The sequence below is a fragment of the Coregonus clupeaformis genome, chromosome 26 (assembly GCF_020615455.1).
Source record: "Coregonus clupeaformis isolate EN_2021a chromosome 26, ASM2061545v1, whole genome shotgun sequence".
NCBI lineage: Eukaryota > Metazoa > Chordata > Actinopteri > Salmoniformes > Salmonidae > Coregonus > Coregonus clupeaformis.
Window position 1 is genome coordinate 101,445 of NC_059217.1, and position 72,089 is coordinate 173,533.

The 72,089-nt window shown below is 45.0% G+C and overlaps 2 protein-coding genes across 2 annotated transcripts in view; both read right to left on the reverse strand.

Annotated features, from left to right (window-relative positions):
* Positions 1 to 19,832: 19,832 nt before the first annotated feature.
* Positions 19,833 to 33,552, reverse strand: LOC121540491 (GDP-L-fucose synthase). The gene is made up of 10 exons (XM_041849407.2): positions 33,438 to 33,552; positions 25,632 to 25,792; positions 25,165 to 25,279; positions 24,652 to 24,780; positions 24,498 to 24,571; positions 22,519 to 22,652; positions 20,959 to 21,090; positions 20,772 to 20,851; positions 20,542 to 20,641; positions 19,833 to 20,297 (listed from the first exon to the last, which is right to left on the reverse strand). The coding sequence occupies exons 2-10, from the start codon at positions 25,790 to 25,792 to the stop codon at positions 20,242 to 20,244; spliced, it is 981 nt and encodes a 326-aa protein (XP_041705341.1). The 5' UTR covers positions 33,438 to 33,552; the 3' UTR covers positions 19,833 to 20,241.
* Positions 33,553 to 39,852: 6,300 nt separating this feature from the next.
* The window catches only part of LOC121540039 (rho GTPase-activating protein 39), a 183,711-nt gene continuing 151,474 nt past the window's right edge, over positions 39,853 to 72,089 (reverse strand). Inside the window, exons 6-14 of the mRNA XM_045207614.1 lie at positions 70,371 to 70,535; positions 69,219 to 69,404; positions 66,730 to 66,802; positions 66,383 to 66,523; positions 62,877 to 62,950; positions 54,803 to 55,002; positions 53,235 to 53,326; positions 48,379 to 48,548; positions 39,853 to 41,523 (exon numbers count right to left, since the gene is read on the reverse strand). Coding sequence (XP_045063549.1) covers positions 41,329 to 41,523; positions 48,379 to 48,548; positions 53,235 to 53,326; positions 54,803 to 55,002; positions 62,877 to 62,950; positions 66,383 to 66,523; positions 66,730 to 66,802; positions 69,219 to 69,404; positions 70,371 to 70,535 — 1,296 coding nt within the window. The 3' untranslated portion in view covers positions 39,853 to 41,328. The remainder of the gene's footprint in view (positions 41,524 to 48,378; positions 48,549 to 53,234; positions 53,327 to 54,802; positions 55,003 to 62,876; positions 62,951 to 66,382; positions 66,524 to 66,729; positions 66,803 to 69,218; positions 69,405 to 70,370; positions 70,536 to 72,089) is intronic.

The following is a 72,089-nucleotide window of genomic DNA, read 5'->3' on the forward strand; positions in this document are numbered from 1 at the left end:
TTTCCACTTCACAATAACAGCACTTACAGTTGACCATGGCAGCTGTAGCAGGGCAGAAATTTGACGAACTGACTTGTTGTAAAGATGGCATCCTATGACGGTGCCACGTTGAAAGTCACTGAGCTCTTCAGAAAGGCCATTCTACTGCCAATGTTTGTCTATGGAGATTGCATGGCTATTTGCTTGATATTTATACACCTGTCAGCAACGGGTGTGGCTGAAATTGCCAAATCTACTCATTTGAAGGGGTGTCCACATGCTTTTGTATCTATAGTGTAGCTTAGTAGAACCCCCCTTATTCTAAAATTGATTTTTTTTTAAATCTAAATGTCATCAATCTACACACAATACCCCATAATGACAAATTAAAAACAGTTTTTTCCCCTTCGATCCTGACTAGTCTTCCAATCCCTGCCACTGAAAAACATCCCCACAGCATGATGCTGCCACCATGCTTCACCGTAGGGATGGTGCCAGGTTTCCTCCAGACGTGACGCTTGGCATTCAGGCCAAAGAGTTCAATCTTGGTTTCATCAGACCAGAGAATCTTGTTTCCCATGGTCTGAGAGGCCTTTAGGTGCCTTTTGGCAAACTCCAAACGGGCTGTCATGTGCCTTTTACTGAGGAGTGGCTTCCGTCTGGCCACTCTACCATAAAGGCCTGATTGGTGGAGTGCTGCAGAGATGGTTGTCCTTCTGGAAGGTTCTCCCATCTCCACAGAGGAACTCTGGAGCTCTGTCAGAGTGACCATTGGGTTCTCGTTCACCTCCCTAACCAAGGCCCTTCTCGCCCGATTGCTCATTTTGGCCGGGCAGCCAGCTCTAGGAAGAGTCTTGGTGGTTCCAAACTTCTTCCATTTAAGAATGATGGAGGCCACTGTGTTCTTGTGGACCTACAATGCTGCAGAAATGTTTTGGTACCCTTCCCCAGATCTGTGCCTCGACACAATCCTGTCTCAGAGATCTACAGACAATTCCTTCTACCTAATGGCTTGGTTTTTGCTCTGACATGCACTGTCAACTGTGGGACCTTATATAGACAGGTGTGTGCCTTTCCAAATCATGTCCAATCAATTGAATTTACCACAGGTGGACTCTAATCAAGTAGTAAAAACATCTCAATGATGATCAATGGAAACAGGATGCACTTGAGCTCAATTTCGAGTCTCGTAGCAAAGGGTCTGAAAAATTATGTAAATAGTTATTTCAGTTTTTTGTTTGTAATACATTTGCAAAAAATTCTAAACCTGTTTTTGCTTTGTCATTATGGGGTATTGTGTGTAGATTGATAAGAAAAATAATAATTTAATCAATTTAAGAATAAGGCTGTAACGTCACAAAATGTGGAAAAAGGTCAAAGGGTCTGAATACTTTCCGAATGCACTGTATACAGTGGGGGGAAAAAGTATTTAGTCAGCCACCAATTGTGCAAGTTCTCCCACTTAAAAAGATGGGAGAGGCCTGTAATTTTCATCATAGGTACACGTCAACTATGACAGACAAAATGAGAAAAAAAATCCAGAAAATCACATTGTAGAATTTTTAATGAATTTATTTGCAAATTATGGTGGAAAATAAGTATTTGGTCAATAACAAAAGTTTCTCAATACTTTGTTATATACACTTTGTTGGCAATGACACAGGTCAAACGTTTTCTGTAAGTCTTCACAAGGTTTTCACACACTGTTGCTGGGTATTTTGGCCCATTCCTCCATGCAGATCTCCTCTAGAGCAGTGATGTTTTGGGGCTGTCGCTGGGCAACACGGACTTTCAACTCCCTCCAAAGATTTTCTATGGGGTTGAGATCTGGAGACTGGCTAGGCCACTCCAGGACCTTGAAATGCTTCTACGAAGCCACTCCTTCGTTGCCCGGGCGGTGTGTTTGGGATCATTGTCATGCTGAAAGACCCAGCCACGTTTCATCTTCAATGCCCTTGCTGATGGAAGGAGGTTTTCACTCAAAATCTCACAATACATGGCCCCATTCATTCTTTCCTTTACACGGATCAGTCGTCCTGGTCCCTTTGCAGAAAAACAGCCCCAAAGCATGATGTTTCCACCCCCATGCTTCACAGTAGGTATGGTGTTCTTTGGATGCAACTCAGCATTCTTTGTCCTCCAAACACGACGAGTTGAGTTTTTACCAAAATGTTATATTTTGGTTTCATCTGACCATATGACATTCTCCCAATCCTCTTCTGGATCATCCAAATGCACTCTAGCTAACTTCAGACGGGCCTGGACATGTACTGGCTTAAGCAGGGGGACACGTCTTGCACTGCAGGATTTGAGTCCCTGGCGGCGTAGTGTGTTACTGATGGTAGGCTTTGTTACTTTGGTCCCAGCTCTCTGCAGGTCATTCACTAGGTCCCCCCGTGTGGTTCTGGGATTTTGCTCACCGTTCATGTGATCATTTTGACCCCACGGGGTGAGATCTTGCGTGGAGCCCCAGATCGAGGGAGATTATCAGTGGTCTTGTATGTCTTCCATTTCCTAATAATTGCTCCCACAGTTGATTTCTTCAAACCAAGCTGCTTACCTATTGCAGATTCAGTCTTCCCAGCCTGGTGCAGGTCTACAATTTTGTTTCTGGTGTCCTTTGACAGCTCTTTGGTCTTGGCCATAGTGGAGTTTGGAGTGTGACTGTTTGAGGTTGTGGACAGGTGTCTTTTATACTGATAACATGTTCAAACAGGTGCCATTAATACAGGTAACGAGTGGAGGACAGAGGAGCCTCTTAAAGAAGAAGTTACAGGTCTGTGAGAGCCATAAATCTTGCTTGTTTGTAGGTGACCAAATACTTATTTTCCACCATAATTTGCAAATAAATTCATAAAAAATCCTACAATGTGATTTTCTGGAATGTTTTTTCTCAATTTGTCTGTCATAGTTGACGTGTACCTATGATGAAAATTACAAGCCTCTCTCATCTTTTTAAGTGGGAGAACTTGCACAATTGGTGGCTGACTAAATACTTTTTTTCCCCACTGTATATTACCGTAAGTATTTATATATTCTACTACCAGTCACTTTTTATGTATAAACCCACCTCAACCACTCACTCCAGAACCCCTTCACATTGAATAAGGTACTGACAGTGACCTGTAGATACATGCATTTTCGTGTTTCTTTAACTCTCATCGTAGTTCTTGTGTGTTTTTTATTCTTACTTAAAATTGTTATTCTTTTATCTATATTATCACTGCATTGTTGGAAAGAATTCTCAAGGTAAGAATTTCACTGTACTGTTTTATACCTGTTGTATCCTGGGCACGTGGCAAATAAACTTTGAAGTTGTTAGCCCACTTTCTCCAGCACTCTCTGATGGCTCGGCAGGGATAACCAGTCAGCTTGGCTTTACGCTGCTGGTCTGTGTGCTGGCCTCCCAGTGTGGTGCAGTGCGCTGTTTATTTGACTGGATGACGCCGAAGCAGCCAGATGCTCCAGCCCCCAACCGGTCCCTGGACTACCTGGGAGACAGTATTATTATATTCCTAGACATGATTATTTTATTTTTGATAAGCTTTAATATTGCAGATAAATTGTAACTTCCATCAATGTAGTTGTCTGCATCACTTCCAATCCCCCATATGTTTTTTTCCCTCGCAAATATATATATATATATACACACATACATACACAAACATTTACATACACATGTCCTTTTTTAAAATATATTAACCTTTAGTCATGTCTTCTTACTTGGATAACAGAATTTGTTCCAACCATATGAATATGGTCTATGAAGCCTTGGCTGAACAGTCATGCATGATGATACATCCTACTGTTATTCTTACCCAAAGAAAGCTTGGGCTATATGTCCAACTCACAACTATTTATTTCACCAGGCAGTGACACTGAAGCATAAAGGCTCATCATAATGGCTTCATAGGCATGTTCATAATCATAGGCATCAGAGAGAACCTCAGAGAAGATGTAGTGCAGATCAACTTATCAGTTTACTGCATTTCTTTAAAACAAGCTCTGATTCATATTTATCATGCCCCATCATCAGCCAATAGAAAGGCCTGTCTCTCTCCCTACAGGTGGTTTCCCAGCCTAAATCAACCTGCACCAGCCAATCAGAGGAGCAGCTGGCCAAACTGGGCGTGGTCCTGTTCAACTGCCAGACGGAGGTGGAGGGACGCAGGACTTACCCCCTGCACTGAGAATATTGTATGCTCTCATGTCATTTTAAAAAACACCACCAAAAAAATCGAATTACAAAATTGTATGAATTGTTTTGAGTTAGTTGTTTGTGTATTTCGAATGTTAATACAGTTGTCTGTGCTCTGATCACTGATGTGAGAGGACTTGGTGGGTTGAATTGGTGGCAGTATTGTTAGAAGAACTGTGGGTGGGCACCAGTATTTTCAGATTGGCAGTTATGAAGAAACGGGAGACTGGTCTCCTCCCAGTCTGTGAATCTGGTTTATGTTCATTAGGGCATATTGCAGAAAACATTCTTAAAACGATTTGCAACTGAAAACAAGTGTTTCTTATTGGACAATTTCAGATAGTGCCTCCCTATGGAGAGCTGTGGCCCAATCCAAAGTCCCTACAGTATGCCTTTTTCTTGTTTGGGCAAAAGTCTGTCCTCTCTCCTCCGTGACCCGGTAACCGATAAGTGGTCGAGGAGTGTGTCAATTCGTTAGTAGGCAAACGGAAGACTGTCCTCCCCTCCTCAATAGCATCCTTTTGGTGAGGAAGCACAAGTTTATCCTACCGCAGAAGAGTTTTGATATCTGCCACACCCCTTTGAATCAGCCATTGCATTGTCGGAGGAAAAAAGCATTTATCTATAAAATGTATTTCACAACTAACTTAATTCGTTTTTATCACTTTTCACATTATATTTAGGGATCCACCCCTGTAAACGTAATTTGCCTGAAGGAGCTTCTCATTTCATACAAGCGCAATTTCATCTATATTCACTTTCCTCAAATAACTTTGACCTTTTACAAAACGAGGCGAGAGAGGACAGAGGAGAGAGGACGCAGGAGTTGAGCAAATCTAATTGAGAAAAGGCCTATGTTCTCTCTCTCCTCTTATCCAGCCAGTCCATAAAGCACTGCACGGCGGACATGGACTCAGACACGTGGAATGCTTACCACATAGTGAGCAACCGGGCACGTTTGGTGTGCTACGCCACCCGTCAGCAGCACTTCCGCCGCCGGGCCGAGCTCACCGTCAACGCCCTCCTCTCCATGGCAACCAGCCAACTGGACGCCATGAAGGACCTGAAGGTCTGTTGTCTGTCTGTCTCCTCTTTCTTAGTCGTCTTGCAACGGAAAAGGAAAACTGTCCAGGTAGGTCCCTCCATGTTTGTCAGTTATCACTCTGTTCTACCACAGGAGGGGCAGCTGGAGATGAAGGAGCTGACCTCGGCCTCCCTAGAGAGGCTGCTGGAGGGTCACAGTGCCCTGGCAGTCCAGCAGGGGGCACTGTAGGAGGGCCAGGAGCAGCTGGAAACCTCCCTCTCCTCCAACCTGGAATGTCTGGGCCAAGAGAAGAGGGGAAGGAGGGTCACAAGGCCATTCTGGATGACCTCACTGAGATCAGAGAGCGCGCACACGACATCTACAGTAAAATAGGTAAGATTTACCAGTACACACACACTTCAAGCAGAAGCAACAGAGGGGTATTCTACAAAGCAGAGTCAACGAGTTAGCCAGCTAACTTGCCTAAATATTCTGAAAACATTGTTTTTTAAAAAAGATGAGCATGGTCTAATTGACTCAACAACCAAAAACAATTTCAGATTTCTTAATTAATCAGAAAATCAATAGTTCTGTTTTTATCAAACTTAGCTGGCTAACATTGATCCTGCTTTGTAGTATTCCCCTCTGGTGTATGTTCATCAAGATCTAGCTTGGATAAATTGTCTGTTGATTCTGAATAAATGCAGTGATCACCTCCAAAGCTAGTCAGTGTTGTAGTTAACGACAAAATTGAGTTATGGATTTAATGCGATGTTTAAGACATTTCCCTTTTGCCATCTTGAGAGGCTTTTTCATTGTCAAGAGATGTTTGTGTTTACCTTTTTGAGGACAATGTATTCATTTGTTAAATGTTTTGCGTTTGATGAAACAATCTAATTTCATATTACTATTCCAGAGTTTTCTACTTAGTGACACATTTATGAAAAGCAATAACCTGTCCAAAAGTGCCCTCAATCATTTTTGAATTAAATAAAACGGGTATGTTGAATTGCATTGCTCTAAACTGGAGTAGGTAGGCCTAAATGATGCATTAAATTCAACGTGCCCAATAAACGCACCATATCTTTAAACATTTGCCGCTAATCTGTTGATTTTTGATTGAATGGCGCTTCTTCCACCTTTCAAACCACCCGCTTGAAGCAGTAAAATCGGTGTGTTCAAGCTCCTTGGCCAGTTGATTGGCCACCCCTCTAAGCAGTTGATGGCTAACCATGATCCCAGCAGTAGCAGTGCGTCGGTAAAATCCCCCCTCTCCCAAAATACCATATTACAACCTATCTGTTGTGATAATTGCGTTGTTTGCTCTATAACCTGTTAATTCATATGCCTTGCGACCGTGATATCTAGGCCTAAAGGCCGAGACAATAAGAAGACAGTGGCAGAATAAATTCAACCACACCTTTGTTTTATCACAAAACCGGATAGCAACCTCTGTCCAGTGAAGTCCACAAAACATATTGCATGTACAATAACAGACAGTTACATGACCTACAGCTTGGTCAAGCAAGTTCATGTTTACAACATTTTCGGACCACTAAACAACTATTGATTTAGAACCACATAGTTACCGCAAGTCGCAAAGAAAACAGGAGCTGCCTCCACTATTCCAGCACCATTTCAACTTCAACATTTCAACATCATCAAATCACCTCTGCTTAGTCTAATACAGTGACAACTAAAAGATACCAAAAACTATTTAGTCCAATCAAAGTAAGCTAAATATGATGTGACTGTCCATGGTTCTGATTTGTGTGTGCGTGTGTGTTCGTGCAAGTAGAAAAACATGTTGACTCACCCTACTTGTAGGGAAACGCCAATGCCATCCACCTCTCTTTCATGTTGAAGAAACGGTCTATCACTCTGTCATACAGTACACACTTATTTTTTGTTGTCCTAGGCTACCTGGCTAAAATGCTTGCTCGCTAGCCTAATTTCCATTCATGGGCAACGTTAGCTAGTTCACATTAGCCTTCTACATCTAGCTACATATTGAACTTCCATCCTCTCAGGCCAGGGGCACAACAATGTATGAATTGATGGTTGGATCAGAATGTCCATTATAATCATTGGCCAGTATGGAGAATTAAGTAAAACCACAAGTCCAAATCCCTATCTCCATCCATGGCTAATTTAGGACCAATTTTAGCTAGCAGGCTAGCTAGCCACCGGAGGACAACAACATAACGAGATGCAACAATTCAAGTTTTTCTGTCAATGTTGTATGCTCTCAGTGGGATTTGATAGGAGTGATGCCAAATCCAAGCTGGCTTCCTTTGACACTTTCTTTTTTTGGGTGTGCCAGGACCATTCACAGTTGACCTCACTTAGTTTAGCTCAACGTTGATTGGCAATTTTTTTTAAATACTTTTTTTGTCAAGGGAGGCCAGATGCTCACTGGCTTCCCTTGCCTTCAGTGCTACGGGCGGCAACAATGTCATACTCGTTTGGACCAGACAGCATCAGATAGATGGCCTACACATAGAGAGACAGAGGAGTGCTGTTTCACTCGCTTTGAGGCTTTCTGCTGTGAGATAGATTCAGCCTCTTGCGAATTGAAGGAAAATGATGGAACACAGAGAGACGAAAGACAAATTCGTTTTTGTTGTCAGTTTTTTGGGGAAGCCTGGCTTCCCTTGGCATCCATGAATACACACCACATGATCCCAGTACTCCTGGTTTGGTTGTACCACTGTAGCAGAGCCGCTTCCACCTCTCCTGCTTTCCAGACTCTCATTCACTTTCTGTCTGGGTTCGCATTTGTCCCCCATTCTTGCAGTATGATTTATTTTATTATTTTGTATCTGTGAAATCGCGCTGGGGATGATGCCAAAACTGGCTGCGATTGATATCTGACTGTCTTTTCCATCTATCTGTTTCAAAACAGCAATGCGCTCAGAAAGTGACTCGCTCAATACGGAAGTGGTCAGATGATGCGGATGCTACGCTACAGGACTGTTTTGCTAGCACAGACTGGAATATGTTCCGGGATTCATCCAATGGCATTGAGGAGTATACCACCTCAGTAACCGGCTTCATCAATAAGTGCATCGATGACGTCATCCCCACAGTGACCGTACGTACATATCCCAACCAGAAGCCATGGATTACAGGAAACATCCGCACCAAGCTAAAGGCTAGAGATGCTGCTTTCAAGGAGAGGGACACTAATCCGGACGATTATAAGAAATCCCGCTATGGCCTCAGACAAACCATCAAACAGGCAAAGCATCAATACAGGACTAAGATTGAATCCTACTACACCAGCTCTGACGCTCATCGGATGTGGCAGGGCTTGCAAACTATTACAGACTACAAAGCAAAGCCCAGCCGCGAGCTGCCCAGTGACGTGAGCCTACCATTTGAGCTAAATGCCTTTTATGCTCGCTTCGAGGCAAGCAACACTTAAGCATGCATGACAGCACCAGCTGTTCCGGACGACTGTGTGATCACGCTCTCCATAGCCAATGTGAGAAAGACCTTTTAACAGGTCAACATTGACAAGGCCGCAGGGCCAGACGGATTACCAGGACGTGTACACAGAGCATGTGCGGACCAACTGGCAAGTGTCTTCACTGACATTTTCCTTTCCCTCACCGAGTCTGTAATATCTACATGTTTCAAGCAGACCACCATAGTCCCTGTGCCCAAGAAAGTGAAGGTAACCTGCCTGAATGACTACCGCCTCGTAGCACTCACGTCGGTTGCCATGAAGTGCTTTGCAAGGCTGGTCATGGCTCACATCAACTCCATCATCCCGGAAACCCTAGACCCACTCCAATTCGCATACCGCCCCAACAGATCCACAGATGACACAATCTCAAATCAAATCCAAACAAATTGTATTTGTCACATACACGTGTTTAGCAGATGTTATTGCGGGTGTAGAGAAATGCTTGTGCTTCTAGCTCCGACAGTGCAGTAATATCTAACAAGTAATATCTAACAATTTCACAACATATACTCAATACACACAAATCTAGTAAGGAATGGAATTTAAGAATATATACATATATGGACAAGCATTGACAGAGAGGCATGGACTAAGATACAGTAGAATATTATAGAATAGAATACAGTATATACATATGAGATGAGTAGTGCAAGATATGTAAACATTATTAAAGTGACTAGTGTTCCATTTCTTAAAGTGGCCAGTGATTTCAATAGGCAGCAGCAGCCTCTAATGTGCTAGTGATGGCTATTTAACAGTCTGATGGCCTTGAGATAGAAGCTGTTTTTCATTCTCTCGGACCCAGCTTTGATGCACCTGTACTGACCTCGCCTTCTGGATGATAGTGGGGTGAACAGGCAGTGGCTCGGGTGGTTGATGTCCTTGATTATATTTTTGGCCTTCCTGTGACATCGGGTGCTGTTGGTGTCTTGGACGGCGGGGAGTTTGCCCCTGGTAATGTGTTCGGCAGACTGCACCACCCTCTGGAGAGCCCTGCGGTTGCGGGCGGTGCAGTTGCCATACCAGGCGGTGATACAGCCCGACAGCATGCTCTCAATTGTGCATCTGTAAAGGTTTGTGAGGGTGTTAGGTGCCAAGCCAAATTTCTTCAGCCTCCTGAAGTTGAAGAGGCTCTGTTGCGCCTTCTTCACCACACTGTCTGCGTGGGTGGACCATTTCAGTTTGTCAGTGATGTGTATGCCAAGGAACTTGGCACACACACAAAAAAAAAAAGTAAAATGAACTTGAAGCTTTCCACCTTCTCCACTGCGGTCCCGTCGATGTGGATAGGGGGGGTGCACCCTCTGCTGTTTCCTGAAGTCCACGATCATCTCCTTTGTTTTGTTGACGTTGAGTGAGAGGTTATTTTCCTGGCACCACACTCCCAGAGCCCTTACCTCCTCCCTGTAGGCGGTCTCATCATTGTTGGTAATCAAGGTAATCTGCCCCGAAACCTGAAGGATCTGGAGAAGATCTGTATGGAGGAGTGGGCCAAAATCCCTGCTGCAGTGTGTGCAAACCTGGTCAAGACCTACAGGAAACGTATGATCTCTGTAATTGCAAACAAAGGTTTCTGTACAAAATATTAAGTTCTGCTTTTCTGATGTATCAAATACTTATGTCATGCAATAAAATGCAAATTAATTAATTAAAAATCATACAATGTGATTTTCTGGATTTTAGATTCCGTCTCTCACAGTTGAAGTGGACCTATGATAAAAATTACAGACCTCTACATTATTTGTAAGTAGGACAACCTGCAAAATCGGCAGTGTATCAAATACTTGTTCTCCCCACTATATATAAAAAAAATTATATTACGTTTACATAAGTATTCAGACCCTTTACTCAGTACTTTGTTGAAGCACCTTTAGCAGCGAATACAGCCTTGAGTCTTATTGGGTATGATGCTACAAGCTTGGCACACCTGTATTTGGGGAGTTTCTCCCATTCTTCTCTGCAGATCCTCTCAAGCTCTGTCAGGTTGGATGGGGAGCGTCCCTGCACAGCTATTTTCAGGTCTCTCCAGAGATGTTCGATTGGGTTCAAGTCCGGGCTCTGGCTGGGCCACTCAAGGACATTCAGAGACTTGTCCCGAAGCCACTCCTACGTTGTCTTGGCTGTGTGCTTAGGGTTGTTGTCCTGTTGGAAGGTGAATCTTCGCCCCAGTCTGTGGTCCATCGGATTCTTGGTAACCTCCCTGACCAAGGCCCTTCTCCCCCGATTGCTCAGTTTGGCCGGGCGGCCAGCTCTAGGAAGAGTCTTGGTAGTTCCAAACTTATTCCATTTAAGAATGATGGAGGCCACTGTGTTCTTGGGGACCTTCAATACTGCAGACATTTTTTGGTACCCTTCCCCAGATCTGTGCCTCGACACTACTGTCTCGGAGATCTACGGACAATTCCTTTGACCTCATGGCTTGGTTTTTGCTCTGACATGCACTGTCAACTGTAGGACCTTTATATAGACAGGTGTGTGTGCCTTTCCAAATCATGTCCAATCAATTGAATTTACCACAGGTGGACTCCAATCAAGTTGTAGAAACATCTCAAGGATGATCAATGGAAACAGGATGCACCTGAGCTCAATTTCGAGTCTCATAGCAAAGGGTCTGAATACTTATGTAAATAAGGTATTTCTGTTTTTTATTTTTAATACATTTGCAAACATTTCTAAAAACCTGTTTTCACTTTGTCATTATAGGGTATTGTGTGTAGATTGATGGGGGAAAAAAGTAATCCATTTTAGAATAAGGCTGTAACTTAACAAAATGTGGAAAAAATCAAGGGGTCTGAATAATTTCTGAATGCACTGTATATATTTGATGAAACATTTTCCCAATATTGAAATATATTTATATTTCATTGAAATGTATTTGAATATATCATTTTTCTGTGAATGTGTGCGTGCGTGCGTTGCTTCCCCTATCACTGGATACTACAGACGTGTGTGTGTGGTTTGATCAACATACAGTTGAAGTTGGAAGTTTACATACACTTAGGTTGGAGTCATTCAAACTTGTTTTTCAACCACTCCACACATTTCTTGTTAACAAACTATAGTTTTGGCAAGTCGGTTAGGACATCTACTTTGTGCATGACACATGTAATTTTTCCAACAATTGTTTACAGACAGATTATTTCACTTATAATTCACTGTGTCACAATTCCAGTGGGTCAGAAGTTTACATACACTAAGTTGACTGTGCCTTTAAACAGCTTGGAAAATTCCAGAAAATGATGTCATGGCTTTAGAAGCTTCTGATAGGCTAATTGACATCATTTGAGTCAATTGGAGGTGTACCTGTGGATGTATTTCAAGGCCTACCTTCAAACGCAGTGCCTCTTTGCTTGACATCATGGGAAAATCAAAAGAAATCAGCCAAGACCTCAGAAAAAAAATTGTAGACCTCCACAAGTCTGGTTCATCCTTGGGAGCAATTTCCAAATGCCTGAAGGTACCACATTCATCTGTACAAACAATAGTACGCAAGTATAAACACCATGGGACCACGTAGCCATCATACCGCTCAGGAAGGAGACACGTTCTGTCTCCTAGAGATGAACGTACTTTGGTGCGAAAAGTGCAAATCAATCGTCGCAAATGGGTCTTCCAAATGGTCAATGACCCCAAGCATACTTCCAAAGTTGTGGCAAAATGGCTTAAGGACAACAAAGTCAAGGTATTGGAGTGGCCATCACAAAGCCCTGACCTCAATCCTATAGAAAATGTGTGGGCAGAACTGAAAAAGCGTGTGGGAGCAAGGAGGCCTACAAACCTGACTCAGTTAAACCATCTCTGTCAGGAGGAATGGGCCAAAATTCACCCAACTTATTGTGGGAAGCTTGTGGAAGGCTACCCAAAACGTTTGATCAAAGTTACACAATTTTAAAGACAATACTACCAAATACTAATTGAATGTATGTAAACTTCTGACCCACTGGGAATGTGATGAAATAAATATCTTAGTACAACCAATGAACCACAGCTTTGTTTCATCATAAAATCAGAGACCAACCACTGTCCGATGAAGTCCACAAAGCATATTGCATATTCAAACAGTTACATGACCTACAGCATGGTCAAGCAAGTTAATGTTTCTGACTTTTTCAGACTACTAAACAACTGTTGATTTAGAACCACAGAGTTACCGCAAGTCGCAAAGAAAACAGGAGCTGCCTCCACTATTCCAGCACCATTTCAACATCATCAAATCACCTATGCTTAGTCTAATACAGTGACAACTAAAAGATTTAGTCCGATCAATGTAAGCTAAATATGATGTGGCTGTCCATGGTTCTGATTTGTGTGTGCGTGTGTGCAAGTAGAAAAACATGTTGACTCACCCTACTTGTAGAGAAACACCAATGCCATCCTCCTCTCTTTCATGTTGACGAAATGGTCTATTAAATGCTTGCTCGCTAGCCTAACTTCCTTTCATGGGCAAAGTTAGTTAGCCTTCTTCAACATTAGCCTTCTACATCTAGCTACATATTGAACCTCCTTCCTCTTAGACCAGGGGCACAATGTATGAATTTATGGTTGGATCAGAATCACCGTGATAATCATTGGCCAGCACGGAGAAAGGGACAATTTTAGCTAGCTAGCTAGCCACCGGAGGACAACGAGATGCAACAATTCAAGTTGTTTCTGTCAATGACGTATTGCTCTCGATGTGATTGGAGGGAAGCCAAATCCAAACTGGCTTCCCTTGACTTAATTTTTTTTGGGTGAGCTAGGACCATTCACAGTTGAGCGCACTCAGTTAAGCTCAACGCTGATTGGCTAGTATTTTATACCTTTTTTTTAATCAAGGGAGACCAAATGCTCGCTGGCTTCCCTTGCATTCAATGCTACGGGTGGTAACAATGTCATACTCTTTTTGACCAGACAGAATCAGATAGATGGCCTACACATACAGAGACAGAGGGGCGCTGTTTCGCTTGCTCGGATGCTTTCTCCGGTGCGATACATTCAGCCTCTTGCGAATTGAAGGAAAATTATGAAACACAGTGACGAAGGATACATATATTGTAATTTATTTTTTCTTCGTACATTTTTTTGGGCATCCTGGCTTCCCTTGGCATCCATGAATACATGCCACTGTTGATGAGAGAACAGCTGTGCAGCCTGAGGCAAGGAACAGAGCGCAAGCTTTTTTTGCGACTTTCTCAAATCATCAATAGCCTATAGTCACATCATGCAGCCAATATGTTTTGATTTCTAAACTCTTTGTTAATGAACGGTCAGTTATTGTGAGACCGGCAGTCTTTTGCATGACAATAACCGGCTGACAAAATGTCATGACCGCCACAGCCCTACCAATGATGACATATAAGATCACTTTATGCCACACCCTATACAATATGTTTATAGAGGAACAAATTGTTACTTGTACTGTGGTGTTAGCCTAAGGGCTAGTAGACTGATTTGATCAGAGGTATTTCATACGAGTTGTACCAGTTCTGGAGGTGAAGAAATGTATTTCCTTAAATGATCAACAATTGAAAGCACTTGCCTGTGACAGCCTGTATAGGAGGATACTTGCGTCTGTCTGGCTGCAAATGTGAAAGTACTGTGGTAAAGTGATGGTCTCAAGCTTTCTTACAGTACTAAACAAAGTTACTGAATTCTACAAGGGATTATTGAGGCAGGATTGTTTGCTTTTTATCATGACTTTTGGACAGTGTGACTCCGCGATATGCAACTTTTCAGGGAAGTCAGGAACCAATATACACAATCAGTTAGGAAAGCAAAGGCTAGCTTTTTCAAACAGAAATTTGCATCCTGTAGCACTAACTCCAAAAAGTTTTGGGACACTGTAAAGTCCATGGAGAATAAGAGCACCTCCTCCCAGCTACCCACTGCACTGAGGCTAGGAAACACTGTCACCACCGATAAATCTACGATAATCGAGAATTTCAATAAGCATTTTGCTATGGCTGGCCATGCTTTCCACCTGGCTACCCCTACCCTGGCCACCAGCTCTGCACCCTCCGCTGCAACTTGCCCATGCCCCCCCACTTCTCCTTCACCCAAATTCAGATAGCTGATGTCCTGAAAGAGCTGCAAAATCTGGACCCCTACAAATCAGCTGGGCTAGACAATCTGGACCCTTTCTTTCTAAAATTAGCTGCCGAAATTGTCGCAACCCCTATTACTAGCCTGTTCAACCTCTCTTTCGTATCGTCTGAGATCCCCAGAGATTGGAAAGCTGCCGCAGTCATCCCCTTCTTCAAAGGGGGTGACACTCTAGATCCAAACTGTTACAGACCTATATCCATCCTGCCCTGCCTTTCAAAGTATTTGAAAGCCTAGTTAACAAACAGATCACCGACCATTTCGAATCCCACCGTACCTTCTCCGCTATGCAATCTGGTTTCCGAGCTGGTCATGGATGCACCTCAGCCACGCTCAAGGTCCTAAACGATATAATAACCGCAATCGATAAAAGACAGTACTGTGCAGCCGTCTTCATCGACCTGGCCAAGGCTTTTGACTCTGTCAATCACCGCATTCTTATTGGCAGATTAAATAGCCTTGGTTTCTCAAATGACTGCCTCGCCTGGTTCACCAACTACTTCTCAGATAGAGTTCAATGTGTCAAATTGGAGGGCCTGTTGTCTGGACCTCTGGCAGTCTCTATGGGGGTGCCACAGGGTTCAATTCTCGGGCCGACTCTATACTCTGTGTATATCAATGATGTCGCTCTTGCTGCTGGTGACTCTCAGATCCACCTCTACGCAGACGACACCGTTTTGTATACATCTGGCCCTTCATTGGACACGGTGTTAACAAACCTCCAAACGAGCTTCAATGCCATACAGCACTCCTTCTGTGGCCTCCAACTGCTCTTAAACGCTAGTAAAACTAAATGCATGCTCTTCAATCGAACGCTGCTTGCACCCGCCCGCCCAACTAGAATCACTACTCTCGGCGGGTCTGACTTAGAATATGTGGACAACTACAAATACCTAGGTGTCTGGTTAGACCGTAAACTCTCCTTCCAGACTCACATTAAGCATCTCCAATCCAAAGTTAAATCTAGAATCAGCTTCCTATTTCGCAACAAAGCCTCCTTCACTCATGCTGCTAAACATGCCCTCGTAAAACTGACTATCCTACCAATCCTTGACTTCGGCGATGTCATTTACAAAATAGCTTCCAACACTCAACTCAGCAAATTGGATGTAGTCTATCACAGTGCCATCCGTTTTGTCACCAAAACCCCATATACTACCCACCATTGTGACCTATACGCTCTTGTTGGCTGGCCCTCACTACATATTTGTCGCCAAACCCACTGGCTCCAGGCCATCTATAAATCACTGCTAGGCAAATCACCATAGCAACACCCACCCATAGTATGCGTTCCAGCAGGTATAACTCACTGGTCATCCCCAAAGCCAACACCTCCTTTGGCCGCCATTCCTTCCAGTTCTCTGCTGCAAATGACTAGAACGAACTGCAAAAATCTTTGAAGCTGGAGACACTTATCTCCCTCACTAACTTTAAGCATCAGTTGTCAGAGCAGCTTACCGATCACTGCACCTGTACACAGCCCATCTGTAATTAGCCCACCCAACTACCTCATCCCCATATTGTTTTTTACATTATTTATTTTGCTCATTTGCACCCCAGTATCTCTATTTGCACATCATCTTCTGCACATCTATCACTCCAGTGTTAATACTAAATTGTAATTATTTTGCACTATGGCCTATTTATTGCCTTACCTCCATAACTTACTACATTTGCACACACTGTATATAGATTTTCTATTGTGTTATTGACTGTACGTTTTGTTTTTGTTTATTCCATATGTAACTGTGTTGTTTTTAATCGCACTTCTTTGCTTTATCTTGGCCAGGTCGCAGTTGTAAATGAGAACTTGATCTCAACTGGCTTACCTGGTTAAATAAAGGTTAAATGAATGAATAAATAAATAAATAGTTCTTTTTTTATCTAAATAACTATCTATGTACTTTGAGTTTGAATGTCACTTAATTTTTTTAGCTGTCTGTTAAAGGCAAATGTTTTTGCCTGAAGGGTATATTGTATGGATTTTTTAATTCATAATAAATTATTAAAATAATGCAGTTAGTGTAATCATTTCTATGTGCCCTTGTCATCTGGGAAGAGCATATTTGACATTGTCAAATATGGGGACATTGCATACCACATTAAATTAGTAGATGTTATCTTAAAGGAAATTACACGAAAAGGAAATTTCAAGGACATGCTTTGGTATCCGGCAGTAACCGAAAGGTTGCTGGATCGAATTCCCGAGCTAACAAGGTAAAAATCTGTCATTCTGCTCCTGAGCAAGGCATTTAACCCAACCGGCCGCCAACGACGTGGATGTTGATTAAGGCAGCCCTCCACACCTTGGGTTAAATGCGGAAGACACATTTCAGCTGAATGCATTCAGTTGTACAACTGACTAGGTATACCCCTTTCCCTTTGGCTATATTAGAAGACTAGGGGGTGGTTTCCCAGAAACAGATTAAGCCTAGTCCTGGACTATGGAGATTGTAAATTGAGTTTGCCTTTCTAGTCCAATAATTAATCAGTGTCCGGGAAACCAGCCCTAGAATCCATAATTAATCCAACTCGGAATTATGCCACGTTCACGTGCCATCAGAAACTGGGAACCTTTGTGTTGAAATGAAGGTAAATTATTTATGTAGAGCTTCATGTTGGCTCATTCTGATACTTCCCAAGTTGGAAACTCACGATCATCGTTCTACGCGTTAGCAAGTCAGAAATGTCACTAATGAATACACCCCTGGTAGGTCACCCCCTGTTTGGTTCCTAGTATAAATTTATGGGGACAGTGACAATATACAACAAAAATGTAGGTCTCAGAGCATTGAAATTATGCATTGCACCAGATTTAGCTAAGAATTTAAATCTATACACCCCTGATCAACCAGACCGGTGTTCCACATGCCTTACCCTCACCCCACATGGTGTAGAATGAAGTTGCCTTTAGATGCTGATCTGGGGTGAATTTCCCCCACTAATGGTTAAGGTTAGGATTGGGGTAGGGTAAACTGATCCTAGATCTGTTTCTAGAGCACTTCACCCAGGAGCCACAAAACACTGCTTCACTGTTCTGCACCAAGGCAAGACATACAAAGTAGTTGTACAATGACACCCAGACTCAGAGGTTAAAACAAACATTCTTGATTTATTCTCAGCCCACCACCAATATACATAATGACCTGTTTTTTTTTTTAGTAAAGAAAGATCAAATAGCCTCTCAAACCACCTAGTATTCTACACAGGACAAATATAAAACACATGTAAAGTGTTGGTCCCATGTTTCATGAGCTGAAGTAAAATAAAAGATCCCAGACATTTTCCATATGCAAAAAAAGCTTTTCTCATTGTGCACAAATTTGTTTACATCCCTGTTAGTGAGCATTTCTTCTTTGCCAAGATAATCCATCCACCGGACAGGTGTGGCATATTAAGAACATGATTAAACAGCATGATCATTACACAGGTGCACCTTGTGCTGGGGACAAAAGGACACTCAAATGTGCAGTTGTCACACCACAATGCTACCGATGTCTCAGGTTTTGAGAAAGCGTGCACTTGGCATGCTGACTGCAGGAATGTCCACCAGAGCTGTTGCCAGATAATTTAATGTTAATTTCTCTACCATAAGCCACCTCCAACGTCATATTAGAGAATTTGTCAGTATGTCCAACTGGCCTCACAACCGCAGACCACGTGTATGGAGTCGTGTGGGCGAGTGGTTTGCTGATGTCAACAGAGTGCCCGATGGTGGCAGTGGGGTTATGGTATGGGCAGGGAAAAGCTATGGACAATTAAAAAAAATGCATTTTTATCGATGGCAATTTGAAAACACAGAGATACCGTGACAAGTTCCTTTTTAAGATATCTGTATTCCCAGTCATGTGAAATCCATAGATTAGGACCTAATGAATTTATTTCAATTGACATTTCCTTATATGAACTAACTCAGTAGAATCTTTGAAATTGTTGCATTTATATTTTTTGTTCAATATACATCAGATGATACAGTAGACAAAGAGAGTAGTGTGACCAGCCCACTCATGTCAGCACAACAGAATTCAACAGAGCCTTCCTATTTATCTTGGCCAGGTCGCAGTTGTAAATGAGAACCTGTTCTCAACTGGCTTACCTGGTTAAATAAAGGTGAAATAAAAAATAAAATAAAAATAATAATAAAAAATAATAATTTTTTTTTAAAAAATTGTGGTTTATTTTTGGACAATTCTATTTCGGCGCCATATTGGGTAGACATTGAGGAAATCATATGGACCAAAAAAACGACAATATGTCCGTTATACCCATTCTATTCCTATGGTATAGACATGATCATAGCGAGGGGAGACAAGAGACAGTGGAGTCCTGCTGCTCACTAGACATCATTTGATAGGATGCATCCCAAACTGTACCCTATTCCCTACATAGTGCCCTGGTCAAAAGTAGTGTACTATAATAAGATTCAGTTTGGGACTCAGCCAAAGTCATTTAGACAAGCCACACTTCACATTCTTCAAGGAATCTCAGCGACATGATCAGGACCACATTACATCTTCTCAAATATATTGGTACAAATGTAATGTGCATGCCACCACCTACTTTTAACATTATAATTATTCCACAATACCGACCGATCAGCTCGCTAATAGTCTCTGATTTGACTAAAACACTACAAGCTACGCTGCCATGTTCTGCATGGTCAAGCCCCTTACTCCAGCACAAGCCCACATTAATCTGACAATACTTAATTTAATGGCAGATAAAGTTCTTCATGTAAGGTCTGATTAATACGTTCTTCAGTTCTAGAACCTTCAGCTCCTGAAGGTTAGACTCCCCCTCTTCCTGCTCCTGCCTTCCTGGGACTGGTTGCTTGACAGCTAATCAGATCAAGTATTGGTAACTGCATACTTGGGAGTGTGTCTTGAAGTGGGCGTTGAAAAAGAAGTGGGGTGGATCAACAGCGATGGGTGTAACATCAGGGGGGCAATTCTATTAAGCTAACATATGGAATTGTTTTAAGATGTCATATCATGGATCATTTAGCAATTAGATTTAGAATTTTAGGACCCCTGTAGGATGAAAAACAGAGGTGTTTCGGCCCTCCAGGACCAGAATTGAAGAACCCTGTCTTAAGGGGTAACGCCACCTAAAAGTAACTGAAAGTAATCAGATTACTTTACTGAGTTTGGGTAATGCAAAAGTGACGTTACTGATTACATTTTTAGACAGGTACATAGTAACTAATAGATTATTTAGAAAGTAACCTACCCAACCCTGGAGGTTGGTTAGGAGAATGAGGTTAAGGTTAGGAAAAGGGTAAGGCTTAGCTAAAATGCTACAGTTGTTCAAAATCAACACGTCGTGCAGCCCAATCAGCCACGCAAAACAGTCTTGAGTGGCAACAAATCTGCCCAATTAGCTGATTCGCTTTCTATACACCCACTTCTGTTGATCCTCCCCCTTGTTGACTTTCAGACACACTCCATGTATGCAGTTACCCATGACTCAATCAGATTGAAGGAATATTCACTTGCGGGCGTTGTCGTAATTGGCCACGAACCAATCACACGTCTCCTTCAAGGCTGTGAAGGGGGAGGAAGAACAACAAGGAGACTCGGCAACAGGAACCAAACAGCTTTATTTGCAGAACTTGATATGTCAATTGCGAATGTTAATAAAAAGGTGGCCGAATACAGATACAACATTGTTTTAACACAACAAACAGAGTTTTTGAACTACGGCGCACAACATTGTTCAATGTGCAAATAAAATCGGCAATCTACTTTTTGGGTTTTTCAAAATGACTGGCGTTGGAGAAGTAGGTACCTTGTTTGAAGGGGGTAAAGGTGCAGTTGGGGCGATACCGCAGCAGCTTGGCGTTGCTGGCGGTCTTCTTGAACTGACCGTCCGCTTTGGTCGTGTCATACTGGAGGTCTTGGTTATGGAATCAAACACACAGGGCTGCCACTGGCAGGTCGTGCGTGTGAGATAGTGTGTGTGTGTGTGTGGTGTGTGTTAGCGTTATAATCTGGCCATGCAGCCAGGTGAAAGGATACAGTCACTTGACCTTTGAACCCCAGCGCCTCGACGACAGCCTCTGCTGCCTCCTTGATGGACACCTCCTCCTCCTCACCAACTAAAATACAAAGCGAGAGAGGGAGACAACACTGAATCCTGAAAATGTTGTTGTTTAATGTGTGTGTGTGTGTGTGTGTGTGAGTGAGAGAGAGTGCGTGTGCTCACCAGACAGTATAATGGGGTCCACCTCGTGGTACTCTCTCAGCACCCAGAGGAAGAGATGAGCCAGGTCCAACGAGTAGATGAACTGCCTTCTGGGAGATCCTGAGCCCCACACCACCAACGGACTGCCCTCCTCTAACAAACACGGATGAGTAAAGGCTTGTTAGAAGAAATGTAATCTCCCGTGGGCAGATTCTGCGTGTACATCGAGAGAATCTACCAGGGCTGAATGGGATGTGTGAGATCCGAGCAGCATTAGTTCCGTTTTTGGGGGGTTTCGTCACTGGTTAATTGGACGTATTAGGATTGGGCGAAGGCGGTGCTTAAACTGCTTCTGTGGTGAATTATTATTAATGAACTGTAGAGTTTAATGGACTATGAGGTAGAACTGGGTTAATCAAGAGCATAAAGTTAGAAATCTTTGTTACTGGGCCAGGAATTGTATTGGGTCATTTAATTTCACTGTGTGGGTGAGTAGAGAGGGAATCTGCCTTAGGGTGAGATTGCTTGCTCTTACTTAAATCCATGGCTGTCTTATCTGATGAGAGACTGAAACTAGCTTGTGGCCTTTTGTCTCTCTCTTCAGACACAGTGAACGGAGCGGCACCAGGATTGAATAGAGTTTGGGCTAGACCTTTGTCTACTTGGTATCTTCTTGATTGATTACAGCATGAGGGGGTGAGGTTTGTGTATGACTCAAGAATTTAGGGCCTTGTCATGTTTAAACTAAACATGAGTGTGTGTGCAAGACAGGGGAGCGAGTGATTGGTTGGAGTAATAGTTCAGCCGTCCTCAGGGACAAAGGAAGTGGGTGTGGAGTGTACCTCCCGAGTGGCGCAGTGGTCTAAGGCACTGCATCGCAGTGCTAGCTGTGCCGCTAGAGATCTTGGTTCGAATCCAGGCTCTGTCGTAGCCGGCCGCGACCGGGAGACCCATGGGGCGGCGCACAATTGGCCCAGCGTCGTCCAGGGTAGGGGAGGGAATGGCCGGCAGGGATGTAGCTCAGTTGGTAGAGCATGGCGTTTGCAACGCCAGGGTTGTGGGTTCGATTCCCACAGTATGAAAAAAATAAAAATAAAATGTATGCACTCACTAACTGTAAGTCGCTCTGGATAAGAGCGTCTGCTAAATGACTAAAATGTAAAATGAGTGATAAAGAGCGGGAAACTGAAGAGGGAGGGATTTAGAGCTAGAAGAGTTGGGGATGATGGTATATAATGTGACGTGAGGGAGGAAGAACGGGGTGCCACTCTGCAGACTGGTATCGGCTTTGTTGAAATTTTTATAAAATCATTTCTTGATGCAACAAAAACTCTGTAAGACCTTATTTGTAATAAAGTATAGTGGTTATAGTTATAGTGGAATGTGTGTATACAGATTAATGTAGGGAGGTATACTGTATAGGTTTTATACATTGAATAAATGTTATACACTGTTTCGTATACATTCCCAGCTATAAACTGAATTGCAGTATACAGACCAAAAAAGACAGCAGGCTACAGTTGGCTGAAAAATAAAGAAATAGATATACAGCTATTAGTGAGTGTTGTGTAGTTATCTTACTCTGAGCGATGTAGGCTTTGTGTATGAGACCTGGTAGTACATGTCCATCCTCAATGTTGAAGTTATCATGAGGACCAAACACATTGGTTGGTATCACTGCTGTGTAGCACCGCCCATGCTGCTGGTGATACGCCCTGCAAGACAAACACACATCAACATAACCCACGAACACGACCACAGAGCCATATACACTACATGCTCGTCAAACATCTCATTCCAAAATCATGAGCATTAATATGGAGTTGGTCCCCCCTTTAATGCTATAACAGCCTCCACTCTTCTGGGAAGGCTTTCCACTAGATGTTGGAACATTGCTGCGGGGACTTGCTTCCATTCAGCCACAAGAGCATTAGTGAGGTCGGGCACTGATGTTGGACGATTAGTCCTGGCTCGCAGTCGGCGTTCCAATTCATCCCAAAGGTGTTCGATGGGGTCGAGGTAAGGGCTCTGTGCAGGCCAGTCAAGTTCTTCCACACCGATCTTAACAAACCATTTCTGTATGGACCTCGCTTTGTAATTCATCACTCCAGAGAACGCGTTTCCAATGCTCCAGAGTCCAATGGCGGCGAGCTTTACATTAATCTAGCCATCACTTGGCATTGTGCATGGTGATTTTAGGCTTGTGTGCGGCAGCTCGGCCATGGAAACCCATTTCATGAAGCTCCAGACGAACAGTTCTTGTGCTGACGTTGCTTCCAGAGTCAGTTTGGAACTCAGTAGTGAGTGTAGCAAACGAGGACAGACTATGGTCTTGTTCTGTGAGCTTGTGTGGCCTACCACTTCGTGGCTGAGCAGTTGTTGCTCCTAGACGTTTCCACTTCACAATAACATCACTTACAGTTTACTGGGGAAGCTCTAGCAGGGCAGAAATTTAACGAACTGACTTGTTGGAAAGGTGGCATCCTATGACGGTGCCACATTGAAAGTCACTGAGTTCTTCAGTATGGGCCCTTCTACTTCCAATGTTTGTCTTTGGAGATTGCATGGCTGTGTGCTTGATTTCATACACCTGTCAGCAACGGGTGTGGCTGAAATAGCAGATTCCAATCATTTGAAGGGTCCACATACTTTTGGCCATGTGTACTACGTACGTGGTTTGAGGAGTTAGACGTAACTTTGGTCAACTCTGAGTTCAACTCGGGATAACCGGTACCACTAAAGTGGCTCACCGTTTATCCTGGTAAATTTCTATGGCAACGAATCCTTCAGAACTAACATTGATAAGTACACCAAAAACTGCATTAACAATAAGTAAAATAAAGACAGCACTTCAACAAGCCTGATTTCACACCATTGCCTGCTGAATTTGCAAGATAACTCCTTTCATTTTAATTTCAGCACAAGTTAAAATGTGCACTGACTCGCCCATGGATTGATGTTTCAGCATCATCTCAATGAAGGGTTCCGCGTTCGACTAGCCACGTGCGACATGCACGCGCAGTTACAAGCCTGCTAGAGTTAGCGGCAGGCGGACAAGCAATTTCCATGGTCGTAGTACGGATGAAGCCAGAGCTGGAATGTGAAGCTACCTGAAGCTGGCTAGCTTTAGAAAACCCTAGCTTCAAATCATAGTATACCCCTCTGGTCTCTTCTAATAAAGGTTAAAGACATGCTCCAATGTGTAGTTCATACATGCATAATCTATGAGCAGAATTACTCTTACCTCAATTAGCCACAAAATCCCTAGTTTGAAAGCGACTGTTTTCTAGAAGCTGTGCTGCGCCATTTCCCCTAGATTTTCCCCTCGTAGGCCAGCCCCCTTGCAATTCAAGTTCAGCCTATCAGCTTTAGCCCCTCGCCATTTGAGTGACAGCTAGGAAGATGCACACAGCAGAGCGAGAGAAAGCGCAATGACGTGGTGCACATATTGCACATGTGACATAGGACCACTTTTGGCTCGTGAGCGCTACTTTCAGAACTACTGGCTAAAAAGTAAACAAAAGTACCGGAGAATCTCTTTAAATAAAAGAAGAACACACCTATTGTGGACATCGATCATTCTCTTAGCGTACGAGTAGCCATAGTTAGACTCATGAGGAGGGCCGTTGTGGATCTGGAAGAAAATAAATAAGAGAGAGAGTCAACTACCATCATGTCTGCAACACACACGCACAGACACACACAAGTTGTTACCATGGTCTCGTCGATGGGGTAGGTGGTCTTGTCAGGGAAGATGCAGGTGGAGAGACAGGAGACCACCCTGACAGCGTCTACCTCGTGTGCTGCCTGCAGAACGTTGTCATTGATGTAGATGTTGTTTCTCTGGAGAATATGGATGGATGGATGAATACATTGGTAAATAAACATGATCAAAATCACACATGGATGGATGAATAAGGTTGAGTCCCCATTGGCACCCTATTCACTAGTGTACAATTTTGACCAGGGCCTATAGTGAGTGATTAGGGTGCCAATAGGGATGTAGCCCAAGTTGGTAAATAAACATTGTCAAAATCTGCATCCTGTACCTCTAGCCTTTTTCAGAAGTGTGAACTTTTAAAACATAGGATTGGTAAAAAAGCATTGGCTGAAGGGAGTTTCCACCATTGTAAAAGTAATGTGAGAAAATTGTGCAAGTGCACACTTCGGGAACTATGTGGAGAATCGGGATTCAGCCTCTGTCATCAAAACTCCTGAACCACTTACCCAGAAGTCAAGGTTGGCCCTCATGTTCTTGAAGAGCCCTCCCACCATGGCTGCCAGGTGGATGATATGGGTGGGCTGGTGCTTCTGAAACACTGCCCGCGTCTCACCCATGTCCCTGAGGGAGCACACACACACACACACACACACACACACACACACACACACGTCAGCTTGGAATGTATATATTCTTAAATTCCATTCCTTACTTAGATTTGTGTGTATTAGGTATATGTTGTGAAATTGTTAGATATTACTGCACTGTCGGCGCTAGAAGCACTTCGCTACACCCGCAATAACATCTGCTAAACACGTGTAAGTGACATAAAATTTGATTTGATTTTTCAAAAACACAGGAACTCATAGGCTGGGCTACAAAGCCACCCAGAGCTAGGACTGAGGCAGGAGAGGGAGTGTTGGGTCAGGTGTGTGTGTGTGTGTGTCTATGTATGAGTGTGTGTAGCTCTCACATGAGGTTTGCGTCCTTAGACGAGAGGAAGATCCACTCCTCTCCCTCCCTGGCCCCTCCCTCTTCTTTGACCACATGTTCTATGGCCCTGCCCACCAGACCAGTCCCCCCAGTCACCAACACCCGCATAGGGCCATTTTGATCCACTGTGTGATCTCCCATCTGCGCGCGCACACACACACACACACACAGAGAGAGAAATGGGGGGGAGAACGGGAGAGAGAAACAGTGAATTGCTTAGATCAGTGAAGTTCAAGGTAATCTACTTTGGAAGAAGGCTGCCAAGTTGTTATTTCATACAAATGGCAGGGGAATTACTTCTCCAGAATTGATTGATGAATTCAGTGATATACGAATCAAGAATCAATTAAACAAGAGTTACTAACAGACATACAGACTAATCTCGTCCCCCAGCCGGCTCTTTCTTTCTGTCGAGCCTGGGGACGAGGTTACATACAGACCTTAAAACAGACCTGAAAGATAAGTCTACACAGAAAGTACAGTGAGGGAAAAAAGTATTTGATCCCCTGCTGATTTTGTACGTTTGCCCACTGACAAAGACATGATCAGTCTATAATTTTAATGGTAGGTTTATTTGAACAGTGAGAGACAGAATAACAACAAAAAAATCCAGAAAAACGCATGTCAAAAATGTTATGAATTGATTTGCATTTTAATGAGGGAAATAAGTATTTGACCCCTCTGCAAAACATGACTTAGTACTTGGTGGCAAAACCCTTGTGGGCAATCACAGAGGTCAGACGTTTCTTGTAGCTGGCCACAAGGTTTGCACACATCTCAGGAGGGATTTTGTTCCAGTCCTCTTTGCAGATCTTCTCCAAGTCATTAAGGTTTCGAGGCTGACGTTTGGCAACTCGAACCTTGAGCTCCCTCCACAGATTTTCTATGGGATTAAGGTCTGGAGACTGGCTAGGCCACACCAGGACCTTAATGTGCTTCTTCTTGAGCCACTCCTTTGTTGCCTTGGCTGTGTGTTTTGGGCCATTGTCATGCTGGAATACCCATCCACGACCCGGATTACTTTATCCTATCCCAGGTATTCCTTAAAGAGGTGGGGTTTCAAGTGTCTCCGGAAGGTGGTGAGTGACTCCGCTGTCCTGGCGTCATGAGGGAGCTTGTTCCACCATTGGGGTGCCAGAGCAGCAAACAGTTTTGACTGGGCTGAGCGGGAACTGTGCTTCTGCAGAGGTAGGGGGGCCAGCAGGCCAGAGGTGGATGAACGCAATGCCCTCGTTTGGGTGTAGGGACTGATCAGAGCCTGAAGGTACGGAGGTGCCGTTCCCCTCACCGCTCCGTAGGCAGGCACCATGGTCTTGTAGCAGATGCGAGCTTCAACTGGAAGCCAGTGGAATGTGCGGAGGAGCGGGGTGACGTGAGAGAACTTGGGAAGGTTGAACACCAGACGGGCTGCGGCATTCTGGATGAGATGTAGGGGTTTAATGGCGCAGGCAGGGAGCCCAGCCAACAGCGAGTTGCAGTAATCCAGACGGGAGATGACAAGTGCCTGGATTAGGACCTGTGCCGCTTCCTGTGTAAGACAGGGTTGTACTCTCCGAATGTTGTAGAGCATGAACCTACAGGATCGGGTCACCGCCTTGATGTTAGCGGAGAACGACAGGGTGTTGTCCAGGGTCACGCCAAGGCTCTTCGCACTCTGGGAGGAGGACACAACGGAGTTGTCAACCGTGATGGCGAGATCATGGAACGCGCAGTCCTTCCCGGGGAGGAAGAGTGGGATGGGGTCAAGCGGGCAGGTTGTTAGGCGGCCGGCCGTCACAAGTCGCAAGATTTTATCTGGAGAGAGAGGGGAGAAAGAAGTCAAAGCATAGGGTAGGGCAGTGTGAGCAGGACCAGCAGTGTCATTTGACACTTTTTCAAAATGGTTGACGAAGTCATCCACAGAGAGGGAGAGGGGGGGAGGGGGGGGGGGTGAGGATTCAGCAGGGAGGAGAAGGTGGCAAAGAGCTTCCTAGGGTTGGAGGCAGATGCTTGGAATTTAGAGTGGTAGAAAGTGGCTTTAGCAGCAGAAACAGATGAAGAAAATGTAGAGAGGAGGGAGTGAAAAGATGCCAGGTCCGCAGGGAGTCTAGTTTTCCTCCATTTCCGCTCGGCTGCCCGGAGCCCTGTTCTGTGAGCTCGCAATGAGTCATCAAGCCACGGAGCAGGAGGGGAGGACCGAGCCGGCCGGGAGGATAGGGGACATAGAGAGTCAAAGGATGCAGAAATGGAGGAGAGGAGGGTTGAGGAGGCAGAATCAGGAGATTGGAGGGAGAAGGATTGAGCAGAGGGAAGGATACAAAGTAGTGGTCGGAGACATGGAGGGGAGTTGCAGTGAGATTAGTAGAAGAACAGCATAGTAAAGATGAGGTCAAGTGTATTGCCTGCCTTGTGAGTAGGGGGGGACGGTGAGAGGGTGAGGTCAAAAGAGGAGAGGAGTGGAAAGAAGGAGGCAGAGAGAAATGAGTCAAAGGTAGACGTAGGGAGGTTGAAGTCACCCAGAACTGTGAGGGGTGAGCCGTCCTCAGGAAAGGAACTTATCAAGGCGTCAAGCTCATTGATGAACTCTCCAAGGGAACCTGGACGGCGATAAATGACAAGGATGTTAAGCTTGAATGGGCTAGTGACTGTGACAGCATGGAATTCAAATGAGGAGATAGACAGATGGGTCAGGGGAAAAAGAGAGAATGTCCACTTGGGAGAGATGAGGATTCCTGTGCCACCACCCCGCTGACCAGATGCTCTCGGGGTATGCGAGAACACATGGTCAGACGAGGAGAGAGCAGTAGGAGTAGCAGTATTTTCAGTGGTAATCCATGTTTCCGTCAGCGCCAAGAAGTCGAGGGACTGGAGGGTAGCATAGGCTGAGATGAACTCTGCCTTGTTGGCAGCAGAACGGCAGTTCCAGAGGCTGCCTGAGACCTGGAACTCCACCTGGGTGGTGCGCGCGGGAACCACCAGGTTAGAGAGGCAGCAGCCACGCAGTGAGAGGCGTTTGTATAGCCTGTGCGGAGAGGAGAGAACAGATATAGACAGAGGCATAGTTGACAGGCTACAGAAAATGGCTACAATAATGCAAAGGAGATCGGAATGAAATGAACTAAACATCTGGGAAAGGAGAGAGCGGGGCCTCCCTCACTTACGTTTCACTGAAACACCCAAATATAACTCTCCCAACTTCCACCTCAGAAACTATAATTGTTGTAAACTACAGCGGTTCAATGTTTTCTAGGAATAGACTCTAACTTAGATTATTCAGCTAGCTAACTTGGTACAGTATTCTTCCGTGAAAATCGTCCAGGGCACCTAGTCATATGACATCACAGCCAGCTAGCATGCCGGACTCCAACTACACGGTTTAGCACCAATACTCGGCCACAACAAACCACCAGTGTGTCAACACGCCAAGCAGATCATTCGTGTCCGTGTCTAACGTTGTGGGTTAGTCCCGACAGCTTGAGCGAGTCTGTCGTCAACTTATTCAGCCAGTTAGTTAGCTAGAATAGTTAACTATTGGGGTCATAGGCAGCATTCTTCCTCCTCCAAACAGCAAGTTGAGTTGATGCCAAAGAGCTCGATTTTGGTCTCATCTGACCACAACACTTTCACCCAGTTCTCCTCTGAATCATTCAGATGTTCATTGGCAAACTTCAGACGGGCATGTATGTGCTTTCTTGAGCAGGGGGACCTTGCGGGCGCTGCAGGATTTCAGTCCTTCACGGCGTAGTGTGTTACCAATTGTTTTCTTGGTGACTATGGTCCCAGCTGCCTTGAGATCATTGACAAGATCCTCCTGTGTAGTTCTGGGCTAATTCCTCACCGTTCTCATGATCATTGCAACTCCACGATGTGAGATCTTGCATGAAGCCCCAGGCCGAGGGAGATTGACAGTTATTTTGTGTTTCTTCCATTTGCGAATAATCACACCAACTGTTGTCACCTTCTCACCAAACTGCTTGGCGATGGTCTTGTAGCCCATTCCAGCCTTGTGTAGGTCTACAATCTTGTCCCTGACATCCTTGGAGAGCTCTTTGGTCTTGGCCATGGTGGAGAGTTGGAATCTGATTGATTGATTGCTTCTGTGGACAGGTGTCTTTTATACAGGTAACAAACTGAGATTAGGAGCACTCCCTTTAAGAGTGTGCTCCTAATCTCAGCTTGTTATCTGTATAAAAGACACCTGGGAGCCAGAAATCTTTCTGATTGAGAGGGGGTCAAATACTTCTTAAAATGCAAATCAATTTATAACATTTTTGACATATGTTTTTCTGGATTTTTTTGTTGTTATTTTGTCTCTCACTGTTCAAATAAACCTACCATTAAAATTATAGACAGATCATTTCTTTGTCAGTGGGCAAATGTACAAAATCAGCAGGGGATCAACTACTTTTTTCCCCTCACTGTAGGCCTACACTTACAGGTTCCAGGACAAGTAGTGAGACACAATGATGCATTGTCCCAGTTTTTTGCAATGACAGAATCAATTCCTTTAGTAATCAAGAAATAATCCAACACAAGAGGGAGTGGACTAAACAAACAGAACTTTACTAGTCGGCTTTTTTACTAGCCTGAGTGCCACTCTGTTTGTGCTATCACAACTCCCTATTACTCATTGACATGTTTGGCTTGACAATGACAGCAATAGAGTACACAAGAGTAGTTATATAGATCTGGGTAGATTTGTACTAGGTTGAAGATAGGGCATTAACCTAGGCTTTTTGCAGGAAGAGGTGGAGGATGTAATTTCAAAAGCATACAAACCACAAGTGTAAAATCATATCTGTGGTCCTCTGTAGCTCAGCTGGTAGAGCACGGCGCTTGTAACGCCAAGGTAGTGGGTTCGATCCCCGGGACCACCCATACACAAAAATGTATGCACGCATGACTGTAAGTCGCTTTGGATAAAAGCGTCTGCTAAATGGCATATTATTATATTATATTACTATATCTGATAAGATTAGGCTAAGTGGAAAGTACACTGCCATGTCCTTTATCTTGTCTTTAGATCCAAGTTCCTAGTCTAGTTTCAAGAATTGGCCAATAGTCTACAATGTAATGAAGGAAACAGGAAGCAGACAATACTGACAATGGGTTTTCTGATTCTCAATGTTGTTGGATTAGACTTTCCCATACGAAGGAACTAATGGGGCTTTAGGACTGTGCCTCAACAAAACTGTATAAATGTATATGGGTCAATGACGTGTACATTTTGGTGTCCGAATTAAATAATTTTCCAAAATCAACAACTAGCCTAATACACATTTTATGTTATGTATACTTAACAAAAATATAAAACACAACATTCAACAATTTCAAAGACTTTCCTGAGTTACAGTTCATATAAGGAAAGTCAATTGAAATAAATAAATTAGGCACTAATCTATGGATTTCACATGACTGGGAATACAGATATGCATCTGTTGGTCACAGATACAGTACCTTAACAAAAGAAAGTAGGGGCGTGGATCAGAAAAGCAGTTAGTATCTGGTGTGTGACCACCATTTGCATCATGCAGTGTGACACATCTCCTTCGCATAGAGTTGCTCTGGCTGTTGATGTTGTCCCACCCTTTTTTATTTGTATATGTCACCATTATTTAACCAGGTAAGCCAGTTGAGAACAAGCTCTCATTTACAACTGCGACCTGGCCAAGATAAAGCAAAGCAGTGCGGTAATATAAATCCACTAGCGTTCTATAATTAGGCTACACTATTAGTTTGTGTTTCTTACATCTGCAAACAGCTAATTTGTATTTTCTTAGCAAGTTTGGCCTAAATCTTGTTAGCCGCTAATGCTAAATCGCTAGATACATTTGAGTCATTTAGCAGACACTCTTATCCAGATCGACTTACAGTTAGTGAATGCATACATGTTTTTTTTCATACTGCCCCCCCGTGGGAAATGAACCACATCCCTGCCGGCCAAACCCTCCCCTACCTTGGACGACGCTGGACCAATTGTGCGCCAGAGCCTGGACTCTAACCAGGATCTCTAGTGGCACAGCTAGCACTGCGATGCAGTGCCTTAGACCACTGTGCCACTCGGGAGCTGGCTAGCTAGCTAATAAATGTACTGAGTCAGAGCAAACGTATTTAGCTATACAGCCTGATAATACCAGTGATGGTGTAGACCTAAATCAGCATGTTGTTTGTGCAAAAGTATCTTCTAAATCAAGAGGAATATGCAAAGCATGAATAAGTTAGCTACATGAAGTAGCTAAAAGAAAACATTAAAATGTAGCCAAAGATTATAGGGTCCCCTAGGAAACACTGATCAACACTTTTGTTCCTACCCTGTCACAATAACTCCTCCCTGGCATTTTCATTCGTTGTCATGTCAAACACTGTATTTAAAGTGCCCACTATTATATTCTAACTATAAAATGTATATAATAATTATATTTCCAACAGTTCACCCAAGTGTTTTGCTCTAAATCGCAAGTCAAATCGCAATTGCAACATATGATTATTGTTTGCCCATATCGTGCAGCCCTACGCAGCAGTGTGGAAATGATCTCAGATGAGTGCAGGAAATGCCGAAATTGATTAAATTGCTGAAAATTGTTTTGGGTTGAATTGAACAGTATAAAACAATCAGAATGGAGAAATACCCATTGTAATCACTTAGGATGTATGTGGTGCCACCCTAGGGTCACGCACTACTCATAAAGCATATTTAGAACTTATTATTCAAAAACATAAAATACCTTCAAATTAGAAGAATACCATGATATGATATTTCGCCATATCACCCAGCCCTACGCCATACACGTTGTCTGCGGTTGTGAGGCCGGTTGGACGTACTGCCAAATTCGACGTACTACTGAAACGACTTTGGAAGCAGCTTATGTTAGAGAAATTAACCTTACATTTTCTGGCAACAGCTCTGGTGGACCTTCCTGGAGTCAGAATGCCAATTGCGCACTCCCTCAAAACTTGAAACATCTGTGGCATTGTGTTGTGACAAAACTGCACATTTTAGAGTGGCCTTTTATTGTTCCAAGCACAAGGGGCACCTGTATAATGATCATGCTGTTTAATCATGTTCTTGATATACCACACCGGTCAGGTGGATGGATCCTTGGCAAAGGAGAAATGCTCACTAACAGGGATGTAAACACATTTGTGATTTTTTTTTTTTGAGAAATACGATTTTTTTATGCATATGGAACATTTCTGGGATATTTTATTTCAGCTCATCAAACATGGGACGAACACGTTACATGTTGCGTTTATATTTTTGTTCAGTATATTTAAGTGTTTCTAAAATAACCTATGGGAAAAAAAAATATTGGTGGAAAACGATTGGAACCATTTCCCTTTTTGACCGCTAGGTTTTATGGGTATTATGACACCTCAACTGTGGGACTCTATTCGCCATTTAAACAGAACCTGTAAGGTCCTTGGACTAAGAAGGAGTAACGCTAGGCTCCTTTAGTCCAATATTGGGCTATGACGTCCCAAGGATCCCGTATAGCATGGGCCATATAGGAACATCATGTTCCTTTGCAATTTAGCTAATGAAAACGGTTCTCCGGTTGTTCAGAGAAAACGTTATCTAGCTATAACGTTTCTGAGCGGGTTGAACTGAACCAATGTTGCTGTCTTGTGTGTCATCAAGCAACTGTCAGCAAAAGAGAATGTTTAGCTAGATAGCATAGTTAGCAAGACACGAACAGCTTTCGAAGGAAAATCAATCAAATGTTTATTTTAAATAGCAACCTTTGTGATCGAAACTACAATTATTACTGCTAGCTAGCTACAGTTACATAAAACGTGTTTCGCTTACCTGTTACTCCAGAGCTTTGTTCTTCCTCTAGCTATGAAGTTAGACGCTTCTATGAAATGGGATTGTGATTCTGAATTATCAGCCCACCAGCAGTTTCGAGGAAGAACGTGGTTCTTCTTCTTCGATGAGGTTTAACAGCGGTTGGCATCCAATAAATGTTGCATTACCGCCACCTACTAAACTGGAGTATAACTCCCTTATACTAAAAATAAAATCATAATACTAATACCCTACCATCTAACACTACACTCACAGAACATAAAACATAATAATAAATACCATACTGCACTATTTAAATCTATTTAGTCCTATTTCAGGCCAACAGCCTGAAAGGATGGGACACCGCCACTTAACACACCCAGTAACTCTTCTGATGTCAAGTCTCGCACACCCAAATACCTCTCTGCAGCTGCCACCACAACCTCTATTTTCTGTGACTTACGTTCCATCCCTGCAGTACAGTTGATAACCATTGCTATAAATGCCAAAAATCTAATCTTACTGAAACGTATATCACTTGTTGGTTTATCCCTCTGTCCAGATCTACTACTCACACCACTCCTCTCAGGATCCCTCCCCCTTGACCCATCTTCCTCTACTTTCTTCACTGCCTCAGCATATGACAACTTCTGCACTACTCTAACCCTGGAAACCTCAACCTGAATCTCTCGCATGGGACAATTCTGATCCCTAGCCCCATGGGCACCCCTACAATTAACACATACCACTACTTTCCCCAATGCTACACATTCCTTTGTCTCATGCCCTTCTGCACACTTCTCACACCTAGGAACGTCCTTCCTACACACTGCTGCCACATGCCCATAAGCTTGACACCTGTAACAACATAATGTATTCGGCACAAAAGCTCGTACACAATAACTTATATGTCCTAACATCACTTTGTTGGGCAAAGACTCAACATCAAAACTCAAAAGAACAGACAATGACTCTTCTGTTTCTCCACTAACGCCACCCTGTCTGCGTCGCACCAAACGACGAGCATCACAAACACCGGGAATCTTCCCCTTCAGTTGGTCAGCTTTCACATTTACCACTACCGCAGTAATCACTCGTTTCAATGGCACCCTTTTCTTGAGAGCAAAACAATTCACATCTCTTGCCCCCATTCATTTAACAAGGAGCGCCTGCTCCCTCTGACCAGCAGAAACACAAACAATTATCACAAGACCACTTCTGGTTACCTTCACCGATTCCACAGCACCCAACTCTGTTTTCACCCACCCTGAAACCACAAATGGATCAGCCAAAAGGCAAGGGTCCACTTTTTCCAAAAACGTCACTCCTGCTGTCACAGACTCATCTTTATCCTGACCCTTGGTGCAAGCCTCGGGCTCCAATTCTGTGGGTTTTATTGCGGACTACAACCCAAAAAGGTGTATTGCCGCCACCAACTGGACGGGTTGAAACCAAAACAAGGTAAAAAGAAAATCCATACGTGATAGGGAAACTAACTTAATCCACCCAAATAAAAATAGTACATTGACAAAACCAAAACCAAACTCCCACTTCTTCCTTCTTTCAATTCTCCATATCTCCCTTCTCAGGCTGTAGTGCCTGAGAGGGTGGTACGGCTTGTGACAATATTCCATGTAACTCCTCAGCCGAGAAATCTTTCAGCCCCAGGAACCGCTCCGCCGCTTCCACAATGATTTCTATCTTCCTGGACCTTCTCTCCACCTCGGCAGTGCCATTAATCACCATAGCTATGAAGGCCACAAAGTCTACCTTCTTAACCTTTAAAATGTCAGGATCCTGCTGGTGAAAGGCAACCCCTGCAGCCTGCAGTGAAGGCCTATCCACCACCATGGACTCATCAAGTGCACCATTGAAGGACGTGGTTGGGTGATGTAAAAAGCAATTTATGGAAAATACTGTCACCAGATGGTTGGGAGGGGTAAAATCACCCAGCAAAGAGCAGGTTTAGAAACTCTATGAGTAGGGTGATGTTGCCCCAGTAAACGCTGATCTTGTGTCAGTTTAGCATTTTCCCCACTAATGGTACTGGGGGACTGGAGGAGGAAAAGCTGATCCTAGATATGTTGTTACCTTTCCTAGGGGAAATTCACAGCGGGAGCACTCAGCAAGCGAGACGATTCCTCCCATAGGGTGCATCCGTGGCGTGCACAGAATAAAGGTTTTGCATATTGCCAGGTTGAAAAAATGACAAAGGAACTGGCTAGATTCTCAGATTAAGGGTGGCAGGTAGCCTAGTGGTTAAGAGCGTTGGGCCAGTAACTGAAAGGTCACTTGTTTGAATCCCAGAGCTGACTAGGTGAAACATTTGTCCTTGAGCAAGGCACTTAACCCTAACTACTCCTGTAAGTCACTCTGGATAAGAGCGTCTGCTAAATGACGTAAATTACAACAGCCTAAATAACAAGTGGAAAGAGATATATTACCGCCTGGACCACCAGTTATATAATCATCTATGATTGAGACCAGTCTGGCAATAGAGATCTGGCAGACTGAACTCAAGATTAGGGTGGCAAAATTCAGTAAACCTTCCCCCAAAGTCCCAGGTTTTCCAGAAATCCCAGTTGGAAGATTCATGGAATAAGGAGGGAATAAGCAGGAAATCCAGAATCCCCCAACCACGAAAGAGAAAGTTACCAGATATGTGCAACCCTAGACAGAATCATACATGCTGCATTGTTACATTGACATGGGAGACAACTATGATGGACTGTCACTGTGTTAGTTAATAAAAGTCTCACACAAACCGTGAATATTTCACATTTTAATTGTTTATTAAACAATGTCGATTTTTACTTCCCAAGTCGTCTCTCCAACAGAGTGTGAGTGACAGACAGTGGACATTAATAGAGAAAAGAAAACGTTGAGGAGCAGGGAGTAGGAGAAGAGGAGGAATAAAAGGAGGAGGTGAGGAGCACAGAGTACATAGCAGCTGACTCCCACCTTACTTGTGTTCAACATCAGTCATATTAATTACATTAATAATGATAATAACAGTATGGACACTGACTTGAAGAACATCATCTGTAGCAACAAATCAAAAATGAGATCCAACAGTAATCATCGAAAACAAAGAGATTAAAAAGAGATTGAAAATTATCTCTTAAAGTGGAAACGTTTATTTATATTTTTTAAAGCTAACACTTCATGTTTGTAAATCCTTTCTGTAAGTATGTCATGTTTATTTTTTCATGTATTTTATTTGTTACTTTGTTTTTAAAAGTGGTGACCCGAAGTTCTGCATGCTGCTGATTGGTCGATTTGCTGGGTCAATGCATGACATCACTGCATTCTATTCTATCTACTGCCATCCCTTACACAAACGCACATTTTTGTTCCTGCCATCCCTTACACAAACGCAAATTTTTGTTCCTTCTTTCTGTCTCTGAGAGTAGTATTTTTGCAGTGCCCCTTGGTAGTCTGTGTTGTTAACGTGAGTCTATGCCCTCCTTTCCATTGTAGAAAATAGTTTTAAACAAAATTAAGTATTGGACAAAGTACTGAGTGAACAGTTCTACTACTTACAGATTGTAATTCAGCCATTGTTAAGAGGTAAATTAAGAGTTTGTCAGTAGCTAGGTTTCCATCCAATTGGCGACAGATTTTCATGTGAATATTCAAAAATATGCATAAAAACAACTGTTGCGAAAAAAAGTCTGTGCCTGATGACGTAGGGCACATAAAAATAACTTTTGCGGTTAAATTACCATGTACCGAATAAAGAATACAAGTTAAATGAGTTAAATGTGGTTTTGTCAACAACAACAAAAAACATTATATTGCGACTGTGCCCACTCTGGTCTTGGCACGTGGGCTCTAGCCGACAGCTTGCAGATACAGTGCGGGTAGGATAGCCTACATGATGAGATCATTATGGACAAAAGAGCAAGATTATTTTCATATGTCAAAAGGCAGCCAAGCATCGATCATCATGTCTCCGGAATAAGACCCTCAATACTTATTGGAAAGGAGCATCAATCACTGCATTATTTCCCGAGTCGTAGCGGGAGGACCACACAACATATCATCGCGTGACTCCAAGTTTACTTCGATATGATGGTTATTATATCAATATTTGATCAAATACTTTACTCGCTTAAAAAGGTTGGATGGAAACCTAAAGAGGGTGTAGGTTATTGCTATGTCCGTCTGTCTTGTTCAATGAGATCTCTGATGCAAGACGAGGCACAACGAGGAGCTATCGTTTACTATAGGTCTAGACCATGTGATCTCAGTTCTTGGTCTCACTGTCATCATCATCAGCTTTGAACTATTTGCTCATTCTCAAATGTGATCAAACAACATGTATCCTGTATGTATTCTGCGTCAAAGAACATGTATCCTGTTCCTGTGTCAGATGATGCCACGTTTTGTTTGATTAGAAATGTTCCAGTTCCTACTAAAGTTCCACCCTGATAGAATGCACCCAGTCCTTGTGCAACCTAGGTAGGCCTACTTGGTAACTAGGTGTTGTAATGCTAGATGTCATTGATTAAAGGACACACACACACACACACACACACAGACAAAGACACACACAGTGGTGTAAAGTACTTCAGTAAAAATACTTTAAAGTACTACTTAAGTAGTTTTTTTTTTTTGGGGGTTTGTACTTTACTATTTATATTTTTGACAACTTTTACTTTTACTTCACTACATTCCTAAAGAAAATTATATACTTTTTCCCTGACACCCAAAAGTATTAGTTACATTTTGAATGCTTAGCAGAACAAAAACTTGTCCAATTCACACACTTATCTATAGAACATCCCTGGTCATCCCTACTGCCTCTGATCTGGGGACTCACTAAACACAAATGCATTGTTTTTAAATGACGTCTGAGTGTTGGAGTGTGACCCTGGCTATCTGTAAATTATGTCTGAGTGTTGGAGTGTGACCCTGGCTATCTGTAAATTACGTCTGAGTGTTGGAGTGTGACCCTGGCTATCTGTAAATTATGTCTGAGTGTTGGAGTGTGACCCTGGCTATCTGTAAATGACGTCTGAGTGTTGGAGTGTGACCCTGGCTATCTGTAAATGACGTCTGAGTGTTGGAGTGTGACCCTGGCTATCTGTAAATTACGTCTGAGTGTTGGAGTGTGACCCTGGCTATCTGTAAATAAAAATAAAAAAGACAATTGTGCCATCTGGTTTGCTTAATATAAGGAATTTTAAATTATTTGCACTTTTACTTTTGATACTTAAGTATATTTTAGCAACTACATTTACTTTTGATATTTAAGTATATTTAAAACCAAATACTTTTAGACTTTTATTCAAGTAGTATTTAACTGGGTGACTTTCACTTTTACTTGAGTCATTTTCTATTAAGGTATCTTTACTTTTACTCAAGTATGAGATTTGAGTACATTTTCCACCACTGCACACACACTTCGTGTACATCCCAAATGGCACCTTATTCCCTATATAATGCACTACTTTTGAGCAGGGCCCACCAGGGCTCTGTCAAAAGTAGTGCACTATATAAGAAACAGGGTACCATTTGGGATGTACACTTGATCATAGGAAGAGTTGATGATGGCACAAATTTCTGTTGTTTAAATGTTCTTAAGAGAAACACTGTGAAAACACTCTTGTGGCCGATTCACAGGTGGAGAAAGAGACCTCTATCAACAAACTTTACCATCATTGTTTGGCTCACACACACGCATAGAAAATAATAATAAAAACAAAAGGGGAAAACATCAAAAACAACAACACCCTGTTCTCAAAGCTGTTTCCATAGTTACATACTGTACGTGTGATGCTTTATTTACTTGTTGTTATGGTCATCTTGTTGTATTTTACATGTTGGGCTGTACAGTGGTTCAATGTACACATCAGTCACGTTCTGTGTATGTGTGTGTGAGTGTGTGTCAGGGTGGAGTGGGGTGAGGTGACACAGAGGACACATACATAGTGACATAACACCCCTTTTTACCCTCTCTCTCTTCCTCACTCTTCCACTGTATCTCTTCAACATGTTGCCTGACTGCTATTTAACACAGAAAAGATCAATCCAGAGATACGCAACATCTGAGTATGTGAGGGGTTCCGTGAATGTAAGAGTGTGAGTGTCCTGTGAGAATGTGGACTTAGGTTAAGGATGGTGTGTGTGCGTGTGTGTGCACGCTTTTGTCTGAAGAGATGGGCGGTTCACAAGCATCAATTCGTATAAACGTGTCACCAAAACATTCAACCCAAATTGAACAGAACAAAAAAAACAGCAGGACTTAACTCTCAGACACACAGAGAGACACACTAACTGTACCCTTCAGAGAGCACATATCAACATGTATGTGCATATGAACATGTGATGTATATGCCCTATTGTATTGAAAACACACACACAAGCACATACATGCCTACATGTACACACACAAACATAAAGAAAATGTGCATCCCAAAGGGCACCCTATTCCCTATATAGTGCACTCCTTTTGACAAAAGTAGTGCACTATAAAGGGGATATGGTGCCATTTGGGACACACCCACATACAACTTGAATCCTAAAGTATATTGTCTAAAAAGGCATTAAGGAAATATTGCTGAAATAAATACAAATACATTAAATTATATAAAATAGTGGGCAGAAAACATAACTCTGTTAAATACAACAAATCAATTAATAAAACAATTATATATATATTTTTATCCATAACAAGTCAAATCAGCTATTAGAGAAAATACTTGTGTATGGGTCCAAAAGACAGGTACAGTTTTCTGACTGCCTGTAGATGGAGACAGACAGGTTCATTTGTAAACAATAGACAGACAGTCTCAGACAGACAGAGGTGGATGGATCTCAATTCAGACATTCAGAAATCATATCAGTATGAGAGTATAGAGGTGTATGCAGTCTTGAGGATGTGTTGGGGGTAGATAGTGAGGGGTGAGGGGCTCTAGGGGTAGAGGTTGTGTGGTTGTCTGGGGGGGCAGAAGGGCCTATGGACCAGGCGGATGGGTGGTAAGGGCTGTGTGGGTGTCTGATATCACTTCCGGTTGCAACAGTCACGGTTGATTGGCAGTGCTGCGATGATCCCCTCTAGCACCTGACCTGGATCCGCCCCCACCGCCCCCACCGTCCCAAAAACCCCCCCAATTAAAAACGTTATTGACATCAGTTGGTTGGTGACAACAGTGCAGTCGGACTGACGGGGCTTCATGGCAGCAGAGACAGAAGAGGGAGCGAGACATCTCACACGCTCATTTTTTCTGGTTCATATACAGTCAATGAACTAAGCAGACCAGACTCAGCTGCAAATGCATTGGTACCTATGAGAGAGTCATCCCTTAAGCAGACCGGAACTGTGACCATTCTTATCAATGGTAAACGGCCTGAGTGGGACATCTTAATTTATCCACCTTCTTTGATGGCAGTTTGACTGTAACTCTGGGCTCTGAGCTGATTTGTGGTCCGACGCCCTGATTTCAGAAATTGTGTGTATGCTTTGAAAATTGTGTGTATGGATGTGTACTATACAAGTGAGTGTGTGTGTGTGTGCACGCGTCAGTAAATGTACATGTGAGAGTATGTCTATGTGAGTGTGTGTAACCCTGTACATCAGTGTGTGTGAGACGAAAGTCCCAGTGTGTAGGGTGGGGTTAGAGGTTAGAGGTCAGGGGTCCGGGTCAGGCTGAGTTGGGGCTCCGTCGGGGAGGTAGGGGGTCATCCTGTCCTGTGTGGATGGATGGTTTGGGGTTCAGTAGTTGTAGCTATAGCAGGGTATATCGGGGGCAGTTGTTGGGAGGCATCCCAACTGGTCATCCCAGTTGATGTTGGGGGGCTAGAGCAGGGTCTGTGGGGCAGGTGGGGCCTTGATTTATGGGCACATTTGAAATTGGGGGGCGACCCGTGTGGTTTTTTCAGGGTAGAGTAGTTGAAAAGTGGGGGGCTATAGCAGGCCATCTATGAAGCTGGTGTCGAGGCGCTGGATGAGCACGCGGATGAAGGACATCTCTTTACGCGTGTTCTCAAAGATGATGCGTGGGTCGTCTGACTGGCAGCGCAGGCAGTTGGGAGCCATCACCATGGCCAGGTTGTTCACATCCATCTTAGTGATCACCACGTTGGCAGGCTGGCCAAACACCTGGAGGGTTAGAGAAACACACAGAGAGAGAGAGAGAGAGCGAGAGAGAGCGAGAGAGCGAGAGAGCGAGAGAGCGAGAGAGCGAGAGAGAGAGAGAGAGAGAGAGATGATGGGTGTGTTTGAGCAGGTGTGTGTGTGCGTTACCTATAGGAAGGGTGATGTGTGAAGTTAAAAAGTGTGTATTTGGATGAGTGTGGATGAGTGTGTGAGCATGAGTGTGTGTAGAGAGGATGATGTACTATATGTAATTTTAAGATGCTTTTTTTTTGTACATCTCAAAATAGGACATTACCCCGTTAAGATAACTAATTTTCCAAAGATATCTACAGTGCCTTCGGAAAGTATTCAGACCCCTTGACTTCTTCCACATTTTGTTACGTTACAGCCTTATTCAAACATTTTCCCTCATCAATCTACACACAATACCCCATAATGACAAAGCAAAAACAGGTTTTTAGATTTTTTTTGCATATGTATTACAAATAAAAACCTGAAATATCACATTTACATAAGTACTCAGACGCTTTACTCAGTACTTTGTTGAAACACCTTTGGCAGCGATTACAGCATCGAGACTTCTTGGGTATGACGCTACAAGCTTGGCACACCTGTATTTGGGGAGTTTCTCCCATTCTTCTCTGCAGATCCTCTCAAGCTCTGTCAGGTTGGATGGGGAGCGTTGCTGCACAGCTATTTTCAGGTCTCTCCAGAGATGTTAGATCAGGTTCAAGGCCGGGCTCTGGCTGGACCACTCAAGGACATTCAGATACTTGTCCCGAAGCCACTCCTGCGTAGTCTTGGCTGTGTGCTTAGGGTTGTTGTCCTGTTGGAAGGTGAACCTTCGCTCCATTCTGAGGTCCTGAGCGCTCTGGAGCAGGTTTTTCATCAAGGATCTCTCTGTACTGGGCTCCCGAGTGGCGCAGCGGTCTAAGGCACTGCATCTCAGTACTTGAGGCGTCACTACAGACCCCCTGGTTCGATTCCAGGCTGTATCACAACTGGCCATGATTGGGAGTCCCATAGGGCGGCGCACAATTGGCCCAGCGTCGTCTGGGTTTGGCCGGTGTAGGCTGTCATTGTAAATAATACTTTTTTCTTAACTGACTTGCCTAGTTAAATAAAGGAAAAAAAATAACAAAAAAAACGTTGCTCTGTTCATCTTTGCCTCGATCCTGACTCTCACAAATGTTCTTCTAGTCTCCCAGTCCAAACAGCTGAAAAACATCTCCACAGCATGATGCTGCCACCACCATGCTTCACCGTAGGGATGGTGCCAGGTTTCCTCCAGACGTGACGATTGGCATTCAGGCCAAAGAGTTCAATCTTGGTTTCATCAGACCAGATAATCTTGTTTCTCATGGTCTGAGAGTCTTTAGGTGCCTTTTGGCAAACTCCAAGCGGACTGTCATGTGCCTTTTACTGAGGAGTGGCATCCGTCTGGCCACTACCATAAAGGCCTGATTGGTGGAGTGCTGCAGAGATGGTTGTCCTTCTGGAAGTTTCTTCCATCTCCACAGAGGAACTCTAGAGCTCTGTCAGAGTGACCATCAGGTTCTTGGTCACCTTCCTGACCAAGGCCCTTCTCCTCCGATTGCTCAGTTTGGCTGGGTGGCCAGCTCTATGATGAGTCTTGGTGGTTCCAAACATCTTCCATTTAAGAATGATGGAGGCCACTGTGTTCTTGGGGAGCTTCAATGCTGCATACCCTTCCCCAGATCTGTGCCTCGACACAATCCTGTCTCGGAGCTCTATGGACAATTACTTCGACCTCATGGCTTGGTTTTTGCTCTGACATGTACTGTCAACTGTGGGACCTTATATAGACAGGTGTGTGCCTTTCCAAATCATGTCCAATCAATTGAATTTACCACAGGTGGACTCCAATCAAGTTGTAGAAACATATCAAGGATGTTCAATGGAAACAGGATGCACATCAAGGATGTTCAATTTAGAGTCTCATAGCAAAGGGTCTGAATACTTATGTAAATAAGGTATTTATGTAAAATTTCTAAAAACCTGTTTTCGCTTTGTCATCATGGGGTATTGTTACGAACCCCGTGGCTCTAAACGTCTAGGGTGGATGGACATGAGACCCGTAACATAAATCATGCAAATTATAAGTGTGGCATGGAACAGTGAGAAGGAAAAACTACACGACAACCATAAACTACCGTCAAACACAAATGGTTTATTTCTGAACACACGGTAACGGTTTGGGAAAAGGGGCTGAGCAGGACCCAAGAAATGAAACAATAAGGTAAAACACCCCTAAGCTGATCTTGCCTGCCTCAAGAACCGCTAGGCTACTGCTACCATACAAAAATACAGTGGGTGGTCCGCTCAGGTCTAACTAGTGTTTATAGACAGTTCTTTCTACGGGAAATGTATGCCCAAGGGCAGCTAGCTCAAACTCCCCTTTTCCCAGAAACACACAATAGTTACCAAACAGAGTAACCAGCAACTTAGTGAGTACTCTAAACAAAGGACATCACAGTATCCATTACTCACATACAAAACAGTAGTCTAACAGAATTACCAATCATAGTAAACAGCAACTTAGTGAGTAACCAAAAACAGGACACCACCGTGTCCATACTCACATACGGAAATATTCTCTCTCTCTCAACAAACACAAGACTGGTTTTTATACAATGGGATGTGTGATTGAACAAACGAGTAACAGGTGGTGCAATGCACAGGAATGTTCACTGATTGGTCCAATCAGCAGACACCTCAACGACCACCAATCAGGAACATACAGGACACCTGTGATTAGGGCAGAAGGAGTAGAAACACACAAAAACACAGGATACCTGTATCCGTAACACTCCCACCCCTTAAAAGAGCAAACCACAATGGTTTGCGACACACGCATCTCATCACAACACCCAAAATTCAATAATCATCCTGCCGGGATAACAAAACCTAGATCATTACACACGAGACAAAGCATCTGCCAACACATTATCCAACCCCTTTTTGTGGCGGATCTCCAAATTATAATTTTGCACGACAAGTGCCCAACGCATAAGGCGTTGGTTCTGGTTGTACATCCGGTGGAGAAAAACTAAGGGGTTATGGTCAGTATACACTATCACTGGTAATGCACTGGAACCAACATAAACTTCAAAGTACTGCAGAGCTAACAACAAAGCTAGAGCTTCTTGTTCAATGGTGGAATAGTTTGTCTGACATTTGTTAAATTTCCGTGAAAAATAACAGACAGGATGGTCCACTCCACTCTGGTCTTGCTGCAGTAGAACAGCCCCAGCACCTCTGGCACTTGCATCTACCTCCAGTTTAAACGGTCGTTCAAAATCTGGCGCAGCAAGAACAGGAGTACTACATAAGAGTGCTTTAGCAGTGTTGAAAGCAGTACGACACCCTTCAGACCATACAAATTTTCTCGCCGGACTGAGCAAATCCGTTAATGGAGCAACTACCGCAGAGAAATTTTTACAGAAGCTACGGTAGTAGCCAACCATCCCTAAAAAACGGCGTAGCTCTCTTCTGGTGGTAGGTGCGGGAAATGCGTTTATAGCTGAGACCTTGGCATCTACAGGGCGCACCTGACCATGGCCGACCTGTTTACCAAGATAAGTAACAGTGGCTTTGACCACTTCATAATTCAAACTGTCTTCAAGAGGTAGCGCTGCCAGAACCTCTTGGGCTTTACCTGTTAGTTTACACTGAAGTAATAGGCACCATACCTCTTCGGGCCATTTCAATGCTACCGCTATACGTTCAAACACACTGAAATAGGAATCAACCTCTGACTCCCTAAACACAGGTACCAAGGTGTTCTGTCTACTAATATCAAAATTAGCAGACGACACAGCTGGTGAGGCTGGCTCACTAGCAGGCATAGTATGAGCAGAGACTAACCTCGCTGTTTCTGCCTCTAGTTCCATTTTACGCATCTCCAGTTCCATCTTACGCGTCTCCAGTTCTTGATCAAGCCTACGTGTCTCCAGTTCTGCCTCTAGCTTACGCGTCTCCTGTTCTGCCTCTAGCTCCATTTTACGCATCTCCAGCTTGTCTTGCCTGATTTGTGCCCGCTCTTCCGCCTCCATTTGGAGCCGTGTCGAGCGGACATCGATCCTGGCATCACTGTCAGTCAGTGGGGAGAGTGGGTCATAACGGGGCAAGGTGGCTGGAGCCTTAGCCTCGTCCTCAGACACTGATGGGCTTACAGGAACAGCCACCACCTCCCCTACAGGAGCAGCAGACTCAGGCGGCGGTAACTCAAGCACTCGCTCAACAATATTTCTAACACTACTTTCCTCACTTCTGCTTTCACTAAACCCCTCGGTATGGGTGCAGAAAAGTGGTCAGCCAAAACCTGTAGATCCACTCTACGGCAATTCTCAAAAACCTCCCACGTAGGGTTTTCCAAAAATGCCTCCAACTCAAAAGTAGCCATCCTACTAGCAACAAGAGCCGTCGACTACTGAACACACACAAAAAAAACAGGTAGGACAGCTGCCAAGCTCAACACTGAACCAGACACTTACTAATTTGCATGAGTAGCATGGGATAGATCCCGGACGAGCCCCCACTTTATGTTACGAACCCCGTGGCTCTAAACGTCTAGGGTGGATGGACATGAGACCCGTAACATAAATCATGCAAATTATAAGTGTGGCATGGAACAGTGAGAAGGAAAAACTACACGACAACCATAAACTACCGTCAAACACAAATGGTTTATTTCTGAACACACGGTAACGGTTTGGGAAAAAGGGCTGAGCAGGACCCAAGAAATGAAACAATAAGGTAAAACACCCCTAAGCTGATCTTGCCTGCCTCAAGAACCGCTAGGCTACTGCTACCATACAAAAATACAGTGGGTGGTCCGCTCAGGTCTAACTAGTGTTTATAGACAGTTCTTTCTACGGGAAATGTATGCCCAAGGGCAGCTAGCTCAAACTCCCCTTTTCCCAGAAACACACAATAGTTACCAAACAGAGTAACCAGCAACTTAGTGAGTACTCTAAACAAAGGACATCACAGTATCCATTACTCACATACAAAACAGTAGTCTAACAGAATTACCAATCATAGTAAACAGCAACTTAGTGAGTAACCAAAAACAGGACACCACCGTGTCCATACTCACATACGGAAATATTCTCTCTCTCAACAAACACAAGACTGGTTTTTATACAATGGGATGTGTGATTGAACAAACGAGTAACAGGTGGTGCAATGCACAGGAATGTTCACTGATTGGTCCAATCAGCAGACACCTCAACGACCACCAATCAGGAACATACAGGACACCTGTGATTAGGGCAGAAGGAGTAGAAACACACAAAAACACAGGATACCTGTATCCGTAACAGGTATTGTGCGTAGATTACTGAGGAAGTTTTTGTATTTAATCCATTTTAGAATAAGGCTGTAACGTAACAAAATGTGGAAAAAGTCAAGGGGTCTGAATACTTTCCGAAGGCACTGTATATGGCTACAGTAGACTGGCCAAGATTTTTGGTATTTGGTATTTTATTAGGATTCCCATTAGCTGTTGCAGAAGCAGCAGCTACTCTTCCTGGGGTCCACACAAAACATGAAACCTGACATAATACAGAACATTAATAGACAAGAACAGCTCAAGGACAGAACTACATAATTTTTTTTAAAAGGCACACGCAGCCTACATATCAATACATACACACGTGTGAGGTGTTGCTTTATCTGTTTTTTGAAACCAGGTTTGCTGTTTATTTGAGCAATATGAGATGGAACGGAGTTCCATGCAATAATGGCTCTATATAATACTGTACGCTTTCTTGAATTTGTTCTGGATTTGGGGACTGTGAAAAGACCCCTGGTGGCATGTCCGGTGGGGTAAGTGTGTGTGTCAGAGCTGTGTGTAAGTTGACTATGCAAACAATTTGGGATTTTCAACACATTAATGTTTCTTATAAAAAGAAGAAGTGATGCAGTCAGTCTCTCCTCAACTCTTAGCCAAGAGAGACTGGCATGCACAGTATTTATATCAGCCCTCTGATTACAATGAAGAGAAGATGTGCCGCTCTGTTTTGGGCCAGCTGCAGCTTAACTAGGTATTTCCTTGCAGCACTGGACCACACGACTAGACAATAATCAAGATTAGACAAAACTAGAGCCTGCAGAACTTGCTTTTTGGAGTGTGGTGTCAAAAAAGCAGAGCATCTCTTTATTACGGACAGACCTCTCCCCATCTTTACAACCAATGAATCTATATGTTTTGACCATGATAGTTTACAATCTAAGGTAACGCCAAGTAATTTAGTCTCCTCAACTTGTTCAACAGCCACACCATTCATTACCAGATTCAGCTGAGGTCTAGAACTTAGGGAATGATTTGTTCTAAATACAATGCTCTTAGGTTTAGAGATGTTCAGAACCAGTTTATTAGTGGCCAGTATGAAAAATGTATGCACTCACTAAAACTGTAAGTCGCTCTGGATAAGAGCGTCTGCTAAATGACTAAAATGTAAATGTAAATGGCCACCCATTCCAAAACAGACTGCAACTCATTGTTAAGGGTTTCAGTGACTTCATTAGCTGTGGTTGCTGATGCGTATATGGTTGAATCCTCAGCATACATGGACACACATGCTTTGTTTAATGCCAGTGGCAGGTCATTGGTAAAAATAGAAAATATTAGATGAATGCTAGGTGTCTTTTTGTATCTTTCTTTTTGCAGATAATCAACAGTAGCCACTATCCATCCTATTGCTACTATGTTCACTATTGAAGGTTTACTTTTGTAAATCACTTTCCCTAAAATAAATAAGCTCAGTGAGTGGATTGATGAGCGCTTCTTTTTACACTGTACAGTATAGTGTATGTGTGTGTGTGTGTTACCTGTAGAAAGCGTATGAGGTAGCAGAGCACCAGTTTGTTGATGTGAGGCAGGCCCATGACCACGTTGACTGCAGCCTCAGGGTCATCATAGTGAGTGATACACTCCTCATAGAACTCATGCGGAATCAACGGCTCCTCCAACTCCCTGTACCAAAACTTCAACAGAGAGGCTGGGGGGAGAGAGAGAGGAAGAGAGGGGGAGAATTGGAAAGAGAGAGACAGGGAAATTGGAAAGAGAGAGACAGGGAGAAATAAGAGTAATTTATTTGCTCTAGCTATCTCTACAGTGTAAGTCTTTTAAAACATTTTTATTCAATGACAGTCAAATCAAGAGACAGAAACAGTTGACTGGTCAGACACAAAAAAAACTCTACCTCCCTGGCCAGCACACACTGACAGTAATGCCTTAATCACCCAGAGTAAAGACCAGAACAAAATAACACCATCACAGTTATCTATGTGTGTGTGTGTGTGTGTGTGTGTGTGTGTGTGTGTGTGTGTGTGTGTGTGTGTGTGTGTGTGTGTGTGTGAGAAAGAGAGACCCAGCTAACAATTCTAGGGAGAGAGAAACATTTTGTAATGTTACCCGTAATGTTCCCCTAATGTTTGAGTGTCCAGTTTTCTGTTAGTTAGGGGAACATTCTATTTATGTAAGAAAAAAACTTCTGAGAATCTTTTTTGCATGTGTTGGTGTTAAAGTTAGGAGAACATTTCAAACAGAAATTATCCAGAATATGGTTACAATGTTCTCAGAATATTCAACATTAATGTTCTAGATGTGTTTTATGGGATGTTGCAAGAACATTAATGTGTTTAGTTTTCTGAGGGTTTGGAGAATATTACATCAAGGTCCCACCAAACATACACAGAACACGGTTTCCATGTTCTCAGAATATAAAATATTAATGTTCTAGACACGTTTCATGGGAAAGTTGCAATAACATTTCTGTGTATCAGTTGTCAGGACGTCGCCTGATGGTCCCAAAGAAACGCTCTCCCCAAAAAATATGTTTCATTACATATCCCGCCATGTTACTGTTGCCAAGCCCATGATTGGTCAACCACTGATCCATTCACAGCTCTTTTTGTCTGTTGGCAAGAGTAGGGCTACTCACACACAGTGCTTATCACTTACATATTTGACACACATGATTACATTGTGCATGTTCATTTACACAGTAAATATTATTCAACATGTCGTCCTGTGGGATTTGAACTCACAACCTCTTCGTTTATAGCATTCAGATCTTCTTGCTATGCCACCATGTCTGCGTCAGTTATCAGTTAATCTGACTATTCTCTCATTATTGATTTGATTGCCTTATTTCAAGGGCTTTCTGTATAGTTGTCTAATTTTGTTTAGGGCATATTAACCTGTTTTAATGGTACTCCTGAATCACTATGATCAATAAAAGTTTTTTCTTGAGTGTACTTTTAACAGAGCTGAGATTTACTGCGAAGGATGTTTACCTTATTGCTTACACCTATCAAGTTGTTTCAGATCTACACAAGTAGAAGGGGTTAGGGTTTCTTCTGGACAGGACCTAACTATACTGGCCCAATAAGCACATACCCTAGATATCCTTTATTGGGAAAGTGGTTAGGCTGTGGATTACTGGTGGCTTGGGTTCAAGACCTGCTAGGGGAGTCATCCTACTTTCACATTTTTAGCAATATAGGTTAACATCATTACTTGGCAACAGTTACAACAGACCTAATTAAAATGAGTTTCTTATTGAAAGATGGGAATCGGTAGAATTCTAGATAGCTGAGCATCTCAAAGAGAACTCTATCGTCTTTTTGAAATCCACACCACATACACCATGTAGAACAAACGTGTCTCTGATAAGGAATTACATCAGCTCTCGTCATTGCATTTCTATCTGTAACACTCCTAATTTGTTGCTGAAACATGGCCCAGGTGGTAGTGTTGCTTCTGACATACCCAGAACATGGTTGGCACATTCTCAGAATATCAGAAAAGTGTATATTTATAGTAGCATGTCTGTACTTTCTAACATTTTACATTTAAGCAATGATGATGCCAGTTATACCAAAACAATACACAACACAGAGATCCATCTCCAAGTTTTAATGTGGAAAAATAGACAAATTGCAACAGAATAACTTGGGACCAATGTTGGGGGTCATATATTACTTACAGTTGTATTACTTTTATGAGTAACAGAGTAATATAACGAGTTACTGTCTTCAAATATTGTAATAATTACAGTTACTTTTTCAAGTAACCCATATATTACATTCAGAAGCATATCTATACCGTCGTGTTATATAGGCCTATATTTGTTAAAGCCTTGTCTCATGCTAATGGAATTCATGCTGTAGGCTAACTCGTTTCCAAAAAGGGGGTTCGTAAAGGTGAACATCAAAGAAAGATAGCAGCTGTGTTACCCCGCTTAACATTTTCCTTGTGGAAATGCTCACATTATGTTGAGTTAATCGAGGAGAAAGAGAACAACATTTTAGTCAAATGCAAACTCTGCAAAGGCAGCATTGATCTCCTCGTCCAGAAACACCACATCAAACCTGAAAAAGCATGTGGAGGTCGTGCACAAAGGCACTAAGCTGGTAGCCAAAGTTCCAGAAATGTGTGAAAGAGGAGAAATCTATACATATTATGGTAATAAACAAAGCTGTATAAATAATGTGTTCTAACGAAATGTCCATATAAACAATGAAAATATCTGATGAATGCAATTCAAAACGGCAATAATGAGCATTAACATATATTGCTAAGAATGTGAGAGTAGGGTGAAATACTTAGCGGGTCTCAAACCCAGGCCACCAGCACCAGTGACCCACACCCTAACCAATGTCCCAATAAGGGATATCTAGGGCATGTGCTTATTGGGCCAGTATAGTTAGGTCCTGTCCAGAAGAAACCCTAACCCCTTCTCCCTAGGCACTTACGTAGATCTGAAACAACTTGATAGGTGTAAGCAATAAGGTAAACGTCCTTCGCAGTAAATCTCAGCTCTGTTAAAATTACACTCAAGAAAATATTTTATTGATCATAGTGATCCAGGAGTATCATTAAAACAGGTTAATATGCCCCACCAACATTCCACAACTATACAGAAAGCCCTTAAATTGCTGAAATAAATAAATAAAATCAATGATGAGCAAATAGTCAGATTAATTGATACAAGAGAGGAAGATCGGAGTACAGTGAACCAAGAGGTTGTGAGTTCAAATCCCAGGAGAGTACATGTTGAATAATAATTACTGTATAAATGAACATGCACAATGTAATCAGGTGTGTCAAATATGTAAGCTGAAAACACTGTATGCTTAAAGCACTGTGTGTGAGTATTCCTAACCTTGTCAACAGACAAAGAGCTATGAATGGATCAGCGGTTCACCAACCAGGGTCTTAATTGGCTCGGCAACGTGATGTGTAATGCATTTTTTTGGGACACATAAATGTTCTTGCAACGTTCCTCTGAAACGTGTCTAGACATTTTTTGGGGTGGGACGTTGATGGAATACTCTCCTAACCAACAGAAAACTGGACACATTAATGTTTTTGCAACGTTCCCATGAAACGTGTCTATAATATTAATATCTTAAGTTCTAAGAACATGGGTAACTTCTATTTGACATTAAGTGAACAGTCTCTTGGAAACATTCCTTGCATATCACAGGAACATTTTTATCCCACAATTACTGTTGTTTACACAATCCAAAAACGGTCCATTATAAATCACAATCTGGGTCAGGTGGTCACGATTTGAAAGCTTGTTCTATTGCCAACATGCTAAGTTATAAAATACGATCTTACATTGCTAGGCTTTCACAAGGCAATTCACAGAAACAGATCGCAATGTTGGTGAGAATAGAAAGGAGTCATGAGTGCCTTCAGGTGCTTGTGCCGCGACAAATGTTCTTCACAATAAACAAACATAGGCTCATTCTGTTCAGGACAACCCAGGGTATGACGCCATGTCATCTTGTAACTGTACATCAAACATAGTGATCATAAACCTTGACACTGTATATGACATTATTTTTATGACATGGAAATGTGAAGTGCACATTTGGACTTGGGTGTTAGGCTTGCTTGTATGACATCAAATAGATATTTATTATAATCCTCAATGTCTCATCTTTCAAAATACATCGATGTCATCTTAATTTCCAGCATTTCCCTCACGCAGACAACAAAACATTTGCAAAAGTTGCCCGATTACAGGGAGGGATGGGGGCAACTTCTTGTCGTGCGCGGTGCTCAAGTTCAGAATGGCTGTCAGTCAAAACCCATACAGAGCAGTGAAGCGCATAGCCAGAGCTCTGACGTCATTTATAGCATGTTACTGTACAGTCACTACGTTCCAATTTAGGTGCTTATTAGTGCCCAAATCTGCCCTTTTCAACCCGTTTACGGGTATGAGTGTAAAGGGCTACGGGAACGTTCTCTAAAGTTCTGGAAACGTTTGTTGTTAGCTGGGGAGAGAGAGAGAGTTTGTGTATGTGCTCTTGTGTGAGAAAGAGAGAGAAAGAGTGTGTTTGTGTGGTTCATCCAAGTGTCTCTGTGCTGGTAATAGAGTTATGACTGATGACCTAGTAAAGCACTAACTGTCTCTCTCCAACCTACAGCCAGGACTGCTCTCTTCCTTCTAAAAGGAATCATTTTTTAAATTACTGTAGTTTTGCAGCAGGCACATTGCTCCCAGCATGCTTTGGTGTTGGGGCTATTAATACTCAGAGAGAATTAGAGCTCTGCAGAGGGCCTGGGGCTAGTGGAGGGTAGGAGGGAGGGAGAGAGGGGAGAGGGAGCATATACAGTGGGTGGATGGATCAGGACCTAGGATGTGTGTGTGCGGTGTGTGTGTTACCTGGGATGTGTGGGTCCTCCAGATCCGTGGGGATCTTCCATTGGTCCACCTGCAGCTTGAGGGCGTTGACCTCATCTATGTCACCTGGAACCCTGTGAGGTCAGGGGTCAGAGACACATTAGACTCCTCCTCCTCCTCCTGACATATGAAAGTCATTCCTCACAGCATGTCCATCCCTTACCAATCCCCTTATCTCTTTCATTTATCGCTCTCCCTCTGTCTGGTCTCTGATGAGTACCAGGACATTCACTGACAGGCGTGTCTACTACAACTAACTCCTCCCTCCCCCTTTCCCTCCCTAGTGTTAGTGACTGAGAGTTACAGTACCAGTCAAAAGTTTGGACAAACCTACTCATTCCAAGGGTTTTTCTTTATTTTTACTATTTTCTACATTGTAGAATAATAGTGAAGACATCAAAACTATGAAATAACACATATGGAATCATGTAGTAACCAAAAAAGTGTTAAACAAATCAAAATATATTTGAGATTTGAGATTCTTCAAATAGGCACCCTTTGCCTTGATGGCAGCTTTGCACACTCTTGGCATTCTCTCAACCAGCTTCACCTGGAATGCTTTTCCAACAGACTTGAATTCTAAATAAACACAGACAGTGTCACCAGCAAAGCACCCCCACACCATAACACCTCCTCCTCCATGCTTTACAGTGGGAACTACACATGCGGAGATCATCCGTTCACCCACACTGCGTCTCACAAAGACACGGCGGTTGGAACCAACAATCTCCAATTTGGACTCCAGACCAAAGGACACATTTCCACCGGTCTAATGTCCATTGCTCATTTGTCTTGGCCCAAGCAGGTCTCTTCTTCTTATTGGTGTCCTTTAGTAGTGGTTTCTCTGCAGCAATTCAACCATCAAGGCCTGATTCACACAGTCCCCTCTGAACAGTTGATGTTGAGATGTGACTGTGAAGCATTTATTTGGGCTGCAATTTCTGAGGCTGGTAACTCTAATGAACTTATCCTCTGCAGCAGATGTAACTCTGGGTCTTCCATTCCTTTAGCGGTCCTCATGAGAGCCAGTTTCATCATAACGCTTGATGGTTCTTGAAATTTTCAGGATTGACTGACCTTCATGTCTTAAAGTAATGATGGACTGTCGTTTCTCTTTGCTTATTTGAGCTGTTCTTGCCATAATATGGACTTGGTCTTTTACCAAATAGGGCTATCTTCTGTATACCCCCTACCTTGTCACAACACAACTGATTGGCTCAAATGCCAAGCGTGTGCAAAGCTGTCATCAAGGCAAAGGGTGGCTATTTGAAGAATCTCAAATGTAAAATATATTTTGATTTGTTTAACACTTTTTTGGTTACTACATGATTCCATATGTGTTATTTCACACATGAAAAAAAAATGTATGCACTCACTAACTGTAAGTCGCTTTGGATAAAAGCGTCTGCTAAATGACTAAAATGTAAACGTAATTTCATAGTTTTGATATCTTCACTATCATTCTACAATGTAGAAAATAGTAAAAATAAAGAAAAATCCTTGAATTAGTAGGTGTGTCCAAACTCTTGACTGGTAGTGTAGGTACGGACCTGAAGATGCCCTCTGTCTGGTCTCCGTTGAGCCCCAGGACCTCCTCTGAGAGGCGTGTTTGGACCCAGGGCAGCTGGCTGTCGGGGTAACGCTCCTTCTGCAGTGACATCACATTCTCCAGGGAGGAGCCAAACATGGAGGGGCTGAAGATGGCGTTCCTGGCATGTTTGATCTCCTCCAGACACGGCTTCTGCAACCCCTGGATTACAACACACACACACACACACACACACACACACACACACACACACACACACACACACACACACACACACAAACTGGTTGTTAGATAAGACACAACTACTATGTGCTTCTGCAACCCATGGATTTCAATACACACAGACACGCATGTTTATGTAACCTATATCTATACAGGGGTCAACATTGAGACCCAAGTCTCTTTTTAAAGTGAGTCGTACAAACAACACACAACATGCACATCTATTTAGAAAAAAAGAAAATACATACATAATTCCAACAAAACAAGTTGTATTGTATTATACTGTGTCTAAGGGATAATCAACAAGGGGATGTGCAGTTCCATGATAACATAACACAACTCTACGGCTCTCGAGGTGTAGCTAAAGCGACACATACTGGTATGACCTTCATAAATGTATCTAAATTAATTATTGAGAGACCAAGAATAAGTATGAAAGGAGTGGGCAGGGAGAAAAAGGAGGAGGAGAGAGAGAGAGAGAGAGAGACGAGAGAGAGAGAGAGAGAGAGAGAGAGAGAGAGAGAGAGAGAGAGAGAGAGAGAGAGAGAGAGAGAGAGAGAGAGAGAGAGAGAGAGAGAGAGCGAGAGAGAGAGAGAGAGAGAAAAAGAGAACAGTTTGCTCTAGGGCAGAATCAGTCCTATTAATCCCCTGGAAAAGGCTCTGCTCTGGGGTTAATACCAGTCAAACACTGGGCCTCATGCTATGGCATACGGTCAGGGTGTGTGTGTGTGTGTGTGAGAGTCCACCAAGTGACAAACTGTCTCTATTACCACCCTGCAGAGATGCTGGCACACGCTACTCGCCTCACACACGCTATGCCAACCACCAGTGCCCGCTAGCACAGGCTGGCATCACCACAGGTGATGGGAGATGGGAGCATACACACACACACACACCACACACACACAACCAATGAATTACACTACCCACCACTATCAATCCATCCATCCCTCGCTCTCTCCTCTTTCATTCCCTGTCTGTTAGTCTTCCTCCATCTCCCTCCCAATTAATTCCTCTCCACTGCTCCTTTGCTCTGTTCATCACTCTTTCCCTTGCTCTCTCTCTTCATCTGTCTATCTCCTCTCTCCCTCGCCTGTCCTTTCCTTCTGTTCAGCCCTCTGTCTGTTCCTGCCTCTCTAGATCGAGGTGTAGACAGCAGATGAGAGACGGCCTCACTGGCCCCTCCTGTGGCCGGAGTGGGAACAGCACCATTTCATGACAGGAAGTAGAATCTTTCCTCCATGGTCACACTCTTCAGGAGGATTTGGTGTTGAACTTATATGATGGTCTGTCAGATAAAATAGGGAATTGTGTCAGCTCTATTCATTCTATTTCTATGTTCCTAATATTTCACATGAATACACCCCATGATTACATGACTCTCTTTCCATTAGGAAAAACTGAGCTAGATGTTGGCTAGTAGTCTGGTTTACACCCGGATAATAGATGGTCTACTCTGATTTATTCCTGCAACATTCCATGCAATGCTGCTGGCTCTGATAAAGTATTTGGTTCACAGATAGGCATAGAGAGGAGGACATAGAGAGAGGAACTAGGACAGAGCGTTACTAGGGGGAAAAATATAGGTTACTAGGACATTCAAAAGGTCAGATGTCAGTAGGTCACAGAAGAGATCATCACTGGACACCAGTAGAGAGAGGCTGTTCTATTACAAATCATTTAAACTAGTGGACTGGCCTGATAATGATTGGTACTGGTCTAAAACAGACAGCTAACTGGGATAGTATCGACTGGAACCGGTTTAGTGAGACAGTCAGTCAGATAATGTTTTTTAGGTCAGGGGGAGGATAGATGAACAACGAAATGGAATGCCCCCCTGAAGGCTGTTTCCATGAGGTCAGGGGGAGGATAGATGAACAACGAAATGTCCCCCCCACACACACACACACACACAAACCCTCACTCGCCGTATGCACGCACGCAAACACACACGCGCATGTACACACTCACTCAAGCATATATACCCAAACACACACAGACACACACGCACCCCTCCGTCTGTGAGCCTGGAGAACAGAGGCAGACTATGAAGTCATGTGATCTGGTATAAAAACACCCAGAACATACATCTGCCTGAAGAGCCCCTTTAATTGGTGGACTGGTTAAGGAATCAACATGAGCATGTGTGTGTGTGTTGTGTTCTCCCAGCATCCTCAGCAGGAGTCCTGCTCCAGACATTACATTAATAATATACTGCATTATGTCCACCGCTCGCTGAAACAATAACTCAATTAAGACACACACCCACACACATACACACCCACACACAAAAACACACACACAGCTATAGGGAGATGATCCAAATCAGAGGCTAATGAAATGGAAAAACAGGAAGTCCTCTGTCACACAAACAGAAACAAAACAAAGGATAAATAATGAGGTGTGTGAGTGTTTGTTTGATAAATAAGGATTATATCTGGAGTGCAGCTTATCCTCTCAATCATTACTTACTGATTTCCTACTTAGAAAATAGGAGCTTAAAGCAATACAAGTCAGCGGTGACATACCAGTGAATGTTTGTGTAGTGCATTGTGTCCCATATTGTCACGCCCTGGCTCTGGGGACACTTGTATGTTGAGCCAGGGTGTGAGTTTCATTTGTTTCTAGTAGTTGTATTTCTAGGTTGGCCAGAGTGGTTCCCAATCAGAGGCAACGAGTGTCAGCTGTTGCTGGTTGTCTCTGATTGGGAACCATATTTAGTTTTTCCCTTTGTGGGATCTTGTTCCAGTTTTTGTTTTTAATAAAGAGTATGTTTGCCTTCAACGCTGCGCCTTGGTCCTCCTCTGTTCCCGACGATCGTGACAGAAGATCCCACCAGAACTGGACCAAGCAGCGGGTCCAGGAGCCATCGCCAGGGAAATCTCTGGCGGATATCCAGCGCCTCCTCGACTGGGTCAAGCCGGGTGAGCAAGAGAGGGGCTTGACGTGGAAGCAGAAGGGCGAAAGGCTGGCGAGAAGTATGGAGACCTGGTCCACGGGTAGGAGAGAAGCCCAGAATTTTTTTAGGGGGGGCTAACGCCGTGGACGACGGGGCAGCAGGAGACCGCGATAGAGCGGCCCAGCGGGTTGGCAGAGGAGGCCGCCAGGTTACGGGGGCCACTGGTCAAAGAGGGGAAGGAAGGTGTAGAGGCACTGCGAGAGGTACTGGGGTGTGTTACCAGTCCGGTCCGGCCCGTTCCTGATCCCGGCGTAGGGCCAGTGGTGTGTGTCCCCAGTACGGTCCGGTCTGTTCCTGTCCCTTGCACCAAGCCAATGGTGCGCGTCGCCAGCCCGGCTCGGTCCGTTCCTGCTCCCCGCACCAAGCCAATGGTGCGCGTCGCCAGCCCGGTCCGGCTCGTTCCTGCTCCCCACACCAAGCCAATGGTGCGCGTCGCCAGCCCGGCTCGGTCCGTTCCTGCTCCCCGCACCAAGCCAATGGTGCGCGTCGCCAGCCCGGTCCGGCTCGTTCCTGCTCCCCGCACCAAGCCAATGGTGCGCGTCGCCAGCCCGGCCCGTCCTGTTCCTGCTCCCCGCACCAAGCCAATGGTGCGCGTAGCCAGCCCGGCCCGTCCTGTTCCTGCTCCCCGCACCAAGCCTATGGTGCGCATCGCCAGCCCGGTTCGGTCCGTTCCTGCTCCCCGCACCAAGCCAATGGTGCGCGTCGCCAGCCCGGTCCGGCTCATTCCTGCTCCCCGCACCAAGCCAATGGTGCGCGTCGCCAGCCCGGCCCGGCCTGTTCCTGCTCCCCGCACCGAGCCAATGGTGCGCGTCGCCAGCCCGGTCCGGCTCGTTCCTGCTCCCCACACCAAGCCAATGGTGCGCGTCGCCAGCCCGGCTCGGTCTGTTCCTGCTCCCCGCACCAAGCCAATGGTGCGCGTCGCCAGCCCGGTCCGGCTCGTTCCTACTCCCCGCACCAAGCCAATGGTGCGCGTCGCCAGCCCGGCCCGTCCTGTTCCTGCTCCCCGCACCAAGCCAATGGTGCGCGTCGCCAGCCCGGCCCGTCCTGTTCCTGCTCCCCGCACCAAGCCTATGGTGCGCGTCGCCAGCCCGGCCCGGCCCGTTCCTGCTCCCCGCACCAGGCCAATGGTGCGCGTCGCCAGCCCGGTCCGGCCCGCTCCTGCTCCCCGCACCAAGCCAATGGTGCGCGTCGCCAGCCCGGTCCGGCCCGCTCCTGCTCCCCGCACCAAGCCTATGGTGCGCGTCGCCAGCCCGGTCCGGCCTGTTCCTGCTCCCCGCACCAAGCCAATGGTGCGCGTCGCCAGCCCGGTCCGGCCCACTCCTGCTCCCCGCACCAAGCCAATGGTGCGCGTCGCCAGCCCGGTCCGGCCCGCTCCTGCTCCCCGCACCAAGCCTATGGTGCGCGTCGCCAGCCCGGTCCGGCCTGTTCCTGCTCCCCGCACCAAGCCAATGGTGCGCGTCGCCAGCCCGGTCCGGCCCACTCCTGCTCCCCGCACCAAGCCAATGGTGCGCATCGCCAGTCCGGTCCGGCCCGCTCCTGCTCCCCACACCAAGCCAGTGGTGTGCGTCGTCAGTCCGGCACGGCCCGTGCCTGTTCCCCACACCAAGCCAGTGGTGTGCGTTGTCAGTCCGCACGGCCCGTGCCTACTCCGGCCTGTTCCTGCTCCCGCACCAAGCCAATGGTGCGCGTCGCCAGCCCGGTCCGGCCCACTCCTGCTCCCCGCACCAAGCCAATGGTGCGCGTCGCCAGTCCGGTCCGGCCCGCTCCTGCTCCCCACACCAAGCCAGTGGTGTGCGTCGTCAGTCCGGCACGGCCCGTGCCTGTTCCCCACACCAAGCCAGTGGTGTGCGTTGTCAGTCCGGCACGGCCCGTGCCTACTCCCCGCACCAAGCCAATGGTGCGCGTCGTCAGCCCGGCCCGTCCTGTTCCTGCTCCCCGCACCAAGCCAATGGTGCGCGTCGCCAGCCCGGCCCGTCCTGTTCCTGCTTGGTGCGCGTCGCCAGCCCGGCCCGGCCTGTTCCTGCTCCCCGCACCAAGCCAATGGTGCGCGTCGCCAGCCCGGCCCGTCCTGTTCCTGCTCCCCGCACCAAGCCAATGGTGCGCGTCGCCAGCCCGGCCCGGCCTGTTCCTGCTCCCCGCACCGAGCCAATGGTGCGCGTCGCCAGCCCGGTCCGGCTCGTTCCTGCTCCCCACACCAAGCCAATGGTGCGCGTCGCCAGCCCGGCTCGGTCCGTTCCTGCTCCCCGCACCAAGCCAATGGTGCGCGTCGCCAGCCCGGTCCGGCTCGTTCCTACTCCCCGCACCAAGCCAATGGTGCGCGTCGCCAGCCCGGTCCGGCCCACTCCTGCTCCCCGCACCAAGCCAATGGTGCGCATCGCCAGTCCGGTCCGGCCCGCTCCTGCTCCCCACACCAAGCCAGTGGTGTGCGTCGTCAGTCCGGCACGGCCCGTGCCTGTTCCCCACACCAAGCCAGTGGTGTGCGTTGTCAGTCCGGCACGGCCCGTGCCTACTCCGGCCTGTTCCTGCTCCCCGCACCAAGCCAATGGTGCGCGTCGCCAGCCCGGTCCGGCCCACTCCTGCTCCCCGCACCAAGCCAATGGTGCGCGTCGCCAGTCCGGTCCGGCCCGCTCCTGCTCCCCACACCAAGCCAGTGGTGTGCGTCGTCAGTCCGGCACGGCCCGTGCCTGTTCCCCACACCAAGCCAGTGGTGTGCGTTGTCAGTCCGGCACGGCCCATGCCTACTCCCCGCACCAAGCCAATGGTGCGCGTCGTCAGCCCGGCCCGTCCTGTTCCTGCTCCCCGCACCAAGCCAATGGTGCGCGTCGCCAGCCCGGCCCGTCCTGTTCCTGCTTGGTGCGCTGTCGCCAGCCCGGCCCGGCCTGTTCCTGCTCCCCGCACCAAGCCAATGGTGCGCGTCGCCAGCCCGGCCCGTCCTGTTCCTGCTCCCCGCACCAAGCCAATGGTGCGCGTCGCCAGCCCGGCCCGGCCTGTTCCTGCTCCCCGCACCGAGCCAATGGTGCGCGTCGCCAGCCCGGTCCGGCTCGTTCCTGCTCCCCACACCAAGCCAATGGTGCGCGTCGCCAGCCCGGCTCGGTCCGTTCCTGCTCCCCGCACCAAGCCAATGGTGCGCGTCGCCAGCCCGGTCCGGCTCGTTCCTACTCCCCGCACCAAGCCAATGGTGCGCGTCGCCAGCCCAGCCCGTCCTGTTCCTGCTCCCCGCACCAAGCCAATGGTGCGCGTCGCCAGCCCGGTCCGGCTCGTTCCTACTCCCCGCACCAAGCCAATGGTGCGCGTCGCCAGCCCGGCCCGTCCTGTTCCTGCTCCCCGCACCAAGCCTATGGTGCGCGTCGCCAGCCCGGCCCGGCCCGTTCCTGCTCCCCGCACCAGGCCAATGGTGCGCGTCGCCAGCCCGGTCCGGCCCGCTCCTGCTCCTGCTCCCCGCACCAAGCCAATGGTGCGCGTCGTCAGCCCGGTCCGGCCCGCTCCTGCTCCCCGCACCAAGCCTATGGTGCGCGTCGCCAGCCCGGTCCGGCCTGTTCCTGCTCCCCGCACCAAGACAATGGTGCGCGTCGCCAGCCCGGTCCGGCCCACTCCTGCTCCCCGCACCAAGCCAATGGTGCGCGTCGCCAGTCCGGTCCGGCCCGCTCCTGCTCCCCACACCAAGCCAGTGGTGTGCGTCGTCAGTCCGGCACGGCCCGTGCCTGTTCCCCACACCAAGCCAGTGGTGTGCGTTGTCAGTCCGGCACGGCCCGTGCCTGTTCCACCGGTGCCTGGTTCGGCACCGGTCAGCTGCTTCACGCCGGAGCTAGAGCAATCCGCTCCACCAGTGTGCAGTCCAGCTCCGGCCAGCGGGGCCAGACCGGACCAGGGGTACTTTGGGGGTTGGAGAGGGAGTGGGGATCAGGCCCGAGCCGGATCCGCCGCCAAGGCGGAGTGCCCACCCGGTCCCTCCCCTGTGGTATTTAGTTGGCGCGGTCGGAGTCCGCGCCTTTAGGGGGGGGTACTGTCACGCCCTGGCTCTGGGGACACTTGTATGTTGAGCCAGGGTGTGAGTTTCATTTGTTTCTAGTAGTTGTATTTCTAGGTTGGCCAGAGTGGTTCCCAATCAGAGGCAACGAGTGTCAGCTGTTGCTGGTTGTCTCTGATTGGGAACCATATTTAGACAGGCTGTTTTCCCACAGTGGTTGTGGGATCTTGTTCCAGTGTGGTTTGTGTTTAGACCGTGGACGTCACGTTATCGTTTTGTTATTTTTGTCGTGTAATCACTAAATAAAGAGTATGTTTGCCTTCAACGCTGCGCCTTGGTCCTCCTCTGTTCCCGACGATCGTGACACATATTCCCATCCCATTCCCATCCTTGGGAGCATTCTGATATGGAATTCTTAATCAGAGGGCGATGGGGCATGCCGTATGAGGAGGGGGTGTGTTTAGTGTGCCTCTCTCTGTGTAAGTGTGTGTGTGGCGTGAGGAGGGGTGTTAATTTAGTGGTGTGTGGTTGCCGTGGGGATAGTTAGTAGTTAGCACACAGACCTCGTTACACTCTATCTCTGTGCTCTCAGCTAATTAACAACTAGCTAACTAACCCCGAACGACAGCTAAAGGCGGAGGAAGAATAGCAGACTGGCCCCCCAGACGCAGACCCGCCAGGTACAGACACAACAGACAGACAGACAGACATACCAGGAGAGAAAATTAGAAAGAAGGGAATTCTTCTTCTCATGAAGGATGGTAAAGGATGGTGGGTTGTGGGTCAGGCTGCAGTGCAGACACACACACATACACACACACATACACACACACACACACACACACACACACACACAGAGGGTAGTTGTTAGATCATACAGTAATGAGTTGCAATTAACGAAGAGTAGCGGAAATAGACCACATATACCTTCTTAGCTCCGGTCAGAGCAGCCTTCTGCAGTTTACGGTAACAGTATTTGGCATAGCCGCTTATCGCCACTCCTGGAGAAAAACACACACACAAACGCATGCACACACACACGCACGGACACACACGCACGCACGCACGCGCACACACACACACACACACAGGTTAGTTGTTAGATCATACAGTAATGAGTTGAAATTAACGAAGAGTAGCGGACTCAAAGCACAGGTATAGCAAGCGAACAGAGAACACACACACACACTACATGACCAAAAGTATGTGGACACCTGCTCGAGCATTAGTGAGGTCGGGCACTGATGTTGGGCGATTAGGCCTGGCTCGCAGTCGTTGTTCCAATTCATCCCAAAGGTGTTCGATGGGTTTGAGGTCAGGGCTCTGTGCAGGCCAGTCAAGTTCTTCCACACCAATCTCAACAAACAATTTCTGTATGGACCTCACTTTGTGCACGGAGGCATTGTCATGCTGAAACAGGAAAGAGCCTTCCCCAAACTGTTGCCATAAAGTTGGAAGCACATAATCGTCTCTAATGTCATTGTATGCTGTAGCTTTAAGATTAATGGTGAAGCATGATTCGTCACTCCAGAGAACGCGTTTCCACTGCTCCAGAGTCCAATGGCGGCCAGCTTTACACCACTCCAGCCGACGCTTGGCATTGCGCATGGTGATCATAGGCTTGTGTGCGGCTGCTCGGACATGGAAACCCATTTCATGAAGCTCCCAACGAACAGTTCTTGTGTTGACGTTGCTTCCATAGGCAGTATGGAACTCTGTAGTGAGTGTTGCAACTGAGGACAGGCAATTTTTACAAGCTACGCGCTTCAGCACTCTGCAGTCCTGTACTGTGAGCTTGTGTGGCCTACCACTGCGCGGCTGAGCCGTTGTTGCTGTTAGCAACGGGTGTGGCTGAAATAGCCAAATCCACTAATTTGTATATGGGTGGCACAGGGTAATGCTGCTGCCCATCAAGTTAATTACTGGAGGGTAACAGCTCTGGCCTAACCAGGCCTAACCAGCCAGCACACTGTCCTTCTGACCCTATGTCACACACACATTGACACACTGTCCAACCATCATGTTCATACAGTCTACAAGCACACAAGACCACCATTTTACTGAGGTAACAGTCCTAGTAGTTACCAGAGTTACCCTACACTAAAAGACTCAACTGATGCCCAGGACTCTCCCCTCAGGGAATGAATGAGTAGACAGACACCCAAAAGACAGTAGAATGATGTAAGACAGAGAAATGCTTTATCAGACCACATGGACACAGTGGAGGAAATACACAGTTACTAATGTGTGATGAGAAACCTTGTCTGAAACCTGAAGACCTGTGTTACCTGACACACACACACACACACACACACACGCACACACACACACACATACATACACACACACGCACAGACAGACAGACAGACAGACAGACAGACAGACAGACAGACAGACAGACAGAGAAAGACAGATAGGGGGTTGACAGCTATGGAATAGACACACAAAATGCTGAGGACATAAGAAGCTAGAGAGATACAGAGCTAGATCCTGAAGGTGAAGGACTGAGAGGAAGAGGAGGATTAAAGAGATGACATCAATGGAGAGTGGAAGAGGATAGAGATGGGAAGGAGGAGGCGGTGGTAGCAGAAGTCGTAGTCTGCTGCAGGCACAGGGAGAGTAGCCAGGGCCGTGTGTGTGTGTGTGTGTGTGTGTGTGTGTGTGTGTATGTGTGTGTGTGTCCGACTGTGTTGATGTATGAGATGTGATTAATGAGATGTGTGTGAGAGAGAGTATAAGGTGTGTGTGAGAGAGAGAGAGCAGCAGGCACAGGGAGAGTAGCTAACCAGTTGTAGGTCGTTTGACTCCTCCCCTACCCTCAGCTGGCCCCGCCTCCTCCCTCCCAGGGCGACGCCCACGCATCAGTCTGGCCCGCCTCTCCACCCTGCTCGCCAGCAGACCGCTGATGTGCTGAGCCACTGCAACAACACAGACACACACACGCACACACCATAACCACAGCAACCGTCACACACACACCATAACCACAGCAACCGTCACTCACAACACACACCCCGACACCTGGACCACAAACACTACCCTCACACATACAGCAAGACACGTAGATTTACCATGGTAACGACTACACAGGATTTGGTGTAAACCACTACGACAAACAGACTCCACTAACAAACACCATGGTCGAACTGCACAACTACACACACACGATTACGACATGTCACATCAAGAAGGCAACAATGAACATGCAAAAAGACACATGACAAAACATACAAACGTGTACAACGTGTAGAGACGGACGGACGGACGGACGGACGGACGGACGGACGGACAGACAGACAGACAGACAGACAGACAGACAGACAGACAGACAGACAGACAGACAGACAGACAGACAGACAGACAGACAGACAGACAGACAGACAGACAGACAGACAGACAGACAGACAGACAGACAGACAGACAGACAGAGGGAGGAGAGGGAGACTGAGACTGAGAGACATAAAGAAAATAAAAGGAGAATCAAAAGATGAATGCCGAATAGAGAGAGCCAAGGAATAGAGGTGAGGACTTTGGACAGCTTTGAGAGAAGGATGAGAGGAAGAGGGATGAAAGGCAGAATTCATATCTGAAGGGCTTCAATGGAAGTCACAGCGCGAGGAGGGAGAGAAAGGGGGAAAAGAGGAGTAAGAGAAGAGAGAGAATATCCTGCAAACAGTTCAGTAACTTGCTAGTCTTGTGGGTAGAACTTGAGTGAGGGAATTCAACTGTGGTATGCTGAGGTGAAAGGCTCCAATAACAACCCAATCAGTGGCCAGTCAGCCTAGCCACACATACATCACACACACATGTACATTACAAACACAGAGCTTGGCATGGTAGGGAGACTAGGGAGAGACACATTCTCTAGATAACAGCACTGAGGATGCAGATACCTTGGTTGTGACCCCACTCTCCGAGGGTGTCTCAAGTGGAGTTGGGATATTAAAAAAACACATTTCCAATTCACACATGCGTATATATATATATTCACACATGCCACCAAAGACTAAAGGTGAAAACAGACCTAGCCCGCAAATGGTAATTAGCAGCGGGTGGCCATCCTATATTGCCCGACCACCGAAAATAGTCAGTCATTTTCTATTCATTTCCCAACTATTGTACATGGTAAATCGCCACCTTTATCGATGCCCAGCAGGTGTTCTACTATGCACGGCCAAATGTCAGGTTGTCTGTCTGTGCCATTACAAGGCATAGCCACAGTCAGCCAGCCACCACACATGCATGCACGCAACCACAGGCGCATCTCTCTCTCTCTCTCTCTCTCTCTCTCTCTCTCTCTCTCTCTCTCTCTCTCTCTCTCTCTCTCTCTCTCTCTCTCTCTCTCTCTCTCTCTCTCTCTCTCTCTCTCTCTCTCTCTCTCTCTCTCTCTCTCTCTCTCTCTCTCTCTCTCTCTCTCTCTCTCTCTCTCTCACCTTTAGTATCGTTGAGGGGGTCCATGTGTCTGTAGATGTATCCCTCCAAGTAGGAGTGGAAGCGTGGAGTTGGGGGGAAGAAGGCCAGACACACAGCCATGAGCTCCCAGCCCCTCTCTAGACTATCGTAGCGGAAGTTCTCTGTGAGAAGTAGTGGATGGGGTTAGAGTTCATTTGACTAAAGGTTGACTTCAGGTAAACTGTGCATCAAGACAGTGTCATACGAATTCATCGCTTTGTTAATTATGTGTACAATAGTTTACACACTGTTAAGTGTTATACAGTGTGTGCACGTAGCTGTGTGTGTTTAGGTGTAAAGCTGACTGTGTGTGTGAGTGTGTGTGTACCTGTGGTCTGACGACAGAGCTGGATGTAGAGCTCATCACGAAGACCCTGACTGCTCCAACCACGCACTGCCACCTGGGGAGAGAGGAGAGGGAGGGAGGGAGGGTGGGAGGGAGGGAGGGAGGGAGGGAGGGAGGAGAGGGAGGGAGGGAGGGAGGGAGGGAGGGAGGGAGGGAGGAGAGGGAGGGAGGGATGGAGAGAGGAGAGGGAGGATGGGAGGGAGGGAGGGAGGGAGGGAGGGAGGGAGGGAGGGAGGGAGGGAGGGAGGGAGGGTGGGAGGGAGGGAGGGTGGGAGAAAGAGAGCAAATACGGAGAGGAGGGGGGAATTATTAAAAGTCACATTTGTTTCTTTGACGTGCAGAATTACAAAACTGAAGGTAAACTGTTAGCTTAATAGACATAAATGTATAAAATAACAGAGTGAAAAAGGAGAGACGTGAGAAGCAACACAGTGAAGGTAGATACAAAGAGAGACATGAAAAAGCAGATACAAGGAGAGGACGACGAGAGGGATAATAAAAGGGTCTGTGCAGACCTCCAGGGCGATGTTCAGTGGGCCAGTCTTGGCGCCAAAAAGAGAGAGAAAGACAGAGGGCGAGAGGGGGAAAAAAGAGGGAAGATGAGGGGGGTTTGAAATTATTATTATTTTGATGCACAAATCAGAAAGTGAAGATAAATGTAAGCCTAAAAGCACATAATGCACACATGGTTGAGTCCAAAACGGCACCCTATTCCCTTTTAGTGCACTACTTTTGACCAAGGCCCATGAGGGCTCTGGTCAAAAGTAGTGCACTATATACAGTTGAGTCGGAAGTTTACATACACTTAGGTTGGAGTCATTAAAACTCATTTTTCAACCACTCCACAAATTACTTGTTAACAAACTATAGTTTTGGCAAGTCGGTTAGGACATCTACTTTGTGCATGACACAAGTCATTTTTCCAACAATTGTTTACAGACAGATTATTTCACTTATAATTCACTGTATCACAATTCCAGTGGGTCAGAAGTTTGCATACACTAAGTTGACTGTGCCTTTAAACAGCTTGGAAAATTCCAGAAAAGTATGTCATGGCTTTAGATGCTTCTGATAGGCTAATTGACATCATGTGAGTCAATTGGAGGTGTACCTGTGGATGTATTTCAAGGCCTACCTTCAAACTCAGTGTCTCTTTGCTTGAAATCATGGGAAAATCAAAAGAAATCAGCCAAGACCTCAGAAAAAAATTTGTAGACCTCCACAAGTCTGGTTCATCCTTGGGAGCAATTTCCAAACGCCTGAAGGTACCACGTTCATCTGTACAAACAATAGTACGCAAGTATAAACACCATGGGACCACGCAGCCGTCATACCGCTCAGGAAGGAGACACGTTCTGTCTCCTAGAGATGAACGTACTTTGGTGTGAAACGTGCAAAATCAATCCCAGAACAACAGCAAAGAACCTTGTGAAGATGCTGGAGGAAACAGGTACAAAAGTATCTATATCCACAGTTAAACAAGTCCTATATCGACATAACCTGAAAGGCCGCTCAGCAAGGAAGAAGCCACTGCTCCAAAACCGCCATAAAAAGCCAGACTACGGTTTGCAACTGCACATGGGGACAAAGATTGTACTTTTTGGAGAAATGTCCTCTGGTCTGATGAAACAAAAATAGGACTGTTTGGCCATAATGACTATCGTTATGTTTGGAGGAAAAGGGGTTGGCTTGCAAGCCGAAGAACACCATCCCAACCGTGAAGCACGGGGGTGGCAGCATCATTCTGTGGGGGTGCTTTGCTGCAGGAGGGACTGGTGCACTTCACAAAATAGATGGCATCATGAGGAAGGAAAATTATGTGGATATATTGAAGCAACATCTCAAGACATCAGTCAGAAAGTTAAAGCTTGGTCGCAAATGGGTCTCCCAAATGGACAAGGACCCCGAGCATACTTCCAAGGTTGTGGCAAAATGGCTTAAGGACAACAAAGTCAAGGTATTGGAGTGGCCATCACAAAGCACTGACCTCAATCCTATAGAAAATTTGTGGGCAGAACTGAAAAAGCGTGTGCGAGCAAGGAGGCCTACAAACCTGACTAAACCAGCTCTGTCAGGAGGAATGGGCCACAATTCACCCAACTCATTGTGGGAAGCTTGTGGAAGGCTTCCCGAAACGTTTGACCCAAGTTAATCAATTTAAAGGCAATGCTACCAAATACTAATTGAGTGTATGTAAACTTCTGACCCACTGGGAATGTGATGAAAGTAATAAAAGCTGAAATAAATAATTCTCTCTACTATTATTCTGACATTTCACATTCTTAAAATAAAGTGGTGATCCTAACTGACCTAAGACTGACCTTTTACTAGGATTAAATGTCAGGAATTGTGAAAAACTGAGTTTAAATGTAATTGGCTAAGGTGTATGTAAACTTCCGACTTCAACTGTAGATAACAGGGTGCCATTTGGGATGTAGCCATGACAGAGGGATATCAGGGAGTCTGCAGACCTCCAGGGCGACAGTGAGCGGGTCAGTCTTGGCTCGGCGGTCTCCCATGTAGGTCTGGATTAGTTTAAAGATCTCCACCGCCTCCCTCTTCACTGCACGGTCTGACGTCACGATCATGGGCTTCCTGATTGGCTCACTGCTCCACGCCAGCATGTTGGCTATGGACACCTTACGCCGGAACAGACCCTGGGAGAGGGAGGGAGAGGAGAAGAGGGGCGAGGAAGAGGAGGGGGAGAAGGAGGGAGGAGGAGTGATAGGTGAATAGTTTGCTTTAGTTATACTAGAGTTTACATGCATGTAGGGCTGGGCGATATGGACAAAATATCATATCACAATATTTGTATGATGGTATTTGATGTTTTTGAATAATACATGTTCTAAATATGCTTTCTGAGTAGTTCATGACCCTAGGGTCAATCCAACTCCAAACAAAAATATTTTTCAGCATTTTCATCAATTTTTGCATTTCCTTCACTTCTATTATGATTACCACACTGTGCCAAGCAGCATGATTTGGGCAAAACAATCTAGTCTTAGTTAATTGGTGAAATTAGTTGGAATTATGGAAATATAATGATTATTCTAATTATATAGTTGGAATATAGTGGGCAGCACCTAGAATACATTGTTGTTTGACATGACAATGAATGAATAAGCCAGTGAGGAATCATTGACAGGGTAGAAACCAAAGTGTTGGTCAGTGTGTCCAGGTGACCCTAATTAGATGTTACATTACATGTTTTCTTACTTCATGTAGCTAGCCTCGGCCTACATCAGCACTGGTACCAGGCAGTATTAGCTAACTAGCTATGTTGGCTCTGACTCTTAGTACATTTAGCAAGCTAGCCAGCTAACTAGCGATTAGCATAGTTGCATATCACATTTAACAAACTAAACATTGAAATATCGTTATAGAAGGTAAAGTAAAAACTCAAACCGGTCTGTGCATCAATACCGGTATATAGTAAAATACGGTATACCAACCAGACCTACATAAATGTGTTTGTGTGAGACAGTGAGTACTGGGTTTTACGTGAGAGTGTTTGTCTGTTCCTGTGTATGTTAAATTATAAAGTAGAATGATTGTGTGTGTATGTCATGTATCAGTGTGTGTTTAGTTGTAAAGATGAGTGTGTGTGTGTGTGTTTGTACCTGTGTGTGTTTGTTGAAGTGTTTGGAGGCCCAGTTCTCGATGTCAGTCTCCGAGGACGGCTTCCGCAGGGTGAATTCTGGGAAAACTCCACAGCTTGCGCTGGGCATCATGTTCCGAGCATTCCGACTCGCCTCGAACTGAGCACAGGCTCCAAGATCCTCCGACTGAGAGAGAGAGAAAGAGAGATAAATACTTTGTCAAAACAGACTCCTTATTCAAACTCCTCCTTACCCTAGTACAAACATAATTAATAGTGAGCATGGACTACAAAGTGTAAATAGGATAATATTGGTCATGAAGTCAGTCTCGTCCAAAACAGAGTTTAGTGAGACTTGTGGTCGTGACTGAATCACAATGACAACGAAGGTTGGGTTTGTTTCAATCCTGCCCACATCTGGCAGCACACAAGTAATCATAAATTAGAATCAAATAAAATGAAATACAATTTTATTTGTCACATGCTTCTTAAACAACAGGTTTAGACTAACAGTGAAATGCTTACTTTAAAAAAATAGAAATAGCAACCAGAGGAATTAATACAATGAATAACAATAATGAGTAAAAATAACATGGCTATATACAGGGAGTACCAGTACCAAGTCAATGTGCAGGGGTACGAGGTAATTGAGGTAGCGACAGTGCCTTCAGTAAGTATTTATACCCCGCAACTTATTCCACGTTTTGTTGTGTTACAGCCTGAATTCAAAATGGATTAAATAGATTTTTTTTCTTAACCCGCCTACACACAATACTCCATAATGACCAAGTGAAAACAAGGTTTTATACATTTTTGCAAATGGATTGAAAATTAAATACATAAATATATCATTTACATAAGTATTCACACCCCTGAGTCAATACTTTGTAGAAGCACCTTTGGCAGCGATTACAGTCTTTCTGGGTAAGCCTTTAAGAGCTTTCCACACCTGGATTGTGCAACATTTGCTCATTATTCTTTTCAAAATTCTTCAAGCGCTGCCAAATTTGTTGTTGATCATTGCTAGACAACCATTTTCAGGTCTTGCCATATATTTTCAAGTAGATTTAAGTCAAAACTGTAACTCGGTCACGGAGGAACATTCACTGTCTTCTTGGTAAGCAACTCCAGTGTAGATTTGGTCTTGTGCTTTAGGTTATTGTCCTGCTGAAAGGTGAACTCAACTCCCAGTGTCTGGTGGAAAGCAGACTGAACCAGGTTTTCCTCTAGAATTTTGCCTGTCCTTAGTTCCATTCCGTTTATTTTTTATCCTGAAAAACTACCCAGTCCTTAAAGATTACAAGCATACCTATAACATGATGCAGCCACTACTATTCGTGAAAATATGGAGAGTGGTACTCAGTAATGTGTTGTATTGGATTTGTCCCAAACATAACATTTTGAATTCAGGACAAAAATCCAGGCTCTGTCATAGCCGGCCGCGACCGGGAGACCCATGGGGCGGCGCACAATTGGCCCAACATCGTCCAGGGTAGGGGAGGGAATAGCCGGCAGGGATGTAGCTCAGTTGGTAGAGCATGGCGTTTGCAACGCCAGGGTTGTGGGTTCTTTGAAGTCTGTGGAAATGTGCAATTAATGTCGGAGAATATAACACTGTGTGTGAGTGTCGGGCGTCGGAAAGTACATAAACCCTTTGACTTATTCCAAATTTTGTTACGTTACAGCCTTATTCTAAAATGGATTAAACAAATATATAATCCTCCGCAATCTACACACAATA

What these genes read in the sequence shown, in the direction of transcription:
- LOC121540491 (XM_041849407.2), bottom strand. Translation starts at nt 25,792, where the DNA reads ATGGGAGATCACACAGTGGATCAAAATGGCCCTATGCGGGTGTTGGTG. An exon ending in GGGCCAACCTTGACTTCTGG is followed by an intron (nt 24,781 to 25,164) that starts GTAAGTGGTTCA and finishes CATATTCTCCAG; the next exon opens with AGAAACAACATCTACATCAA. An exon ending in GGTTCAAAGGTCAAGTGACT is followed by an intron (nt 20,642 to 20,771) that starts GTATCCTTTCAC and finishes CAAGACCTCCAG; the next exon opens with TATGACACGACCAAAGCGGA.